Here is a 72,089-nt window from a genome sequence, read left to right on the forward strand (position 1 = left end):
CAAAACAACTGTGAGAATTAAGTGGGATCATAGAAACTACTAGGACACAATAGGGATTAATAAATGTTAGCTGTGTCCTACTTCAAATTCCTAAAATGGTGAGAAAAGGCAGCACGTAATATTTCAGAAGCCTTTGCATTTACCCTTGGCAATTTTTAAAATAGTTGGTGGCTTACTTATACTGTTAATGATAGAATATTTTATTTAAATGTGTTTATGAAAATTTTAAATTATTTAAAGACAAAATTTATATTGTAGCTATATATGGAAAAAAACAATGTCTCTTGTTCTAAATAGAAAGTAAAACTAAATACAATGAGATCAAGCAATATTATTAGATTTTTAGGCACACAACATTAGATCTGCCCTTTTATTATTAAAAAAAGGAGAATTAACAAATGCTGAAAAGTTTGTATAGACAGACTCTTATAAAACTAAGCAGTTTTTCTCTGTGTAGTTGGGTTTAAAACTAAATGAAAAAGGGACAAGTTGTTTCACACTAAGATTTATTGTCACTTAATTGATGTCCTTCTGTCACTGAAATCATATTTTCCCCACTCACTCTTTAGGAAAAAATTGTAGAGGAAAAAGAAAAATTCTGGAGATAGAGGACAAGCTTTTGAAATTTAGCTCTACTTCTTACTTGTCGATTACATTGTGCAAGTTACTCCAATTCTTTGTGCCTCAGTTTCCTCATTGGTCAAGTGGAATATTAACACTCAACTTGGAGGGAGCTATTTGCCTGGATGCCATAAAGTATATTAAGTATATAGCAAAATGCCTTGAATTTATAACAGAAAAGCAAAATGAGAATACCAGGGAAAACTGCCTTGTCAGAGTGCAAGTAAATAAAATAAAGGCCAAGTTATTTGTACGCCCAGCCATCCAATTTGCTGGGACAAAGATGTTCTGTAACTTTCACCCCAGATATTGCTCAAGCTGTCAGCGTACAACTGAGTGGTTTTGAAGAACTCCAGGATTATATAATACTGGATGGCAACCAGGACTGTTGGATTTTCTTCTTTTACTCCTTTTTATTTTGATTTCATTTTTTTAACCACATAAACTTAGAAAACCTTTTTTCCCTCTCTCTTCTCTTGTTTGTTTTGTTGTTGCTGTTGTTGTTATTGTTGTAAAAGACTGAGAAATATAATTAAAAAGAAAATGAAAAATCACTTATGATTTCACTACCCAAACAAAACTGAATTGGATATTTTCAAATATGTTCTTTCAGATTTTTCTCTGCAGATTATAGGATTATAATTATTTTAATATGGGAAGCTGTTACCCTTTGTTTTGTTTTCAACTTTGTTCATTTAACAAAATATCCACCCACAAATATTTTTGTAAATAACCATCATCCTAGAATATGATTTTCATGCCTATATTGGCATAACACACAAATGTAGCAAAATTTATTTATTCAACTAATATTATTAATAGTTATTTAAGTTTCTCTCCCTTGAGTTAATAACTACTATTTTACTAAATTAAATATTATAATTCACCACCTTTTAAATGAAACATGATCCATAAACAAAAGCATTTCTGTTAAGGTAAATTATGAGAGGTGGTCTTTCTAGTCAAGATGATGTGCATTTTAAGGTTCAGACTTCACCACTCAGGAAATTTAATACAAACTTACAGTAAAAGTATGAAGAACCTACTATTCCAAGAGCCACTCCCCAAACTAAGTCTTATCAAATAAAGATAAGTAAGTGAAGTCGCTCAGTCCTGTCCGACTCTTTGCGACCCCATGTACTGTAGCCCATCAGGCTCCTCCGTCCATGGGATTTTCCAGGCAAGAGTGCTGGAGTGGATTGCCATTTCCTTCTCCAGGGGATCTTCCCAACCCAGGAATTGGACCATGGTCTCCCGCATTGCAGGCAGATGCTTTACTGTCTGAGATAGCTTTTACCAAATTCGGTGAAACTGTTATTATTTTAGTTTGTACACTTCCTGTATACTTAATGAGTGTTTCCATTTTTTTATTTATAAATTTTGAGTTTAAATCTTTACTTACTTTTCATCTTGAAATATTACTAATTTTCAAAAATATTTACATATAAAGATTAGACATTTGTATATTATATACATTGACACTAATTTTGCATAATATCAGTTTATTTTTTATATGTCATTTGTGATTTATAGGAAATAAAACATTACATAATCACATCTGTTAGTGACTTCCTTTATAACTCTATCTTTGGTATCAAGCCTAGAATGTTTTACTCTATAGATGATATAAACGTTTGCATATATTTTCTTCTAGCACTTTACTAGTCTTTAAAACTGAACAAATAGTATATAAATATAATTTATTGTCCTTTATCAAGCCCATCTGTACATGAAATGTTCCCTTGGTATCTCTAATTTTCTTGAAGAGATCTCTAGTCTTTCCCATTCTGTTGTTTTCCTCTATTTCTTTGCATTGATCATTGAGGAAGGCTTTCTTATCTCTCCTTGCTATTCTTTGGAACTCTGCATTCAGATGCTTATATCTTTCCTTTTCTCCTTTGCTTTTCACTTCTCTTCTTTTCACAGCTATTTGTAGCAAAGGAGAAACTGCTCTCAGAGATAGCTCCTGCCTTAACTTCTTTCTTTACCATTCTGCTTTCATAGATCTTATACGTCCATTGTGGTCAAAGTTTCTCATGCCCTTCACTTCCTGTTTTGATGAATCTCTTACCTATCTAATCCTCTCTTTGTGTCATTTTAGTAGACCTCAACTAGCACAGAAATACAAATATATTGGTAAATAGATAAATAAGTGGTAGGTAGAAAGACAAAAATAAATATCTGAATTTCTAGACACAACACTGGTAATAGAAGACTGCTGCTGCTGCTAAGTCGCTTCAGTCGTGCCTGACTCTGTGCGACCCCATAGGCGGCAGCCCACCAGGCTCTCCCATCCCTGGGATTCTCCAGGCAAGAACACTGGAGTGAGTTGTCATTTCCTTCTTCAAAGCAAGGAAGTGAAAAGTGAAGTGAAGTCACTCAGTCGTGTCCAACCCTCAGCGACCCCATGGACTGTAGCCTTCCAGGCTCCATCCATGGGGTTTTCCAGGCAAGAGTACTGGAGTGGGGTGCCATTGCCTCCTCCAGGTAATAGAAGACAGTGAATCATAATTTTTAGACTGAAAGAAAAAAATGCACTGCAATTTTATCTATATTCCACCAAGACATCCATTTTAAGCAAAGGTTGAGTTAAATACTGATTGATGCTTCCAAGTATTTCCAATTCTCTGCCTACCAGGCACACAGAGGATTGGCATGACTCTGTTTCATTTGCAGTTTGCCATGGTGAAATTCTTTGGCCAATGAAAATGAGTGTGTCCCCTCCTAGGCAGAAGCATTTAATGGTTTTAGGAGATGTTCCAGCATTCTCCCTTGCTGATGTGATCTAGAGACTAGAGATCTCTTCATGAAAATTAGAGATAACAAGGGAATATTTCATGCAAAGATGGGCTCAATAAAGGACAGAAATTGTATGGACCTAACAGAAGCAGAAGATATTAAGGAGAGTTGGCAAGAATACACAGAAGAACTGTACAAAAAAGAGCTTCACAACCCAGATAATCATGATGGTGTGATCACTTACCTAGAACCAGACATCCTGGAGTGTGAAGTCAAGTGGGCCTTAGAAAGCATGACTATGAGCAAAGCTAGCAGAGGTGATGGAATTTCAGTTGAGCTATTTCAAATCCTGAAAGATGATGCTGTGAACGTGCTGCACTCAATATGCCAGCAAATTTGGAAAACTCAGCAGTGGCCACAAGACTGGAAAAGGTCAGTTTCCGTTCCAATCCCAAAGAAAGGCAATGCCAAGGAATGTTTAAACTACTGTACATTAGCACTCATTTCACACGCTAGTAAAGTAATGCTCAAAATTCTCCAAGCCAGGCTTTAGCAATACATGAACCGTGAACTTGCAGATGTTCAAGCTGGTCTTAAAAAAGGCAGAGGAACCAGAGATCAAATTGCCAACATCTACTGGATCATGGAAAAAGCAAGAGTGTTCCAGAAAAACATCAATTTCTGCTTTATTGACTATGCCAAAGCCTTTGACTGTGTGGATCACAATAAACTGCGGAAAATTCTGAAAGAGACGGGAATACCAGACCATCCGACCTGCCTCTTGAGAAACCTATATGCAGGTCAGGAAGCAACAATTAGAACTGGAAATGGAACAACAGACTGGTTCCAAATAGGAAAAGGAGTATGTCAAGGCTGTATATTGTCACCCTACTTATTTAACTTCTATGTAGAGTACATCATGAGAAACACTGGACTGGAAGAAGCACAAGCTGGAATCAAGCTTGCCAGAAGAAATATCAATCGCCTCAGATATGCAGATGACACCACCCTTATGGCAGAAAGTGAAGAGGAACTAAAAAGCCTCTTGATGAAAGTGAAAGAGGAGAGTGAAAAAGTTGGCTTAAAGCTCAACATTCAGAAAACGAAGATCATGGCATCTGGTCCCATCACTTCATAGGAAATAGATGGGGAAACAGTGGAAACAGTGTCAGACTTTATTTTGGGGGGCTCCAAAATCACTGCAGATGGTGATTGCAGCCATGGAATTAAAAGTCTGTTACTCCTTGGAAGAAAAGTTATGACCAACCTAGATAGCATATTCAAAAGCAGAGACATTACTTTGCCAACAAAGGTCCGTCTAATCAAGGCTATGGTTTTTCCTGTGGTCATGTATGGATGTGAGAGTTGGACTGTGAAAAAAGCTGAATGCCGAAGAATTGGTGCTTTTGAACTGTGGTGTTGGAGAAGACTCTTGAGAGTCCCTTGGACTGCAAGGAGATCCAACCAGTCCATTCTAAAGGAGATCAGTCCTGGGTGTTCTTTGGAAGGAATGATGCTAAAGCTGAAACTCCAATACTTTGGCCACCTCATGTGAAGAGTTGACTCACTGGAAAAGACTCTGATGCTGGGAGGGATTGGGAGCAGGAGGAAAAGGGGACAACAGAGGATGAGATGGCTGGATGGCATCACCGACTCAATGGACATGAGTTTGGGTGAACTCCAGGAGTTGGTGATGGACAGGGAGGCCTGGTGTGCTGCGATTCATGGGGTCCCAAAGAGTTGGACATGACTGAGCAATTGAACTGACTGAACTGATAATTTATTGTAAAAACTTTAATATTTATTATGAATCACTGAAATGTTCCCACATTCCCTTGGTTTTCTCATTCACTCTCATGGCTTAAAAATGTAATCTGAAAGTGAAAGTCACTCAGTCATGCCTTACTCTTTTGTGACCCCATTAATTACTCACTCTTTTACAGCCAATATCCAGATAGTCAATAAATCCTGCTAGCTCTACACTCAAAATATATCCCAAACGAGTGACTGAAATGAACTGAATCATACAAAACCTGTCCTGCCACCACCGTGCCCCTGACCGCTATCAGTCCTCTCCTCTAGGTTTGCAGTGGACTCATCTGCTTTCCTGTCACCCTATTCTCCCCATCAGTTCAGTTCTGTTACTCAGTCATGTCCGAGTCTTTGTGACCCGATGGACTGCAGCACTCCAGGCTTCCCTGTCCATCATTAACTCCCAGAGTATGTTCCATCTCATGTCCATCGAATCAGTGATGCCATCCAACCAGCTCATTCTCTAATACAATCTCCTCTTCCGCTCCTCCTCCTGCATTCAATCATTCCCAACATCAGGGTCTTTTCTAATGAGTCTGCTCTTCCTACCAGGTGGCCAAAGTATTGGAGCTTCAGCTTCAGCATCAGTCCTCCCAAAGAACACCCAGGACTGATCTCCTTTAGGACTGATTTGATTACCTTACAGTCCAAGGAACTCTCTCTCTCATTTTTTTTTAAATTGAAGGATAATTTCTTTACAAAATTTAGTTGTTTTCTATCAAACGGCAACATGAATCAGCCATAGGTATTCATATATACATACAACCCCTCCCTGTTGAGCCTCCCTTCCATCTCCCTCCCCATCTCACCCCTATAGGTTGATATAGAGCCCCTGTTTGAGTTTCCTGAGCCATACAGCAAACTCCCATCAGCTATCTACTTTACATATGGTAATATAAGTTTCCATGTTACTCTCTTCATACATCTCACCCTCCCCTCCCCTCTCCCCATGTCCATAAGTCTGTTCTCTATGTCTGTTTCTCCACTGCTGCCCTGTAAATGAATTCTTCAGTATCATTTTCCTAGATTCCATATATGTGCATTAGAATATGATATTTCTCTTTCTCTTTCTGAATCATTTCCCTCTGCGTAATAGGTTCTAGAATCATCCACCTGATCAGAACTGACTCAAATGCACTCCTTTTTAGGGCTGAGTAATATTCCACTGTGTATGTATACCACAACTTCTTTATCCATTCATCTGTCGATGGACATCTAGATTGCTTCCATGTTCTAGCTATTGTAAATAGTGCTAAATGAACAATGGGATACATGCGTCTTTTTCAATTTTGGTTTCCTCAGGGTATATGCTTAGGAGTAGGATTGCTGGGTCTTATGGTGGTTTTATTCCGAGTGTTTTAAGGAATCTCCATACCATCATCCATAGTGGCTGTATCAATTTACATTCCCATCAACAGTGCAAGAGCATTCCATTTTCTTCAAACCTTCTCTAACATTTATTTTTTATAGACTTTCTGATGATAGCCATACGGACTAGTGTGAGGTGATACTTCATTGTGGTTTTGATTTGCATTTCTCTAATAATGAGTGATTTGAGCATCTTTTCATGTGTTTGTTAGCCATCTGTATGTCTTTGGAGAAATCTCTGTTTAGGCCCTTTTACCACTTTTTGATTGGGTTGTTTGTTTTTCTAGCACTGAGTTGTTTGAGCAGCTTATGTATTTTGGAAATTTATCCTTTGTCAGTTGTTTCATTTGCTACTATTTTCTCCCATTCTGAGTGTTGTCCTTTCACCTTGCTTATAGTTTTCTTTGCTATACAAAAGCTTTCAAGTTTAATCAGATCCCATGTGCTTACTTTTGTTTTTATGTCCATTACTCTAGGAGGTGGGTCATAAATGATCTTGCTTTGATTAATGTCATCGAGTGTTCTGCCTATGTTTTCCTCTAAGAGTTTTATAGTTTCTGGTCTTATTTTTAGGTCTTTAACCCATTTTTAGTTTATCTTTGTGTATGGTGTTAAGAAGTGTTCTAATTTCATTCTTTTATGTGTAGCTATACAGTTTTCCCAGCACCATTTATTGAAGAGACTGTCTTTGCCCCATTGTATATTCTTGCCTCCTTTGTCAAAAATAATATACCCATATGTGCATGAGTCTACTTCTGGGCTTTCTATCTTGTTCCATTGGTCTATATTTCTGTTTTTGTGCCAGTACCATACTGTATTGATGACTGTAGCTTTGTAGTATAATCTGAGGTCAGGAAGGTTGATTCCTCCAGCTCCATTCTCTGTTCTCAAGACTGCTTTGGCTATTTGGGGTCTTTTGTGTTTCCATATGAATTGTGAAATTTTTTGTTCTAGTTCTGTGAAAAATACCATTGGTAATTTGATAGGGATTGCATTGAATCTATAGATTGCATTTGGTAGTATAGTCATTTTCACAATATTGATTCTTCCTACCCAGGAACATGGAATATCTCTTTATCTGTTTATGTCATCTTTGATTTCCTTCATCAGTGTCTTATATTTTTCTGTGTACAGTTCTTTTGTCTCCTTAGGTAAGTTTATTCCTAGGTCTTTAATTCTTTTTATTGCAGTGGTGAATGGGATGGATTCCTTAATTTCTCTTTCTGCTTTTTCATTGTTAGTATATAGAAATGCAAGTGGTTTCTGTGTATTGATTTTGTATCCTGCAATTTTGCTAAATTCACTGATTAGCTCTAGCAATTTTCTGATACTATCTTTAGGGTTTTCTATGTACAGTATCATGTCATCTGCAAACAGTGAGAGCTTTACTTCTTCTTTTCTGATCCATTATCCTTTTATTTCTTTTTCTTCTCTGATTGCTATAGCTAGGACTTCCAGAACTATGTTGAATGGTAGTGTTGAAAGTGGGCACCCTTGTCTTGTTCCTGATCTTTGGAGAAAGCTTTCAGTTTTCATCATTGAGAATAGAGTTTGCTATAGGCTTATCATATATGGCCTTTACTATGTTGAGGTAGGTTCTTTCTATACCCATTTTTTGAAGAGTTTTAATCATAAATGGGTGCTGAATTTTGTCAAAAGCTTTTTATGTCTCTATTGAAATGATCGTATGGTCTTTATCTTTCAGTTTGCTAATGTGGTGTATCACATTGATAATTTGCATATATTCAAGAATCCTTGCATTCCTGGAATAAACCCAACTTGATCATGTTTTATGAGCTTTTTGATGTGTTGCTGAATTCTGTTTGCTAAAATTTTGTTGAGGATTTTTGAATCTATGTTCATGAGTGATATTGGCCTGTAGTTTTCTTTTTTTGTGTTGTCTTTGACTGGTTTTGGTATCAGGTGATGGTGCCCACATAGAATCAGTCTGGAAGTGTTCCTTCCTCTGCAATTTTTTGAAAGAGTTTTAGAAGGATAGGCATTAGCTCTTCTCTAAATGTTTAATAGAATTCTCCTGTGAAGCCATTTGGCCCTGGGCTTTTGATTTGGGGGAGTTTTTTTTTTTTTTTTTTAATCACAGCTTCAATTTCAGTGCTTGTAATTGGGTTGTTAATAATTTATATTTCTTCCTGGTTCAGTCTTGGAAGATTGAACTTTTCTAAGAACCTGTCCATTTCTTCCAGGTTAGCCATTGTTTTTCCATATAGTTGTTCATAATAGTCTCTTATAATCCTTTGCACTTCTCCATTGTCTGTTGTAAAATCTCCTTTTTAAATTTGTTAATTTTATTCTTCTCTCTTTTTTCCTTCATGAGTCTGGCTAAAGGTTCATCAATTTTATCTTCTCAAAGAACCAACTTTTAGTTTTATTAATCTTTACTATTGTTTCTTTCATTTTTCTTCATTTATTTATGCTTGGATCTTTATGATTTCTTTCCTTCTACTAATTTTTAGGATTTTCTGTTCTTCTTTGTCTGGTTGTTTTCAGAATAAAGTTAGGTTGTCTATTCGATGTTTTTCTTGTTTCTTGAGGTAGGATTGTATTGCTTTAAACTTCCTCTTAGGACTGCTTTTGCTGCTGAGTTGTCATGCTTTCATTGTCATTTATTTCTAGAAAATTTTTTATTTCCCTTTTGATTTCTTCAGTAACCTGTTGGTTATTTAGAAATGTGTTGTTTAAACTCCACATGTTTGTGTTTCTTACAGGTTTTTTTTCTTGTAATTGATATCTAGTCTCATAGCTGTGTGGTTGGATAAAATGCTTGATATGATTTCAATTTTCTTAAATTTACTGAGGTTTGATTTGTGACCCAAGATATGGTCTATCCTGGAGAATGTTCCATGTGCACTTGAGAAGAAACTGTATTCTTCTGCATTTGGATGGAATGTCCTGAAGATATCAATGAGATCCATCCCATCTAATGTATCATTTAAAACTTGTGTTTCCTTATTAATTTTCTGTTTTGATGATCTGTCCATTGGTGGGAGTGGGGTGTTCAAATCTCCTACTATTATTTATTGTGTTACTGTAAATTTCTTTTATATCTGTTAGTGTTTGTCTTATGCATTGAGGTGCTCCTTTGTTGGGTGCAAAGATATTTACAACTGTTATGTCTTCCTCTTAGATTGATCCCTTGATCATTATGTAGTGTCCTTCCTTATCTCTTGTAATCTTTATTTTAAGGTCTATTTTGTCTGATATGAGGGTTGCTACTCCAGCTTTCTTTTGCTTCCCATTTGCATGGAATAAATCTTTCCATCCCCTTTCAGTCTATAGGTGTCTTTAGGTCTGGAGTGGGTTTCTTGTAGATAGCACACATATGGGTCTTGTTTTTGTATCCATTCAACCAGTCTGTGTCTTTTGGTTGACACATTTAATCCATTTATATTTCAAGTAATTATTGATATATACATGTATTGCCATTTTCTTAATTGTTTTGGGTTGATTTTGTAGATTTTTTTTCTGCTCTTGTATTTCTTGACTATATAAGTCCATTTAACATTTGTTGTAAAGATGGTTTGGTGGTACTGAATTCTCTTTTGCTTATCTGAAAATTTTTTTTAATCTCTCCTTCAATTTTGAATGAAATCCTTCCTGGGTACAGTAATCTTGGCTGTAGATTTTTCCTTTTCAGTACTTTAAATATATCCTGCCATTCCTTTCTGGCCTGCAGAGTTTCTGCTGAAAAATCAGCTATTAAGCAAATAGGGTTTCCCTTGATATGTAACAGCATTACTTATTGTAACATTGTTACTTGTTGCTTTTCCCTTGCTGCTTTTAATATTCTTTCTTTGTATTTAGTCTTCGTTAGTTTGATTACTATGTGTCTTGGTGAGTTTCTCCTTGGGTTTATCCTGTATGGGACTCTTTGTGCCTCATGGACTTGACTGACTATTTCCTTTTCCATGTTGGGGAAATGTTCAATTATAATCTCTTTAAAAATTTTCTTATACTCTTTCTTTTTTTCTTCTTCTTCTGAGACCCCTATAATTCGAATGTTGGTGCTTTTGATATTGTCCCAGAGGTCTCTGAGACTATGCCCAGTTCTTTTCATCCTTTTTCCTACTCTTCAGAAGTTATTTCCAACATTTTATCTTCCAGCTCACAGATTCTTTTTTCTGCTTCAGAAATTCTGTAATTGATTCCTTCTAGAGTAATTATGAACTCAGTTCAGTTCAGTCACTCGGTTGTGTTTGACTCTTTGTGACCCCATGAATCGCAGCATGCCAGGCCTCCCTATCCATCACCAACTCCCAGAGTTCACTCAGTCTCACCTCCATCGAGTCAGTGATGCCATCCAGCCATATCATCCTCTGTTGTCCCCTTCTCCTCCTGCCCCCAATCCCTCCCAGCATCAGAGTCTTTGCCCATGAGTCAAGTCTTCGCATGAGGTGGCCAGAGTTCTGGAGTTTCAGCTTTAGCAGAATTCCTTCCAAGAACACCCAGGGCTGATCTCCTTCAGAATGGACTGGTTGGATCTCCTTGCAGTCCAAGGGACTCTCAAGAGTCTTCTCCAACACCACAGTTCAAAAGCATCAATTCTTCGGTGCTCAGCCTTCTTCACAGTCCAACTCTCACATCCATACATGACCACTGAAAAATCCATAGCCTTGACTAGATGAACCTTAGTCAGCAAAGTAATGTCTCTGCTTTTGAATATGCTATCTAGGTTGGTCATAACTTTTCTTCCAAGGAGTAAGTGTCTTTCATTTTCATGGCTGCAGTCACCATCTGCAGTGACTTTGGAGCCCCCCAAAATAAAGTCTGACACTGTTTCCACTGTTTCCCCATCTATTTCCCATGAAGGGATGGGACCAGATGCCATGATCTTCATTTTCTGAATGTTGAGCTTAAGCCAACTTTTTCACTCTCCTCTTTCACTTTCATCAAGATGCTTTTTAGTTCCTCTTTACTTTCTGCCATAAGGGTGGTGTCATCTGCATATCTGAGGTTATTGATATTTCTCCCAACAATCTTGATTCCAGCTTGTGTTTCTTCCAGTCCAGCATTTCTCATGATGTACTCTGCATAGAAGTTAAATAAGCAGGGTGACAATATACAGCCTTGACGTACTCCTTTTCCTATTTGGAACCAGTCTGTTGTTCCATGTCCAGTTCTAACTGTTGCTTCCTGACCTGCATACAGATTTCTGAAGAGGCAGGTCAGGTGGTCTGGTATTCCCATCTCTCTCAGAATTTTCCACAGTTTATTGTGATCCACTCAGTCCAAAGGCTTTGGCATAGTCAATAAAACAGAAATCGATATTTTTCTGGAACTCTCTTGCTTTTTCCATGATCCAGCGGATGTTGGCAATTTGATCTCTGGTTCCTCTGCCTTTTCTAAAACCAGCTTGAACATCAGGAAAGTCATGGTCCACGTATTGCTGAAGCCTGCTTGGAGAATTTTGAGCATTACTTTACTAGAATGGGAGATGAGTGCAATTGTGTGGTAGTTTGAGCATTCTTTGGCATTGCCTTTCTTTGGGATTGGAATGGAAACTGACCTTTTCCAGTCCTGTGGCCACTGCTGAGTTTTCCACATTTGCTGGCATATTGAATGCAGCACTTTCACAGCATCATCTTTCAGGATTTGAAATAGCTCTACTGGAATTCCATCACCTCCACTAGCTTTGTTTGTAGTGATGCTTTCTAAGGCCCACTTGACTTCATATTCCAGGATGTCTGGCTCTAGGTGAGTGATCACACCATCGTGATTATCTGGGTCATGAAGATCTTTTTTGTACAGTTCTTCTGTGTATTCTTGCCGCCTCTTCTTAATATCTTCTGCTTCTGTTAGGTCCATACCATTTCTGTCCTTTATCGAGCCCATCTTTTCATGAAATGTTTCCTTGGTATCTCTTATTTTCTTGAAGAGATCTCTTGTCTTTCCCATTCTCTTCTTTTCTTCTATTTATTTGCATTGATCGCTGAAGAAGGCTTTCTTATCTCTTCTTGGTATTCTTTGGAACTCTGCATCCAGATGCTTATATCTTTCCTTTTCTCCTTTGCTTTTCTCTTCTCTTCTTTTCACAGCTATTTGTAAGGCCTCCCCAGACAGCCATTTTGCTTTTTTGCATTTCTTTTCCATGGGGATGGTCTTGATCTCTGTCTCCTGTACAATGTCACAAACCTCATTCCATAGTTCATCAGGCACTCTATCTATCAGATCTAGGCCCTTAAATCTATTTCTCACTTCCACTGTATAATCATAAGGGATTTGATTTAGGTCAACTTTCAATTAATTTCAGTAATTGTGTCTCTGGATGTTTATTCTTTAATTCTTCTATGTCTTTGTTAATTGATTCTTACATTGTCTCTGTTTTGTTTTCAAGGGTTTTGATCATCTCTACTATCATTATTCTGAATTAGTTCCTCTTCATTTATTTGGACTTCTGTGTTTCTAGTTTGTTCTTTCATCTGTGTAGTATTTCTCTGCCTTTTCATTGTTTTTTTTTTTTTTTTAAACTTACTGTGTTTGAGGTCTCCTTTTCCCAGGCTTCAAGGTTGAATTCTTTCTTCCTTTTGGTTTTTGCCCTCCTAAGTTTTGCCCAATGGTTTGTGTAAGCTTCTTATAGGGTGAGATTAGTGCTGAATTTTTGTTTGTTTTGTTTGCTTTTCCTCTCATGGGCAAGGCTGAGTGTGGTGGTAATCCTGTCTGCTGATGATTGGGTTTGTATTTTTCCTTTGTTTGTTGTTTAGATGAGTTGTCCTGCACAGGGTACTATTGGTGGTTGGGTGACGCCAGGTCTTGTATTCCAGTGGTTTCCTTTGTGTGAGTTCTCTCTATTTGATACCCCCTGGTGTTGGTTCTTTGATAGTCTAGGGCCTTGGAGTCAGTGCTCCCACTTCAAAGGCTCAGGGCTTTATCTCTTGTCAGGAATGAAGATTCCACAAGTGGTTGTTATGACATTAAGTGAGATTAAAACAGATATCCACAAAGGTGAAACCAAAGATTAACCCCAAACAAACAGCAGCTACAAAATTGGGCAAATAATAATTAAAATAATGGAATATACACATGTACATATACACCCATGATCAAAGTCAAAACAGTCCAACAAAAGAAAAGTACAATAAATTGACCCAGGAAACAAAGGAAATAAAAAAAAAATTATATTTACCAGCTAAGAACAAACTAATTAAAGCACAAACTGGAAATCAAAACTAAGGCAAGGTGCCAAGTGGGGAATAAGCAATGAAAACAAAACTAACAGATTTGTTGAAAGTAAAGGAAAGAAATAAAAGAAAGAAGAAATAGATACACAATGTTAAACAGAGATATATGAAGAAGATTTATATACATTAAAGATTAACTGCAAGGGGAAAAGAGCAGCAGGAAAGGCAAACAAAGAAGTAAATGTAGAAAAAGTAGACTGGGTTTACAAAATTAAAATTATAAAAAAGAGAACAGAAAAGAAATGGAAGAAGAAAGAAAGAAGAAATACTCCACAGAACTGCAAAAACCCAATGTAGATACAGAGGTTTATAACAACAATAAAAATTGTGACTGAATATACACATACACACCTATAAGCAAAATCAAAACAGTCCAACAAGAATAAAGTACAATAGATTGACCTGGTGAACAAAGGGAACCAAAAATTATATCCACCAGAACAGAACTAACTAAAGCACAAACTGGGGGAAAAAAAAAAAAAAAACCTAAAGCAAGATGCCAAATGGGGACGCAATGAAAATAAAACTAACAAATATGTTGAGAGGAAAGGAAAGAAAGAAAATAAAGAATAGATATGCAAAGTTAAATAGAGGTAAATGAAAAAGAATTTATATACATAAAAGATCAACTGCAAGGGGAAAAGAACAGTGGTAAAGGCCGACAAAGAAATAAGTGTAGGAAAAAAAAATAGGTTTTAAAAATTTAAATTAAAAAAGAGAAAAGGGGTGGGGGTGGGGGGTGGAAAGGAAAACTCCCCAGAACTGCAAAAGCCTAACATAGAGGCAGTATAACAACAATAAATATGTGACTGAGAAAAAAAAAGAAAAAGAAAACTCAAAAGCTTAATTATATTTCATAGTGCCAATAAAATCGACAACTACAATGGGGGGGGGGAGGAAATCCAAAAGAATCTACAGAACAAGTCAAAACATAAGAATAATAAATGTTTTTCTTGAGTCACTGCTGTCAGAGTCCTTTCCCTCTCTGGGAGTCACAGTCCACCTCACCTCCCTAGAATGTCCTCTAAAACTGTGCTGGTCTCTGGACCTGCTGTGGGGGCAGCTCATATTCTAATCTGGTCCTACTCCTCTGTGTTCTTGCTTCCAGTAGCCACAGCTATCAGAATTAGTGCATTTTCTTCTGTGGGAGCGCTCAACGACCTTTTGTATATTCCATAGGCACAGAGTCTACCTAGTTGATCCTGTGGATTTAATCTGAAGCTTGTACAGCTGGTGGGAAGGCTTTGTCTTCTTTAGTCACACTGCCCCTGGGTTTCAATTGTAGTTTTATTTCCACCTCTGCATGAGGGTCGTCCACTGGGGTTTGCTCCTGGGACTGCCCTGGAGGACTTGGATCTACCCAGTGAGGACCAAATGTAGAAGTGGTACAGTTGCTTGGGTAGCAGGAGTTCTGGAAGCACCAGGTACTCAGGGGAGTTGGTGGCTAGGGAAGCAGGAAATATAGTGCTCTAGAAGGGTATGGCAATGGCACCCCACTTGCCGGGAAAAGTACTCTTGCCTGGAAAATCCCATGGACAGAGGAGCCTGGAAGGCTGCAGTCCATGGGGTCGCTGAGGGTCGGACACGACTGAGCAAATTCACTTTCACTTTTCACTTTCATGCATTGGAGAAGGAAATGGCAACTCACTCTAGTGTTCTTGCCTGGAGAATCCCAGGGACAGGGGAGCCTGGTGGCCTGCCGTCTCTGGGGTTGCACAGAGTCGGACACGACTGAAGCAACTTAGCAGCAGCAGCAGCAGAAGGGTATGGCAACCAGTATTGGCCAATATGCTCCAGTATTCTTGCCTGGAGAACCCCTCTCCCTGACAGAGAAGCCTGACAGTCCACAGTCTACAGGGTCACAAAGAGTTGGACACTACTGAAGTGAACCTGTGCTCATAGTCACAAGACTATTTTGCCTGTGGCAGCTCTGCCCCAGTGAGAGTTGAGCCTGAAGGTGTTACAGCTGCTTGGCTTCTGGGCACCCTGGCAGCACCAAGTGTGCAGGGACATAGACTGCCTCCACCCCAGGAGTTATGTCCCTATCCGAGTCTTTTTTCAAAAGCATCTTGTAGCTGGCAATCAGAAGGGCACTTTGGCCAGTCTTTCTCTGTAGCTCTGCCCCATTCAGGCACTTAGAGGACTTCCTTGCCTGGGGTCCTTCTCTGTTGTTCAGTGCATCAGGTACATAGAGGGGGCCCCTCTGGCTGGGGTTATACTCTGTAGATCAGCACATCAGTCACTTAAAGAAGCACCGTGGATGGGGTCCTACTTTGTAGTTCAGTGTGTCAGGCATTTGATGGGCCAGCCTCTCTATTGTTCAGCTGCCAATGCTGCCAGCTGCCAATGCTGGGGAGAGAGGCTATGGTGATGGCTCCACCCCTTACATGTGACTCAGCAGTATCGCCTTGCTTCCATGGCTGCCCGGCTTTCCTCCACAGGCATTCCCCCCATAATCTCCTCCTTCACATCCCCTCGATCTGTAACTCTGCAGTCAATAGCAGCCCTTTCCTGGGGATTGCACCACAATCTCTAAACTCCAGCTCCCAGCCACTGCACTGTCTGGGGTATGTATGGCTCTTGCAAGGACTGTCTGATTTTCATTCATTTACGCTGCCACAGATGAACTGTTTCACTCTCAGCCTTAAATGTTTCTCCTCTGACTCAGAGAGGTGCCCCAATGTGGGGACTGGACCCATGCTTCAGTTCCCCCACCCACCAAGGGCAGGTCCAGGCCTACTAACAGTCCTGCTTTTTCCCATAGTTCCTTGGTCCTACTGAGTTTTGCGTGGGTCTTTATATTCTTTTCCCCTGGTCACATACTCCTGTCTGTTCTCAATTGGTGTTCTGCATGCACTTCTGTGTCTGAAGGTATATTCCTGATGTATCCATGGAGAGAGATGTACTCCACGTTTACCTACTTCTCTGCTATCTTGTTCACTCAGGCAGATTTTTTACTGTCTGAGCTCCAAGGGACTCTCAAGAGTCTTCTCCAATACCACAGTTTAAAAGCGTCAGTTCTTTGGCACTCAGCTTTCTTTATAGTCCAACTCTCACATCCATACATGACTACTGGAAAAATCATACCTTTGACTGGAAGGATCTTTCTAAGCAAAGAAATTTCTCTGCTTTTCAATATGCTGTCTAGGTTGCTCATAGCTTTTCTTTCAAGGAGCAAGCAGTTTTTAATTTCATGGCTGCAGTCACCATTTGCAGTGATTTTGGAGTCTAAGAAGATAAAGTCTGTCACTGTTTCTATTGTTTCCCCATCTATTTGCCATGAAGTGATGGGAACAGATGCCATGATCTTAGTTTTTTGAATGCTGAGTTTTAAGCCAACTTTTTCACTCCCCTCTTTCACTTTCATCAAGAGGCTCTTTAGTTCCTCTTTACTTTCTTTCATAAAGGTGTTGTCACCTGCATAACTGAGGTTATAGATGTTTCTCCCAAAAATCTTGATTCCAGCTTGTGTTTCATACAGCGTGACATTTCACATAATGTACTCTGCAAATCAGTTAAATAAGCAGGGTGACAGTATACAGCCTTAACATAGTTCTTTCCCAATTTGGAACCAGTTCATTGTTCCATCTCTGGTTCTAACTGTTGCTTCTTGACCTGCATACAGATTTCTCAGGAGGCAGGTCATGTGGTCTGGATAACCACAGTTTGTTGTTATCTACACAGTCAAGGTTTGGCGTAGTCAGTAAAGCAGCAAGTAGCTGTTTTTCTGGAATTCTCTTTCTTTTTCTATGATCCAACAGGTGTTGGCAATTTGATCTCTAGTTCCTCTCCCTTTTCTAAATCCAGCTTGAACATCTGGAATTTCTTGGTACACATACTGTTGAAATCAGGCTTGGAGAATTTTGAGCATTACTTTGCTAGCGTGTGAGATGAGTGTAATTGTGGGGTAGTTTAAGCATTCTTTGGTATTGCCTTTCTTTGGGATTAGATGAAAACTGACATTTTCCAGTCCTGTGGCCACGGTTGTTTTCCAAATGTGCTGGCATGTTGAGTGCAGCACTTTAACAGCATCATCTTTTAGGACTTGAAATAGTTCAGCTGGAATTCCATCACCTCCACTGGCTTTGTTTGTAGTGATGCATCCTGAGGCTCACATGACTTCAGACGCCAAGATATTTGGCTCTAGGTGAGTGATCACACCACCATGGTTCTCTGGTCATGGTGATCTGTTTTGTATAGTTCTTCTGTGTATTCTTGCCACCTTTTCTTAATATCTTCTCCTTTTGTTAGGTTCATACCACTTCTGTCCTTTCTTGTACCCATCTATGCATGAAATATTCCCTTGGTATCTCTAATTTTCTTGGAGAGATCTCTCAGTTCAGTTCAGTTGCTCAGTCGTGTCCAACTCTTTGTAACCCCAGGAATCACAGTGTGCCAGGCCTCCCTGTCCATCACCAGTTCCCGGAGTTCACTCAGACTCACGTCCATTGAGTCAGTGATTCCATCCAGCCATCTTATCCTCTGTCATCCCCTTCTCCTCCTGCCCTCAATCCCTCCCAGGATCAGGGTCTTTTCCAATGAGTCAACTCTTCGCATGAGGTGGCCAAAGTATTGGAGTTTCAGCTTTAGCATCAGTCCTTCCAATGAACACCCAGGACTGATCTCCTTTAGGATGGACTGATTGGATCTCCTTGCAGTCCAAGGGACTCTCAAGAGTCTTCTCCAACACCACAGTTCAAAAGCATCAATTCTTCAATGCTCAGCCTTCTTCACAGTCCAAATCTCACATCCATACATGACCACTGGAAAAACCATAGCCTTGACTAGATGGACCTTTGTTAGCAAAGTAATATCTCTACGTTTTAATATGCTATCTAGGTTGGTCATAACTTTCCTTCCAAGGACTAAGTGTCTTTTAATTTCATGGCTGCAATCACCATCTGCAGTGATTTTGGAGCCCCCCCCCAAAAAGTCTGACACTGTTTCCACTGTCTCCCCATCTATTTCCCATGAAGAAGAGATCTCTAGTCTTTCCCATTCTGTTATTTTCCTATTTGTATTGTTCACTTAGGAAGGCTTTCTCATCTCTCCTAGCTATTCATTGTAACTCTGCATTCAGATAGGTATATCTTTCCTTTTCTCCTGTGCCTTTAGCTTCTCTTCTTTTCTCAGCTACTTGTGAGGCCTCCTCCGACAACCATTTTGCCTTTTTGGATTATTTTTTCGTATGGATGGTCTTGATCACTACCTCCTGTACAATGTCACAAACCTCTGTCTATAGTTCCTCAGGCACTCTGTCTAGCAGATCTAATCCCTTAAATATATTTGTCACTAAACCTTGTACACACCAGGAGCCAAGAGAAAGGAACAGTATCCACACAAAAGATTGAATCAGACTTGCTTGTGAGTGTCCAGGAGTCTCTGGTAGAGGTGGGGGCTGACAGTTTGGACTGAGGCCAAACAACTGGGAGGGAATACAGTCCCCGCCCATTGACAGAAAATTGGATTACAGATTTATAGATCATGGCTCAGAACATCAGAACAAGACCCAGTTTCCCCCACAGTAAGTCTCTCCCACCAGGAGGCTTCCATAAGCCTATTATCCTTATTTATCAGAGGACAGATAAATGAAAACCACAACCACAGAAAATGAATCAAACTGAACACATGGACCACAGCCTTATCTAACTCAATGAAACTATGAGCCATGCTGTGTAGGACCACCCAAGGTAGACCTGTCATGGTGGAGAGTTCTGCAAAATGTGGTCTACTGGAGAACGGAGTGAATGGCAAACCACTTCAGTATTCTTGCCTTGAGAACCCCATGAACAGTATGAAAAGGCAAAAAGATAGGACACTGAAAGATGAACTCCCCCAGTTGGTAGGTGCCCAATATGCTACTGGAGATCAGTGGAGAAATAACTCCAGAGAGAAAAAACAGATGGAGGCAAAGCAAAACACACACACACACACATACACACTCACAGTTGTGGATGTGACTGGTGATGGAAGCAAGGGCCAATGCTGTAAAGAGCAATATTGCATAGGAACCTGGAATGTTATGTCCATGAATTAAGGCAGATTGGAAGTGATCAAACGATGGCAAGAGTGCACATTGACATTTTAGGAATCAGTGAATTAAAATGGACTGAAATGGCTGGATTTAATTCAGATGACCATTGTATCTACTACTGTTGGCAACAATCCCTTAGAAGAAATGGAGTAGCCTTCATAGTCAACAAGAGTCAGAAATGCAGTACTTGGGTGCAATCTCAAAAACGACAGAATGATCTCTGTTCATTTTTGAGGCAAACCATTAAACATCAGTTCAGTTCAGTTCAGTCACTCAGTAGTGTCCGACTCTCAGCAACCCCATGAACAGCAGCAGGCCATGCCTCCCTGTCCATCACCAACTCCTGGAGTCTACCCATTTCTGTGTCCATTGAGTCGGTGATGCCATCCAACCGTGTCTGTCGACCCTTCTCCTCCTGCCCTCAATCTTTCCCAGCATCAGAGTCTTTTCAAATGACTCAGCTCTTCATATCAGGTGGCCAAAATATTGGTGTTTCAGCTTCAACATCTGTCCTTCCAATGAACACCCGGACTGATCTCCTTTAGGATGGACTGGTTGGATCTCCTTGCAGTCCAAGGGACTCTCAAGAGTATTTTCCAACACCACTGTTCAAAAGCATCAATACTTTGGTGCTCAGTTTTCTTTGTAGTCCAACTCTCACATCCATACATGACTACTGGGAAAACCATAGCCTTGACTAGATGGACTTTCGTTGACAAAGTAATGTCTCTGCTTTTTAACATGCTGTCTAGGTTGGTCATAACTTTTCTTCCAAGGAGTAACCGTCTTTTAATTTCATTGCTGCAATCACCATCTGCAGTGATTTTGGAGACCCCAAAAATAAAGTCTGACACTTTTTCCACTGTTTCCCCATCTATTTCCCATGAAGTGATGGGACCGGATGCCATGATCTTCATTTTCTGAATGTTGAGCTTTAAGCCAACTTTTTCACTCTCCTCTTTCACTCTCATCAAGAGGCTTTTTAGTTCCTCTTCACTTTCTGCCATAAGGGTGGTGTCATCTGCATATCTGAGGTGATTGATATTTCTCCCAGCAAGCTTGATTCCAGATTGTGCTTCTTCCAGCCCAGGGTTTCTCATGATGTACTCTGCATAGAAGTTAAATAAGTAGGGTGACAATATACAGCCTTGAAGTACTCCTTTTTCCTATTTGGAACCAGTCTGTTGTTCCATGTCCAGTTCTAACTGTTGCTTCCTGACCTGCATACAGGTTTCTCAAGAGGCAGGTCAGGTGGTCTGGTATTCCCATCTCTATCAGAATTTTCCACAGTTTATTATGATCCACACAGTCAAAGGCTTTGGCATAGTCAATAAAGCAGAAAGCGATGTTTTTCTGGAACTCTCTTGCTTTTTTGATGATCCAGCAGATGTTGGCAATTTGATCTCTGGTTCCTCTGCCTTTTCTAAAACCAGTTTGGACATCTGGAATTCCATGGTTCATGTATTGCTGAAGCCCTGCTTGGAGAATTTTGAGCATTACTTTACTAGCATGTGAGAAGAGTGCAATTGTGCAGTAGTTTGAATATTCTTGGCTTCCCTGGTGGCTCAGAGATTAAAGCGTCTGCCTGCAATGAAGGAGACCTAGGTTCAATCCCTGGGTTGGGAAGATCCCCTGGAGAAGGAAATGGCAACCCACTCCAATATTCTTGACTGGAGAATCCCATGGATGGAGGAGCCTGGTGGGCTACAGTCCACGGGGTTGCAAAGAGTTGGACACGACTGAGTGACTTCACTTTCTATTTTTCTTTCTTTGAGTATTCTTTCGAATTGCCTTTCTTTGGGACATTCAACATCACAGTAATGCAAGTCCATGCCCCAATCACTAATCCCCAAAAAGATGAAATTTAATGGTTCTATGATGACCTACAAGACCTTCTAAATCTAACATCAAAAAAGATGTCGTTTTCATCACAGGGGACTAGAATACAAAAATAGGAAGTCAAGAGATTCCTGGAGTCAGGTATGGCCTTGGAATACAAAATGAAGCAAGGTAAAGGCTGACAGAGTTCTGCCAAGAGAATTCACTGGTCATAGCAAACACCCTCTTTCAACAATACAGGAGATGACTCTACACATGGACATCACCAGATGGTCAATACTCATATCAGATTTATTATATTCTTTGCAGCCAAAGATGGAGAATACAGTCAGTAAAAATAAGACTGGGAACTGACTTGTCTCAGATCATGAGCTTCTTATTGTAAAACTCTCCCCATAGCAACTACATAGTAGTCCTGTTAAGAAAAAATAAGTTAGATCGTGCCTGTCCTTGGCCTAAAACCTTCCAACAACTTTCTCTTTCATTCAGAGCAGCTACCACATCCTCAAACACCTTGAAGACCCTGCATGCAAGACCTCATCTTCCTGACCTCATTTCCTACTACTCTCTCTCCAAACAATGCAAAGAAACAGCACCCACTCCAGGGTAGTGAACATGCCAAGCTCACTCCTTCCTAAGATCTTTTTGCTCACTGTTTCCTCTGCCTGAGCATATAGTCCCAATGCACCTAGCTCTCTCCTCCACCTCTCTCAGGTCTATACTCAAATGTCTCTTTCTCAGTGAAACCTGGCCTCCTTATCCTGTTTTCTGCTTTTTTTCTCTGTAGCATTTTTCACCATTTAGCACATGTATATGTTTACTTATGTATTTTGTCTCTCTCCTCCCCACTAGGAATGCAGCATCAGGAGGGCAGAGTTATTGTTCACTGTATCCCTGAGAACAGTGTCCAGCACACGTCAGGCACTCAATAATTGCTTGTTGAATGAACTAACTAATCTATGATAAACTCCTCTTTATTATCACTCTGAAACTCAGTCCCACTCCACTACCCAGAGGTAAATGTCAATAAATGAAGAAAACAAGTTGGGTAACATTATATATAAGCAATCCTTAATGTTAAGAAAAAGAAAATGCCAAAATAAAGTTATGGAAGAACACAAAACAAATTAAGATGCTGTTGTTACATCTGGAAGTTATTTTTATATGAATGGTGATGGGGGATATATTTTTTCCCAAGTGACTAGTCAATTGTGCTATTATTATTAAAAACTATCCAAGAATTCCCCTCTGATATGTTATGCCACTTTTAACATATATTATATCTGTTTCTACTTGGACTGGGTTCCTAAACTGTCTACAGCTGTAATGGACAATTTTTAAACTATAGCTTTATATCAGACTTGCCTATCAGGGTTATTTATCTCTTATTACTGCTTCTAAAAATATCCCAGGCTGTTTTCATGAGTTTATTTTTTAAAATATCTTTTGAAATTAAGCTGTTAGTCTAAAGAATTAAAATTTTAATTGATTTTATTAAATTTACAGGTTAATTTGTGGAGAACTGGCATATTTATGACATTAAGCTTTCCATATTAGAAAATGGCATGTCTTCCCAATAATTCATGTCTTTTATGGCCCAGAATAAAGTCATTTCTCTTCCTTAGGTTGAGTATATTCCCTTTTTACTCAATTTTTATTATTACTGACATATAGAACAGTTATTAAATTTTGTGCATTTTTATCATGAATCAATGCATTGAATCCTAGTCCTAGAGTTTCACTGTAGCTATTGCTGTCTCTTTGACTTTCTGGATAGATAGTCATCACCTTGAAATAACGATAATTTTGCATCCTCCTTGCTTAATCAGAATTTCCTAGAATTCGGAGCTTGAGCTTTGGCTTAAATTTAATTAACTTGGTAGGAAATGGAAGCAATAGAGTCTCATGTAACAGCTCTTTCACACTGGGGAATAAAGCAGAGAAAGGCAACAAATGGATATGTTATCAAGTGGGTCTTGAGTGAGTATTGTGAAGACTCTTGACAGTCCCTTGGACTTCAAGGAGAAATCAAACCAGTCCAACCTAAAGGAAATCAACACTGAATATTCATTGGAAGGACTGATGCTGAAGCTCCAATACTTTGGCCACCAATTTGAAGAGCCAAATCATTGGAAAAGACCCTGACACTGGGAAAGATTGGAGGCAAAAAGAGAAGAGGGAACAGAGAATGAGATGGTTAGATAGCATCACAAACTCAATGGACATGAATTTGAGCAAACTTTAAGAGACAGTGTTGCCCACCTACTTCACCCCTAGAAATTCCATGATATATTAGCTATTGCCACAGAGCCCTGCAAGCCAAGGCATCTTGATTGCCACTCCAAGGTTGCTTCCCATTTTGGAAATTATGTCTACCTTATCTCTGATGGTTGAATATTATTTTCTGGCCTCTACAATTCCAGCAGCATCTCCCCTGCCCACTCTGGTCAATAATCACTGAATTTCTCAAAGATGCCAATAGCATTTTATGTAGAATAAATAACATAATAGCATAGTATATGTTGCCTTGATAAACTGAATATCCTCTTGATCCTTATCAGGAACATAGATAGCAGAATTTCTATTCTCACCTAATAAATCAATTTTAATATTCTTACTTCTCTTACTTTCTGATCATTTTCTTTCATTTCCATCTCAGTATGGTCCTTTAAAATCCAAGATCTTGAATTAGAACTAGTTACAGATATACTTGCAAGAATGTTGAATCTCAAGTCAAAAAAAATCTTGCCTACCTAATCTTGTATTCTGCCTCCTTAGATCCCACACCTCAAGATCTATTCTTACATATACCCTATGGTTCTGTGAATGTTAGGAGAAAGATGTTTCCTCTTGGAGCAGGGACTGCAATTTTCTGCCTAAGCTGTACTAAGACTTGACTTTGGCTATCAGTCTGGAGGCAATGAGGGATGTCCGGGAAAATCTTAAGTATAAGCATTATATTGAGAGTACTTGCTTCAGGTGATGTTTTAGATTGGGTTCTTCTCGGCACAGATTCTGAGCCAAGAATTCTGGTGCAAGTGATTAATAAAATATCCCTGAGGCTATCAGTAAAGGAATGGTGGAGACGGTTAGGGAAGAAGAGGCCAAGAAAATGTGAAATTTGGGGTGAGTCCCAAACTCATTTTTAAACAAGTATTCATAGCAATTTTACCCATAATAGTCAATGGAAACAGTATAAGTGCTCATCAACAGGTAGATAGATAATCAAACTGTGTTACTCGTATAATGGAATGTTACCCAGCAATAAAAGGAAAAAAAAAATCATTGATACATAAAATTGAATGGCTAAATCTCAAAAAACATGCTGAGAAAAAGAAGCCAGAGACACAAGAGTTGTATAATGCATTAATCCATTTATATGGAATTCCACAATAAGCAAAAATAATCTATAATGACTAACAGCAGATCAGTTGTCACCCTGGGCTTGTATCAGTGACAGTGGCGGTAGGAATAGTCTAACTTCAGAGAGCACAAAGATGCTTTGGTGGTGATTATGATCATATAGATAGCATGCATTTATCACAACTTACTACTGTACATTAAAAATGAATGTATTTAATTGTAGGTAAATTTATTTTTCCCCTAGTTTCTTAAATAGCATCTTGAAGTGAAGGGAAAGTCATTCAGCTGTGTCCAGCTCTTTACAACCCCATGGACTATACAATCCATGGAATTCTCCAGGCCAGAATACTGAAGTGGGTAGCCCTTTGCTTCTCCAGGGAATCTTCCCAACCCAAGATTCAACCCAGGCCTCCAGCATTGCAGGCATATTTTTTATCAGTTGAGCTACCAGGAAAGACCTAAATAGCATCTTCAGTCCAGTTCAGTCGCTCAGTCGTGTCCGACTCTTTGCAACCCCATGAATTGCAGCACACCAGCCCTCCCTGTCCATCACCAACTCCCAGAGTTCACTCAGATTCACGTCCATCGAGTCAGTGATGTCATCTAGCCATCTCATCCTCTGTCGTCCCCTTCTCCTCCTGCCTCCAATCCCTCCCAGCATCCAAGTCTTTTCCAATGAGTCAACTCTTTGCATGAGGTGGCCAAAGTTTCAGCTTTAGCATCTTAGATCATTTTAATAACTTTATTTTATAATGTAAGCATTTAGTGCTATAAATTTCCCACTAAGAACTGCTTTATCTGTATTCCACAAGTGTTGATATGTTGTGTTTTAATTTTCATTCAGTTCAAAATAGTTTCTAATTTCCCTTATTTCTTCTTTGATTAATGAGCCATTTAGAAGTGTATTATTTAATTTCCAAATATTTCAAAATTTTTCAGATATCTACTTGACATCCATTTACAGTTTAAATTTCTTGTGGTCAAATCAAGTATGTATGAGTAAGTTTATTGAGACCTGATATGTATCCCAGACTGTGATCTATCTTATTGCAAAATTTGTGTTCTGCTTTTGGAGTGGAATGACCACTAAATTTTATTTATTTATAAATAAGTGGGCTGAGAATGTTGTTAAAGATTTTTACATCCTGGTATTTTTCTATCATTTTTGTTCTACTGCTTGCTGAGAGTGAAGTTTTGAAATACCCGACTGTAGTAGTGGATGTTTCTGTTTCTACTTTCAATTTTGCTTGGTTTTGCTTCATATTATCTTGAAACTCTGTTCTTATATGCACATATATATATATATTTTCAGATTGGCATACTTTCTTGATGAAGTAACATTTTTAATCATTTTATAAAATATTCCTCTCTAACTCTAGTAATATTTTTTCTTCTGAAATCTACTTGGCCTAATATTAATATAATCATTCCAATATTCCTTTGTTTGATGTAAACATGATATACTTTTGGCAAAGTTCTACTTTTGGACAACAACAAATGTCTGTCTATTTCAAAGCTATGGTTTTTCCAGTAGTCATGTATAGATGTGAGGGCTGGACCATAAAGAAAGCTGAGCACCGAAGAAGTGATGCTTTTGAACTGTGGTGTTGGAGAAGACTCTTTGAGAGTCCCTTGGACTACAAAGAGATCAAACCAGTCAATCCTAAAGGAAATCAGTCCTGAAGCTGAAATTCCCATATTTTGGCCACCTGGTGGGAAAAACTGATTCATTGGAAAAGACCCTGATGCTGGGAAAGATTGAAGACAGGAGGACAAGAGGACGATAGAGGCTGAGATGGTTGGATGGCATCACTGACTCTATGGACATGACTCTGAGCAAGCTCTGGGAGTTGGTGATGGACAGGGAAGCCTGGCATGCTTCAGTTCATGGGGTCACAAAGAGTCAGACATGACTGAACTGAACTGTACTTTTAGACATCAATGTATATATATTAAAATGGATTTCCTGTAGTCAGTCTGAAAATCACTCTCTTTTAACTGGGGCATTTTGGCCATCTAAATTTAATGTAATTATCAACTTGGTGGGCTTAAATGGCCATCTTGCAATTTGTTTTCTAGTTGTTCTTTCTATTCTTTATTCCTTTATATCCTCTTTCCTGCCTTCTTTGGGAATGAATAGTTTTAGTGTTTTCTCCTCCCTCACTATTGTCTTAATCTCTTTTCCTTAAATTTTCTGATGGTTGTTTTAGGGTTTACAGAATATTTCTGTAATTTATTACAGTCCACCTTCAATTGGGGCTTCCCTGGTGGCTCAGAGGTTAAAGCATCTGCCTGCAATGTGGGAGACCTGGGTTCAGTCCCTGGGTCGGGAAGATCCCCTGGAGAAGGAAATGGCAACCCACTCCAGTATTCTTGCCTGGAGAATCCCATGGACAGAGGAGCCTGGCGGGCTACAGTCCATGGGGTCACAAAGAGTCGGACACGACTGAGCGACTTCACTTCACTTCACCTTCAATTAATATTATGCCACATTATGTACTGTGTAAGAACTGTACAACAGCATACTTTAGTTTCCCTCTCCTATTATTATTTTTACTTCTATGTTCTATAATTCAGCATTGTTATTATTGTTTTAAGTTAATTGTTTTAAAGATATTAACAATAAGAAAATATATATTTACCATTCTGGCAGCGGGTCATTCCTTTGTTTAGATCTGAATCTCCAATTGGTAGCATTTTCTTCTGCCTAAAGAATTTCCTTTAGCAAATCTTACAGTGCAGATCTGCTTGTATGTGAATTTCATACTGCTTTGCTGGTCTTGAATTCTTTTAGACAATGTACTTCATTTTGAAGAATATTTCCTTTGGTCTGTCCTGATGCTCTGCTTCCTATTCTCTATGTGTTTCAGTTTTGACAGTTTCAACTGTTAGATCTTCAAGTTTATTTTCTTCTTCAAGATATAATCCGTCTATTTTTCATTTCAGATATTGCTTTTCTTATTTCTATATGTTTCACGTGAGTCTCATTTTTATCTCTTGCATTTCCCTTTGCATCCTCCTTACGTTTCTTGTGTCTTCATAAATCTATAGAACATATGCTTTAACATACTTGTCTGCTAATTTCATCACACAAGGGTCTGTTTCTATTAATTTTCCTCCTGGTTACTTTTTATATTATTCTGCGCCTCTGAATATCTGTTAATTTTGTATTGGATGCTAGACATTGTGATTTTACACTGTTAGGTGCTGAGTTTTGTTATATTCCTTTATATAATGCAAGGTTTTTTGTTTTGGCATGTGGCTAAGTTATTTGGAATCAGTTGTTTGCTTTCAAGATTTTTAAAGGCATGTCAAGAGTATATTTATGTCTAAAGCTAACTTAGTGCTACTATTGAGATGATCCTCTTTCTGAGAACTTGACCTGATGCCCTATTATATTTTACTTAACTTTAGTCAGTTGGCACATGCTCTTCCAGCCCTCTATATGGCTCTTCCCTGACTATAGATGATTTTCTCTGATGCAGGCATAGAATAGTCCTCAGCCAGAAATTTGAAGGAACCTTTTGCAGATCTCTGGAGTTCCCTACAATCTGATACTGCGTCTCTCAAATTCTAGCAAATTTTGCCTGTCAAACTCTGATCTATTTGAGTGTTCTATAGACTACTCTGCAACTCTAGACTGCTCTTCAACACTAGACTGGGCAAAGGACTCATCTTGTTTGTTTCCCTTCTCTCAGTCTTGTGCTACCTATTGGCCAATACCTGAAAACTAATTTTTTTGTATTTATTTTTTCATAGATTTCAAGTTATTTTAAGGAGTAAAGCAGATATGTTCCTTGTTATTCCATTATGTTCTGTAAAAAGAGGTAATTTGCATATCAGTTATACTTTTTCAAAAAGTTTTTTTTTTTTTTTAAGAAAATAACATTGCTATAAATTGATCAGATTCTGAGTATTTGCTAGTGGCAGATACTTTGGGGGAATTCTTATTCCCTTTAATTATGGTTTAGACTTCTGCTTTGACTCTAGAACTTGAGTTGAAAGCCCCTAAGTAAACACTAGGGTTTATTATACTTTTGACTAATTGTCAAGAAGAAAGAGAAATTTGAGGGTAAGTATGATGAGTTCAATTTTGGACTAAATTTTTGAGTTTTCTCTTTCATGTCAAGTGAAGATATTTAGAAATCAGATCTATGGTTTCTTGTGCTCGATAGTTTTGTGAACTTCAGCTAGAGACTTAAGAATTACCAATGAAGAGTTAGAGACTGAATCAGTATATGCATAGCTTGTCAAGAAGAATCACAGAAGAAGGTGTAGGCTGACATCCCATCATGGACACTGACTAGCTGAGAGGCAGAGGATAAAGAACTTACAAAGGAGTAAAACCTAGAAAAATATTATTAGAGCTAAATTCAATGCCAGTTTTCTCAAAGAAAATAACATTTGGGTGAATAAAAAGTACTGTAACCTCATTTAATATTAGTAATACCCTATGAAGTACAGTGGTTCATAACCATTTATGGCTATTCTTATCTTCCCTCCCACTATTTTTCTTCCCTCAAGCAGGGGGTAAATATTCAGCCCTGTACACTGAGGATAAGAGGCTCTCCCTGAGTGGAATATTGCTTGAGATCATGTAATAGGGACCTTCTGAATCTAATTGACTTTGAAAAATTTATACAACACAGATTGTATAATAAAATAGCAGTAAAAACTAATCAGAAAACTTTGTGAGGTGCTCTGCCACACACACTGTTAAGGCCAAAATAACTATTCCGTGTTTTTTCCATGGCTTTTATAAAGAAATTCTTGGAAAATATTGCAAACTGGCTCTGGGCTCCTCACTTATATAACTCATATTTTTATTTCATTTCTCTCCATCTGAGGTTGGATAACTCTGAGGTTAGAATTGTATTGCTCTTTATGTGGTAAGATGGTTTAGTTTTTGAAATTACACTTTACTCATGGCTTTGGCAGCTAGTGGGTTCTAGCCTTCCTTGAATAATGAATCTACAGAAAGGAATTAGACTGATCTTTCATTTGATCCCAACACTTCCCAATAGATGCTGTTTTATATGAAGGTGCTAACACTCAAAACAAAGCCAAATTCAGTCTTCTTTGGAAGACTATAATTGAAAGAGGTAGAATTTTATGGGCAAAATACGTTCCTTCTTTAAAAACATTCTTTATTGGCAGAAGAAGGAGATAGTCATTGAGGGAATAAAACAGATGGTGAGTTAACGTTTGTTGATTTGTCTAGGTGTTTAAAACATGGTTTTCATTCCCCAATACCCAGTGAAGTACATTCTCATTTTCTACATAAGAAAATGCCTCCAGAGAGTTAATAACTTGCTCAAGGTCATCAAGCTAGTACACTACGATTTGTCTGGTCTGATTCTTAACCCTTTTCTCTTTCACGCTGCCTCCATAGTGTAAGGGGATGTTTTCGGCTATTTGATTATGAGAAGTCAGAGTTTACTTTATTCCAGAGAGTTTAGGAATGGAGACAGTAGTACAGAAAAGAATTTTCACCACCCCACCTAATATGATATGTTGTTTTTACTACTGAGTTGTGTAAGTACATAGAACAAAGTGACCTAGTTCGCTATCTGTGCAAGAAGCACGTACTTGGAAAATAGCAGAGGATTTCACCTCAAACCACTTGGACTCCAATTGTGAATCTGCTAGTTGCTAGCTGTGCATCTTTGAACCAGGTACTTCACTGTCCCCTAAGCCCCAGTTTCCATTAAGAATGGGGTAATGATGCCCAGCGTGCCGTGCTAGAAACTGAAACATATTTCTAGCTCTCACAGTGTTCTGAAACCTAAAAAAGGCACATTTTGCTAATAATTTCTATGTTTGCAGCTCATGAAAGGAGTACGTTAAGGAAATACTAGGTCATGGCCCATCTGAGTACTCTGAAATTCCATCACTGATCCGGTGGGTCACGGCCAGGAAATGGAGGCAGACTGTGAAGGCAGATACAAATGAAAATGACAACCAGTGAAAGAGGAGACTCACAGAGGGCAATGGGGTTGGTGAGTAAGTCTGGCATCATGTCTGTTCTGGAAGGAAAGTAGCCTGCGGTAGTTCCTATGTCTGCTGGAAGATGTATGCTAGTGAATGTATGAGAATCGAGATGGAACAGAAAGTCCTAGCATCATTCTAGCTTAGGTAGGCTCTAAAATAAATATTAGCACTTTCCCCTCCTTTTTTTTTTTTTTTTTTTTTAGTGGCATACAATATCTTAGTTTGCTGACCAGGGACTGATCCTCTGCCCCCTGCAGTGAAAGCATGGAGTCCTAACCACTGGACCACCAGAGAAGTCCCTCCCCTCCCATATAATTTTGGAACTTAATTCCTAGAGAGACAAAGGGGTGCTGGTTAAGTGAACTACAGATGTTAAGCTTATATTTCACTTTTACATTGTCAGCAATCTGGAACCTTATTGAATAAGGTTGAGGAGAGGCTCATAATACTTCAGCAGTGCTTTGGAAAGGTTGGCCTGACTGTGGAATAGAGGATGAAACTGCGGGACTACAAGCTGAAGGCCCAGTTAGGAGGCTGATTCAATTGCCTAGGTAAAAGATGGTATGATCTGAACTACATTTTCAGTAGTATAAAGATGGATTTGGGGGACATTATGAAGAAAGACTAAGATGTTGAGATAAAAGTCTGTTAGCGAGAGGGAAGACAATTTTGAAACATTTAATCAGAGTTGCTGGAAAGGTAGAAGAAAAATTAATTGAGATGGATCTCACTGTAGAGGGGCTAGATTACTGGGCTAAAGTTGGATCTAAGTGATTCTATAAACTACTCAATGACTAGAGGAAAAAAATGTAGCTCTGGAACTCATCAAATTAATAAAAAGACAATATGAGCCAATATCACTTTATCAAGAACATATCATTAGAAGAGGATGATGATGATTTCCAGTTCAAGCAGCTAGATAATTGGGTTAAATAATACATGGAAGCTTCCAGGTTCTATTCAAAGGAAGGCAGAGATGCAAAAATACCAATAATAGTCATATACATAGCTAAAATTTCTGTATACATGTGCCAAACACCATTCTACATGCTTTACATGCAACAGTCTATCAATTAGGTACTATTACTATCCCTATTTTATAGAAGAGGAACTTGAGGCATAGGAGTAAGTCTCCCTATATCTAATAAATATCTAATAAATCAAATCTCTAAGGAATCAAATCTGTGCTTCAAATCAGAAAACCCAACTCCAAAGCCTTTTCTCTTACTTGTCATGTGACTGTCTTGCCTAGAGTACATCCACTGTGACTAGGAAGATGAAAACAGAATAGAATGAATATATATGTATGAAAGAGCTCTGTAAGTGATGAATGTCATATATTTAAATTACTGCTCTTCCCAGTTTACAAATAAGGATGTTGAACTCATAGAGAATAAATATGTTTCTATAGATTATATGGTTTGTAAATGGTTGATTTAGGACTCCAGTCACTCTGAAAACAATTGTTCCTTACCATCCAGGCTTCAGTAAAGCCTGTTTGAGTATGCGGATGTAATATCACTCCAGAAATCATTCCTTCAACAAACACTAAAGGAGTGCCCACCAGGCACTGAATTAGACACTGGGAATCAGTGACATAAGGTGTAATCCTTTGGGCTGTCAAGGAGCTCATAGGCTAGTGTGGGAAACACATTTAAGAAAGAAAAAAAACAACAACAACAACCAGATAACTGCACATGCTGAATACTCTGAGGAGTACAGAGAAGGCAGCACTTGGCGGTTTATATTTGATTCAATTCACTACATACCTATTAATCCCTGTTATGTTCCAAGCACTGTGCTGAGAGTTAAGGAAACAGAGAAGACAGAATCTATGTGCTCAAGGTTGTCCTCAAAGGAGGCGGCATTACAGACGTTTGTTAGCTCATATTTAAATAAATACCTAGTCAATCTAAATCCCATTTTGCTGCTTGGTCATTTTACACAGAAATTGGGAACTAGAATCTGCTCTTCTGTGTCTTTTATGTTAGGTCCGCTTTTGTCTCTACATGTGCCAGGAGACTCAAGAAACAGGTAAAGTTTTAATTTAAATAAGTGGTGATGGATCAAGGTGATATACTGAAGAAATGGCTAAATCAGATGAAGAGATGAAAATGATACTTCAAAAGTGGTTTCATCTAATATGAGAATTGAGCTTTGGCCAGTTTTCACACCTCAGCACCTTGACTGTATTGTATTTCTAGAAGGTAGTGAATATTAAGTATTGTTAATGATTGATTGCATCTCAACTTTCAAGTGTTACATCAAACAGACCTTTAAAGGAGGGGAGTTTTATTCTCTTAAAGTACATCAACAGAACTTTTTGATTAAACACTAATGCTCTGGATTTACTACATTTAATCCAAATTTGATCTGAGAGTGAAATTCCTTTTTGGCAGCATCACAGATAATTTACTGCGTTGTGGGCTTTCCTTTCTGGGGCACAAAATATTGGCTATAGGTGTTCTGGCTGACACATTATAAAATAAAGCTGGCAAATGGATCGAATGGGACTTTGCCAATTCTATACCCATCTGAAGATTCCCAAATGAGCCAGTATGACTTTCCTTTACAACTGCCCTCTGAGAACTGCTGTGCACCACTGAACACCCAGATTGACCTAGAACTGTGGAAATTTACACCTGGAATGGCTATTACTAGTCGTCTAGCTTCCCTACTCTCCTAAATCAAAAATTATTTTATTTCAAAACACCTCTTTCAGAGGTTCAGCCAGGCTTAGCTGAACTTAGGATTTTAAAGTTTATACCATGATGGTTAGCTCTGGATGCTAAAGAGCTGATAGATGGTTCCCAGATACTTCTATGCATTGGCTCTACATCTTTTCTTAGGGCCACAATGAAGCTGCTTGTCCCTTCTTTAGCATACAGCCTTGCAAATATTTGAAGAGTTTACTTTTATCCTTCCCAAGTCTCCTCATTTTTAGGAAAAACTTCAACTAAATTGATTGCCTTTTTTCTGGACTTTCTCCAATTTATTGAAATCCTTAATCTACTGTGAAACCCAAGACAATACCTAAACCAGCATGTTTCAACAAAGTACCTATCAGTTGAATATCCAGGGATAGTGGATATGATTCATTTCACGTGCCACCTCCAATCAATAACTCACTGGTGACTGTTTGGAATGCTGAATTAAGGAAGATACTAATGTTATCTTGATCGCTAATGTTGTCTTGGTTCTAATGTTATCTCTAGGCTCTGCAATGTCTACCATGGGTGCATGAGGTGGGTGTTGCAAGATTGTGCTTTATTTGCTGCATTAGATTTAAGGACCCACTGAATGAACATCTCTCCCAGTTTTCACACAGAAAAAATTTAGGAGACTTTTCACTTGTGCTTCTATAAGTTCTTTTAAGACTATTCTATTAATCTCTGAAAACGTTACTGTACCTGGATCCCAGATATTTAAATATTAGTAGCCCGCAGGGACTACTAAGCGCTGAAACATTCTTGCGTATAAGAAATTCATATTTGGTCATAAGATGGCTTATTCAAATTTTCTTTTGAAGTTAGAGTGTCTCTGAAGATGATAATAATAACAGTGATGATTAATGAAGATGACACAATAGAAATGATGATTAAAATAAATGCCATTCTCTTGAGTTTTATCATTTTCAGAGCACTCTTAGATGTGTTTTTCCCATTGATCCCTCCAACATCCTTGGCATTATTATTCCTATTTTCAAATTGAGAGGACAGTTTCAGAACACATAATTAACATGCCCCAAAACATTTGATCAGTATGTCATATTGAAGCAAGTTTTTTTGTTTGTTGCTTGTTTTCCTACAAATTCTGAAACTTTCCAACCGTGTAGGATGGGCTTTGGTGTTGTGGTCCTTTAATGGACCAGAACTTGGTGGTCCAGAGTTGACGATAAGAAAGTGAAAGAGAGAGAGAAAGAAAGAAATACACGGGGACCCAAGCTCTGATGTAGCAAGGGTGCTTTATTAGCAGAAATGCGGGCTTATATATCTTAAGTAAGATGATTACTCAGCTATTACACAGGATGAAATTTTATCAATAGCCACAATATGGATAGTCTAATACATACCAGGTCGCTGATGCTGAAAAGAGTCACTGCATGCCTCGTCCTATGTCCTCAGTCCTGAGAACTGCGTGCAGCTCTACTCATTTTTGAAATAGGAACTGATAAGGAGCAGAGAATCCTTGAGAAATACAAAACAGCATGCAGGAATCCTCCTGTTCAATGTTCCCTGACACTTGGGGACATTTCTTTTTGGGTATCGTTGCCAGATCCATTGTTCTGCTAGGCTATCAGTAGCTGCCTTTCTGTACCTATGGCTACAGCTCCAGCCAGGCATACTTTTTCCCATGGCTGAAGCTCTCATCATGTTCCAGTAATGATCATCTTGTCTTCCCAGTTAGAGCTTATAGGCCACAATGGTTTCTAGTTCTGAATGGACAGGGAAAAAAGAGTATGCATAGCAGAAGCTGCAGTAAATCACTATTGCTAGTCTCTGAGTCTTGGGTCCCTTAACCTTGACCTTAAGTGTAAATAGACCTTTCATTAAACCCTCTTTGATTATCTTTTTGAGTGTGTTTTCCATTTTCCTGCCAGGGCTCTGACTGATACCACTGACCTCAGGAGAGAAACATGCCTGATGCCTTTTCTGATTTACAAGGCAAATTTGTGTCTGAATGACATTATGACTGGATATGAAGCAGAGGCTGCCCTATTCTTTGATGGAGCAGTTACCAAGGCATGGCCCAGTTATTTTTGTTGGGACTAGTCCTTTAGGAAAGATAATGTCCTAAATTCAGGATAACATACAAGATTGAGGAGCTTTTTAAATTTAGGTTCATCAGAAGGAATTTGCTCTTTTGATACTCAATCAAGTTTTATTTATTAGTCACTTTTATTGGTATTAAAAGAGAGCCTCTTTCCTTCCTCATGTTTTTAGTAAAGTAAGTTAAGCTTCAGCCATTTATATGCATGCATGTGTATTTACCAAGAAATAAAGCTAGTAGTATAAACATGGAAATGTTTATTTTTTTCCTTTTAAATCATCTGTCTAAACTATTTAATGAATTCTAAATGGGTAGTAGCTCATTGGGAAAACAGTGGAAACAGTGTCAGACTTTATTTTGGGGGGATCCAAAATCACTGCAGATGGTGATTGCAGCCACAAAATTAAAAGACGCTTACTCCTTGGAAGAAAAGTTATGACCAACCTAGATAGTATATTCAAAAGCAGAGACATTACTTTGCCAACAAAGGTCTGTCTAGTCAAGGCTATGGTTTTTCCAGTGGTCATGTATGGATGTGAGAGTTGGACTGGGAAGAAAGCTGAGTGCCAAAGAATTGATGCTTTAGAACTGTGGTGTTGGAGAAGACTCTTGAGAGTCCCTTGGACTGCAAGGAGATCCAACCAGCCCATTCTGAAGATCAGCCCTGGGATCTCTTTGGAAGGACTGATGCTAAAGCTGAAGCTCCAGTACGTTGGCCACCTCATGCGAAGAGTTGACTCATTGGAAAAGGCTCTGATGCTGGGAGGGATTGGGGACAGGTGGAGAAGGGGATGACTGAGGATGAGATAGCTGGATGGCATCACTGACTCGATGGACGTGAGTCTGAGTGAACTCCAGGAATTGGTGATGGACAGGGAGGCCTGGCGTGCTGTGATTCATGGGGTTGCAAAGAGTCGGACACGACTGAGCGACTGAACTGAACTCAGTAGCTCATTAATTTCCTGGCATTTTTTTTTTAAATAACCACTAGACTTTAGATTGAATTTAATTATGTCTTTTGAGGTTCATGAATTTCATCCTGTCTAAACCTTCTAAACACTCAGGCCACATTGGCTGAGTGAGGCTTTTACGTGCTTATTTCTTTAACACAAATATTGTAGTTTTCTTTCATAAGTCTTATTATATTATGCGTAATATAATGATATCACTCAGACTTATGTGTTGGAAACATATATCACTCAAGGATTTTTAAATATCTTTTAACAAGGAAGTTATGGCTTTTAAAGTGTTCAAAGGGCTAGAAGTGTGGAACATTACAGTACATCACAAGAATGACCCTCCCCCTCGATCCCATAAGCTGATATTTTTGTTGCAGCCAAAAAGTGAGGAATTTGGGGGTGGCTACTGAAACTATTAAGTTCCAGAATTTACCTCATCGACTGCAATGGAAAAACAGGAAGCCAGATTGTGACGCTCCATTGCCGTCATCACCACTGCGCTTGGCTTCCAGGAATTTGGTGACTAGGCAACAAAGCACTGAATCTGCTCAGTGCTGTAACTATCTTGATGCTCAAGACGAGAGGTCAGTTATAGGAATGACATTGCACAAGAGTCAAGCATGACGATAACCTCTCTTCTACTCCTTTCTTAAAAGTTCACATGAACACATCTAATTTGCAAATCCTAACGCATCCTGAACCCTAATTGCAAGGAGTTTCAAAAAAGTGGTTTTTAAGTTAGCTTCTAGCAGTGTACTCTTGTAGCTCAGTCGGTAAAAAATCCACCTGCAGTGCAGGAGACCCGGGTTTGATCCCTGGGTTGGGGAGATCCACTGGAGAAGGAAATGGCAACCCACTCCAGTATCCTTGCCTGGAAAATCTCATGGACACAGAAGCCTGGTGGGCTGCAGTCTATGGGGTCACAAAGAGTCAGGCACAACTGAGTGACTAACACTAACAGCAACACTAATTCTAGCAGTATAGGAAGGTACACTGTGCTACATTCCTTTTGATAATGTCATGTTATCATGCTTTTATCCGTGATTTTGGAGTCAAGCTTGTAATGCACGAAAATGGAAGAGAAGTTGGCAATGTCTAGTATGATCCAAGGTTTGAGAAAGGGTACAACGTACAATGGGCTTCCCAAGAGGCGCTAGTGGTAAAGAATCCACCTGCCAATGCAGGAGATGTAACAGAAGTGGGTTCTGTCCCTGGGTCAGCAAGATTCCCTGCAGGAGGGCATGGCAATCCACTCCAGTATTCTTGCTTGGAGAATCCAATGGACAGAGGAGCCTGCTAGGCCACAGTCCATAGAGTCCCCAGAGAGTTGGACATGACTGAAGAGACTTAGCAAGCATGGACAATGTACAATAGGGACATAAATCCCATTAGTATGTATTTTTTAATTATTTTAATTGGAGGCTAATTACTTTACAATATTGTAGTGGTTTTTGTCATACATGGACATGAATCAGCCATGGGTGTACATGTGTTCTGGATCCTGAACCCCCCATCCACATCCCTCCCCATCCCATCCCTCAGGGTCATCCCAGTGCACCAGCCCTGAGCACTCTGTCTCATGCATCAAACCTGGATTGGCGATTTGTTTCACATATGATAATATACATATTTCAATGCTATTCTCTCAAATTATCCCACCCTCGCCTTCTCTTACAGCGTCCAAAAGACTGTTCGATACACCTGTGTCTCTTTTGCTGTCTCTCATATAGGGTCATTGTTACCATCTTTCTAAATTCCATATATATGTGTTAGTATACTGATTGGTGTTTTTCTTTCTGACTTACTTCACTCTATAATAGGCCTCAGTTTCATCCACCTCATTAGAACTGATTCAAATGTATTCTTTTTAATGGCTGAGTAATATCCCATTATGTATATGTACCTCAGCTTTCTTATCCATTTGTCTGTCGATGGACATCTAGGTTGCTTCCATGTCCTGGCTATTATAAACAGTGCTTCGATGAATATTGGGGTACATGTGTCCCTTTCAATTCTGGTTTCCTCTGTGTGTATGCCCAGCAGTGGGATTGCTGGGTTATATGGCAGTTCTATTTCAAGTTTTTTAAGGAGTCTTCACACTGTTCTCCATAGTGGCTATACTAGTTTGCATTCCCACCAACAGTGTAACAGAGTTCCCCTTTCTCCACACTCTCTCCAGGATTTATTGTTTGTAGATTTTTGGATAGGAGCAAATCAAAACCACAATGAGGTACCATCTCATGCCGGTCAGAATGGCTGCCATCCATTAGTAAGTATTGTGGACTGAATTGTATCCCCCTAAATTCATACTGAACCTTCTGTACCTCAGATTGTGACTGTATTTGGAAATAGGGTCTTTAAAGCAATTAAGCTAAAATGAAGCTAAAATGACTGGTATCTGTGTACGTGACTGGTGTCTCTATGAAATGAGAAAATATGGACAACAAGGACATATCAGGGATTCATGTGGAGGAAAGGTAATGTAAGGACACAGCAAGAGGGCATGTGTCTGCAAGCCAAGGAGAGAGGCCTCAAAAAAATAAAAAATAAAAACCTGCTGACACTTTGCTCTCAGCCAGAAAAAAAATTACCTTGTCTTTATCACAACTTAGAAGAGAAAGATTAACTGTGAAGTGAGAGATGAAATGAAGAAGTCAATAGTGAAGTTAGGAAGTGAGAAAAAGAACAAGACAAACTGCAGAAATCATAGCTCTAGTAGGCATCAGAATTGCCTACTGGATATTGCTGCTTTGCATCAGTTGCAGAAAACTACTTTCTGGTGCTAGCTGTGTCCCAACATGAGTCAATGTTTGTTTGTTTTCCGAAACTAAATCTTCTATATCCTTATCTATATCATGAAGTTGATCATTCTGCTTCTCTAGAAGACAAAGTTGCACTATCCAGCTTGGGCTGTGATGCCCAAGTACAGTCTTGGTCACAGAGCCAGTATTCCTGCTGGGTATGCCTCAGTTCCTTCAAGCAGAGAAACTGCATAAGTACTAAGTGAAGAGAAAAAGACACTCCTTGTCTCCATCTATCATAAGCAGCATGAAAGGAGAAGGGACAGGAAGGACATTGGCAGTCTCATGTAACTGGTACAAAATACTATTAAATAATGTCATCTTAATTAAACTTCAAAATATAATCTGCTCAAGTGTATGGTATATATGTTGCATATATATTTAGTGTGGATGGATGGATTGATAAATGTAGATAGATACAGATATATATCAAACAAAGTGAGACTTTGATAAAATTCTTAATAGACCATTAACAGAAGGGCTGGACACATATTAGGTCATTTCAAAATCACATTGAACTTGAGGTTGGCACTACCAGTATCATGGTTTTCATATGAGAAAAACTGATGTGCAGAATGGTTAGCAATTTCTTCAAAGTAAGAGATGGAGTTAGGATACAAAAACAAGCAATCTGACTCCAGAACTCTGTGCTGCTCTATTATACTTGCTTGTATACAGTATGTAAATTTAGATTAGTTCCTTCAGGCTCTTTTCAATTCTATAAGATCTGATGATAACAAGTTTTAAAGACCCTATATTTGTCAAGGTTCTCCAGAGAAACACAACCAACAGGATATTATATTGCAGTTGGAATATAAGAGGTGTGTGTGTGCATGCTGGGAGAGGGGTGGAGAAAGTGAAAGAAGTAGACTATGTTAAGGAATTTTCACTTTATCCCGAGAGCAATGGGAAGCACTGGAGAGTTTAAAGAGGTGGTTAGATTTGTGCTTTTGGAAGATCACCTTAGTTGTTGTGGAGAGAGTCATTCTGGGGAGGTGTACCAAAGGTGGGGAGACAAATTAGGAGATTATTGCAAAAATCGAGGTGAGAGAGAAATCTAGGAACTGGCATAAGGAATGTACCTGGTTTTCTCCAAATAATTCAAAGCCTCAGAGATGACAAAACGTCATTCTTACTAAAATCTTCCTCTCCATCTTAATATTTCGGTGGATGCCACTCATTCCAGGCCATGATTCCGTGGACTTTCTGGAATCAGCTGGAAATGTTATCCTGGGGTCTTTCTCAGCTACTTAGCCTTCCACAGTAACTCCCCATTTTTCAATAGATTTTCATTTTCCTCTTTTGCAGTTCCTATCACCTCACCAGTTATTACTTGACCTTTCATCTTCTGAGCCTGACTTGCATGCAGACAGCTTCCTTGGAATTTTTAGCTGACAGTTATGATCTAAAGTTCCCTGCTGCTTCCTTAAAATAAAGGGATCAGAACACAAAATCTTCTCTGCTCTTTAAGGGAAGAATGATAAAATAAGTGCTGGGGGAGGTGGTAATGGGAAGACCATACCTACTCCTGGTTTCCATCTGTACACACTCAAAGTGCCTCTCAATGAGAAATCCTACAGGCTGTGGAATTTTGTATCTAAGTATATTTTTTTAATTTGCAATTCCATGTGGACCAAGTTCATGTGGCCAGAACTTCTGCAAGAAATGATTTGGAGCCCTTTTATTTTGCAATGTCATTGCTTGTAAAGGAAGGACCTTGATTATTTTAAGAATTTTTGAGATAGTAGAAAGGAAATTGGACTTATCAGAAACTTGAGTTGGAAATTTTATTCCAACTCAATTCCATTTTTATTCCAATTGTATCCCATTTATATATGGTAATAATCCATGCATCACAGGGTTTTGCAAAAAATAAATGAGAGAATGTGAAGCCATTTTGGCTTCTATGCATAGCACTTGATTGAAATGACCTTTGTCAAGGTTAACAATGAGGTCCATGATGTGAAATCCAATGGCACCTTTATGCTTTTGTCTTATTCAGTCTTTCAGCAGGATTTAACACGGCTGGCCATACTCCATCTAACTTCCACAGTTGCCTGCTTTTTTCTCTCTGACTTCTTAATTTCCTTTGCCATTTTGTCATCTTTAATCTGATAAAAAAAAAAAAAACTTTGGTGATCTTGATGGCAAAAACTCAACCTCTGTGCACAGCTGCCAATTTGAATCTCAGAGACAGTGTTTTCAGTGAAGTAGAAAATAAAGATTGAAGGGAAAAGGAGAAGAGGGTGGCAGAGGGTGAGACAGTTAGATAGCATTTCCAACTCAGTGGACATGAATTTTAGAAAACTCCAGGAGATAGTGAAGGACAGGAAAGCCTGGTGAGAGGCAGTCCATGGGGTGACAAAGAGTTGGACATGACTTAGTGACTAAACAACAACAGGAAAAGAATAGCTTTCTTGCTTTGCCAGGCAAAGGATCCTGTCCCAAGGATGCACTTTTATTATATTTCTTGAATGCTCCTTTCTTGTCTCTGAATTCTCTTTCTCTCATTAGTGACTGTGAGAATCTGCCCTTTGGAACTCATGGATGTTCATGGAGGCTGAAGCCTATTTACTACAAACAAGATATGGGAAACACAGACAGGCTTTCACACCCAGGAGCCCCACAAGGTCCTACTGTTTCATTCTTAGTTGACCAATACTTCTTTCTTCACATTGCCTTAAGAGTGACCTCACTCAATATTTCCATTAGCATGTTTCACAGACATCTCAAACTTAACCTACATGTGCCAGGTATTCATTGGTTGATTACTCACCCCACATTTGCTCTCTGAGTTTTACCTGCTAGGACTGGAATCCTGTAAATGACAACCTCCAGACTCCCAAATCTGCTGACCATGTCACATTCTGCCAAATATTACATGGAGGTAAGGAAGGGGGAGAAATTAAAACCCAAAAACCAGAGATAATGGCAGTATTTCTGGCAATGGTAAGCCTGATGTTTCCTGCTCAGTGGCAGCTGCCGTGATTCCAGCAATTTCTGTGATGGCAGTTTCAGCAGTATCAGCAGTAAGGTGACCAGAGCATTAGAGGGAGCAATGAAGACTCCAGCTTAGTAGCAGGAATTGCTGGGTCCCACACCCAGTGACTAAGTGTTGCTCCTGAGCCCTGCTCACTGGTGGCACCAGCTTCCTGATCTCTGTGTGATGGTTCATCCCCCATTTTGCTTTCCTGTACTTTCAACACCTTTATCCGAGCTGACTTACCCATTAGTCACAGCAGGCACAGTGCTTCAGGTCCATAAAAGTTTGTTGTTGTTGTTGTTTACTCGCTAAGTCATGATTGACTCTTTGTGACCCCATAGACTGCAGCATGCCAGGCTTCCCTGTCCTTCACTATCTCCCGGAGTTTGCTCAAATTCATGTCCGTTGAGTCAGTGATGCTATCTAACCATCTCATTCTCTGCCACCCTCTTCTTCTTTTGCCTTCAATCTTTCCCAGCATCAGGGTCTTTTCCAATGAATCAGCTCTTCGCATCAGGTGGCCAAAGTATTGGAGCTTCAGCATCAGTCCTTCCAATGAATATTCAAGGTTGATTTCCTTTAGGATTTGCTGGTTTGATTTCCTTGCAGTCCAAGGGACTCTCAAGAGTATTCCCTGGCACTACAGTTCAAAAATATTAATTCTTTGGCACTCAACCTTCTTTATGGTCCACCTCTCACATCCACACATGATTACTGGAAAAACCGTAGTTTTGACCACAGGGACTTTTGTTGGCAAAATGATGTCTATCTTTTTAATATACTAAGTTTGCCATAACTTTCCTTCCAAGGAGCAAGCATCTTTTAATTTCATGGCTATAGTCACAATCTGTAATGATTTTGGAGCCCAAGAAGAAAAAATCTGTCACTGTTCTCATTTTTTATCCATCTATTTGCCAGGAAGTGATGAGACTGAATGCCATGATCTTAGTTTTTTAAAATATTGAGTCTTAAGCCAGCTTTTTCACTCTCTTCTTTCATTCTCATCGAAAGTTTTAGCTCCTCTTAACTTTATGCCATTAGAGTGGTATTATCGGCATATCTGAGGTTGTTGATATTTCTCTCAGCAATCTTGATTCCAGCTTGTAACTCACCCAGCCTGGCATTTCATATGATGTACTCTGCACATAAGTTAAATAAACAGTATGACAATAGATAGCCGTGTCATATGGCTTTCCCAATTTTGAACCAGCCAAAATCTTATGTTGTTCCATGTAAGGTTCTAACTGTTGCTTCTTGACCCTCTACAGATTTCTCAAGAGACAGATAAGGTGGCCTGCTATTCCCATCTCTTTAAGAATTTTTCACAGTTTGTTGTGATCCACACAGTCAAAGGCTTTAGCATAGCCAATGATGCAGAACTAGACATTTTTCTTGAATTAACTTGCTTTCTGTATGATCCAATTCATGTTGGAAATTTGATCTCTGGTTCCTCTGCTTTTTCTAAACGTAGCTTGTACATCTGAAAGTTTTCAGTGCACATACTGTTGAAGCCTAGCTTGAAGCATTTTGAGCATAACCTTACTAACAGCAAAATGAGCGCAATCGTATACATTTTGTCAGAGCTGACTTACCCATTAGTCACAGCAGGCACAGTGCCTCAGGTCCGTAAGAGTTTGGGGCCCCAGAAATGTTTTATTTTTTTTAATCAGGAGGAAAACTAAAACTGAGTGGAGGAAGGGGCCCGTGACACCAACAGTGCCTAGGGCCACGAGAGTTACAAAGCAACGCTGACCTCTGACCATTTCCCAGCAACAAATTCCTCTTGAGCCAAGTATCCACCAGTTTCTGCTTTATTCATCAGAACACTGGCTAAGTCAGTGCCCCAGATAGAACTCTTGATTCCTGCTCTGAAATTCCCTGCCTTTCCCCATTCTTCTCTAGCTCAGGGAATGGGCCACCATCCAATATTTACCCAAGTTAGAGACTCAACTATTGTCCTTGAGCCCTGCCTCTCCTTCAGCCCCAACATCTAAAATGTTACCAAATTCTATCCATTTAATGGACAGGATGCATCTCACCTCTGGTCTGTGCTTCTGCTGGGACAAGCTAGTCCAAATCCCCACCAGGGTTTCCTGCTCAGCCTTAGAATAGAACCAGCCCCTCTGAGCATGCCCTGTGAGGCCCTGTGCTGTCCAGACCCAGTCTAATTCCCTAGTTTCTTTCTGTGCCACTTTACCCCTTGCCAACTAGCCTGATGAGGTTGATGGACTGCATTAAGGGCCTCCCCTTTCCATGTTCCCTGTGCACACGTTCTTTGGCGATGGCTCTGCCCCCAGACTCTGAGATCACACCCTTCAGGTCTTTATGCAAATGCTGCCTCACATAGATAACTTGACCTAAAACTGCCCCACAACTCCAACTTTTCCCTTTACTTCTTGGAGATCTTGAAGATTTGGTTTCAAAGGTTGGCTCCACTATTCTGTAACTCTGTGACCTCTTAATCTCCAAGCTGTATTTTCCTCACTTGTAAAAGGAGAATAGTAAGTACCTTTATAGCAGTGTCATGAAAATTTAGTAGAATAAAATACAGAATGCTGATTCATGAAAGATCCTCAATTGTTCTAAGATTCCCTTATCAAAATGTCACTAGAAATACTTTTAATTGACTTTTATTTTTGAGTTTGGAGTCTACCTCCTTACCATGCATAGTCATAATACAAAAACAACGACAACTTTGAGAAATAAAAACATCTTTTAAACTCTGCTTCCATAAGTGTTTTATAATTACACTCAGCACTGAAAATCTTGAGGTGCACTGCTTCCAAATGTCTTGGTATTAAATATTGGCCTGTACCTGTGTACATAGTGTGCTGGGGACCCAGGAGAAAAATAACATTGAATTCCTCACATGAGTGTGTTTTATGAGTGTTTTCCTGAGGGTCATAGTAGAAGCCTTTATGGCTGTAGAAAAAGGAACTTTTCAAGAGTCATTTCTTGTGGCAAGAGACACCAAAATGTTTATAAAAAGAAAAGCACCTCTGCATGGTACATCTTCTGGAAAACAGTACTGCTAGGAACTTGGCAACGCTACCCCTCTTCTTCCCCAGGTCATCTTCATTTTCTGTTTTCCCTGAGGAGCTGTGAAATATAAAAAACAGGTGCATTTGATTGCAACTGCTTCTGCTACTGAAAGATTCCACTCTTTAAAACCAAAAAAATTTAAAAGGGGATAAAAATTGCCTCCAAAGGATTTTTTCCTCTGGACAGCCCTATCATTTATGACATACAGGGCTCAGCCCTTGGCTGCCATTAGCAGTAAGAAAACTATTGAACTCTCCTGTATTTTCATTTCTAAATACTATAGCTTCCATTTGGATTTATGTGCTTCCACAGAAAGTGTGGACAAAGAAGCCCATGCCCTTGAAGGAACAGAATCACATTCTGGAGGAGAAATCAAAGCGAACAACAAGTTTGAGTTTAGGGATTCCACCTACCAAAACCCCAGAGCAGGTGTGTTTACCTCAAAATCAGAAATGACAAGTACATTCTTGTGCCAAGACAGCAGTTTTCTTCAACAACTCTGAGTTTACCTCTTGCTACTCATGTTGTTTTTTTTTTTTTAATAAGCAGTTAGGAGGAGGACAATCACTTTTATATTATAAAATTAGTAAATTCCATTATTCACTTATCATTATCACTATATACCTGTCACCCCAAAAACGAGGAGAAAAGGAATATTCAAGAAAGTCATGGAGGGACTTCCCTGATAGCCCAGTGGTTAAGACTTTGCTTTCCAATGCAGGTAGTGTGGGTTCAGTCCCTGGTCAGGGAGCTTAGATCCTGCATGCCTTGTAACCAAAAAATCCAAAACATGAAAATAGGGGTAATATTGTAACAAATTCCATAAAGGCTATAAAAATGGTCTACTTTAAAAAATGAAAGAAAATCATGTAAGAACACTATTTTTCTAAGGTTTATTTTCTGGAACATCAGATGTATAAGACGTCAACAATGCTCTGAAGAAAAAGATCCTGTGGTCAAGTAAGATTGGGAAATGCTACTTTAATTAAGGCCAAACAAATATATTTTCTGTAGAACTTCTTAGAATGTTTAGTCACTATTTTGCATGGTGAATCACCAAGCTGAGGCTATCCTAGGTAAAATTTTTGATAAAAGCACTTATCTTATGGGACTAAAATGGAAAAACACAGCAAAAAAGAAATACGTTTCCTGTTTTCAAGTCAGTCAGTGCCTAGTGGAAAGACAATCCCATAAACAGACTTTTTAAATTAAGTGATAAAAGTACAACAATTAAGGTAAATACAGAGTGGACTGTGCAAGTCCAGTAGGAGGAAACTAACCAGGGAGGGGAAGTCAGTCCTTTCTAGAGGAGATGATGCTGGAGCTGAGCCTTCACATGAGTGGCATCATGCCTACCCCCATCTACTTTAGCCCACAATTTCCAATCACCTACATGGAGTGAACAACACTTTATTTTCAATAAAACATCTACTTTTTCTATTTTGGCCTTTGTGTAGGTTTGCTTTCTGTCATCTTTAGAAGTCAGATAGACCTATATCCAAGTCTTAGCTCTGCCTTTTCCTACCTCTCTGATCTTGAACAACTACCTTAACCTCTGCTGATTTTCAGAATTGTCATGAGAATTGGACATGATTTAAGTGAAGCACTAGCAGAGTGCCTGATTGGAGAAGGAAATGGCAACCCACTCCAGTGTTCTTGCCTGGAGAATCCCAGGGACGGGGGAGCCTGGTGGGCTGCCATCTATGGGGTCGCACAGAGTCAGACACAACTGAAGTGACTTAGCAGCAGCAGCAGCAGCAGCAGCAGCAGCAGCAGCAGCAGCAGAGTACCTGAAACACAAAAGGTTTAACCATTTAGACTACTATTATTATTATTATTGTTAGCTTTTAATATTGGAATCCATTTATAGATACCTAAGCATTCCCTAGATATATACAATCCCATATTTTATATTATGTTCACATTTCAGTTTCTATTTGAAATTCTGCTTCAATTCAGTTTTTTGTTGTTCTTTTTTTTTTTTTTAATAAGCTCTCAGACTCTAAAAGGCATAGTACTACATCTGGGATACAGACAAAATGACTGACCCATAGACCTTGTCTTGGATCAAAAGTTTCCAGATTAATGCTGGGAATGGAGTAGAGTTGGAGAAAAGTAAGAGCATAATAATGGACATACTAGATGTGGGAGCCAATAGATAAGAAGTGCGGATAAGACACCATGGGAGATAATATCACTTTCCTTTGGTAGATAAGGGAAGGACTCCTGAAAGAAGTGACATTTAAGCAGGGCCATAATATATGGGGCAAATATGAATATAAGAGATTAACAAGGGAAAAAATTCAGGAGGAGAAGTAGAATCAAGGCAATAATTTATCATCTTTGTCAACTTATGAAGCTACTGTGGGTGACAAATGGAATATGAAACTAGAAAAATGTTAGCAACAGATTATGAAAAGCCAGATAGTTCAGTATCCATTTTTATCAATATATCACATTAGATATCTCTGAAAAATACAACAATCCTCCTTTATATGCACAGCTGAGTCAACTAGAAAGGAAAATCCACAGGAACCAAAAAACAAACTCTGCAAACTTCACTAGCAAAGCTCGTGAAAACTGCTAGCTCATGAACTGATCCTGGGACAAACAAAAATCTTAACTTTCATGTACCTAAGAGGACAATGAGTGAGACATTAGTCCTAGAGTGTTGGAGAGAGATGGCTGATATCTAACCTCCAAAGTAAGAGCCATCCAAAGGCTATGAAAATAAAGCACAGGGCTTAAAAATATCTGTCTGTTATTACAAGAATTCACAAATAAAATCTATTTGTCAGGCTGGACATGAAAACAAAACTGTCAACTCTGATGATTTGTTCCCAAAGTCCTGGCTACATTTGAGTTTGGAATTTGAATAAATGTTACATGAGTGATTTGGAAAACTGCAAGCTGAGAAATTAACAGAACAGGGATTCCAGACATGTGTTATTTTGGTAGCTCCAGGAAGAAGCAGGTGCAAAATCATTCTGGCCAGACACACCATCAAAAACAGATATAAATTCTTTTTCAAGTTAAAGCCCCACTGAAGAAAAGTTCACAAAGAGAAAAGTCACATGCCTGTGAAGGAACAATCATTAGAGAGAGGTGGAAGACCAAAAACACAATACAAATAGACCTCCCAAAACCTCAGATAATAGAAGCTAACTATGAAATAAGTACTTTTAAACTCAGTAAGCTGTATGCCTGGGTCAGGAAGACCCCCTGAAGAAGAGAATGGCTACCCACTCCAGTATACTTGCCTGGAGAATTCCATAGACAGACAGAAGCCTGGTGGGCTGCAGGCCATGGGGTTGCAGAGTCAGACACAACTGAGCAAGTAACACTACTACTGCGAGCTGGATACTTTCCCCTCAGATATCGCTCTTCAGGACTTTGCAAATATCACCTTAAGTGTGAAGCCTTGCTAAATAATTTTAAAACTTAGAATAAAAGGACTATTTCCTAGAAGAATGTAACGATCACAATTGATCCAACAAGAAAATTTAAAATCTGATAACCTCAATAGATGCAGACAAAGCTTATGGTAAAATCTAACAATTTGAACAAATTGATAAAAATGATAGAATGTGTTATATCCTACATGTGAAGAAAGGTTGGAAAATTATTTGGAAAGAAAAATAAAAATGTATCTCTCATACCACATGCAAACATAAATTTCAGCTGTATGTATAGCATATAACATTTAGATTATTCATTTTAGAACATGGAAAATGCCATGAGCTGTTTTTGGATATATTTTATATATAGCAGATAGATATATAAACACATGTTCAGGAATGATGTACATCAAAATCAGGACAAGATGAGTTGAAAAATCAACTCTGAATCATAGAAATTTTAGGAATACCTTTGCCAGTACATTTTACTAATGTTTTCTACCTCTTGTGACCCTAAGAGTGACAGAAGATAAATATCCACAATTGCATAAGTTTAGAAGATTTTTTTCTAAAAAAACTAATGAAGTTAACTAATCTAAAAAAACTGTTAGTTAATTAGTTAATTAAATAATCAGTTAGCTAACTAATTAATTTAACTAGACTAATCTAAAAAAACTCATGAAGCTAGTATAACATTATAAATCAACTATACTTCAACACCCATGGCTGATTCATATCACTGTATGGCAAAAACCTTTACAATATTGTAAAGTAATTAGCCTCCAATTAAAATAAATTAATTAATTTTTAAAAGTGACAAAAGTAACACAATAATCAAATTCAGTGTCAATTTTAGTAAGACTCCAGTTAAAACACACAGATATAAAAAAATGTTTGGTGACAATTGGGATAATTTGAATATGCATCAGATATTTTAAAGTCATTGTGAAATTGTTGATTTTCTTGAGTACAATAATAGCACTGTGATTATGTAGAGCATACTCTTTAAATTCTCCAATATTTGATGAGGGTATATAAAAGAATAAAGTATTACAAAGCATCCACTAGAAATAAAGTATTAGCAAGAAAATGTTTATATGTGTGTATATATTCTGGGAAATAATTTTAATGTGGCAATTTGCTAATAATTGTTGACTCAAGGTAGAGTCTACCTAAGATTTTATTGTGTCATTATTCCAAATTCTTTCTGTATTTAAAAATTAAAAATAAAAGCTATCTAAAAGTGAAAAAATATATGTAAGTAAATAAAATGAAGGGTGACAGTTTGATTTAAAAGCAATTCTTAAAATGAAAAAAAGTGTTTAAAAAAATTACAAGATAAAAGTTTTAAGTGACAAGAAAAAGAAAATCTGGAGATAGGTTACCTCTGGGAAGAACAGAAAGGGAGTGAGATGAAGGAGGGTATCACAGGAGCCTACAACTCTCAGTTCAGTTCAGTCGTTCAGTCGTGCCCACCTCTTTGTGACCCCAAGGACTGCAGCATGCCAGGCTTCCCTGTCCATCACCAACTCCAAGAGCTTACTCAAACTCATGTCCATTGAGTTGGAGATGCCATCCAACCATCTCATCCTCTGTTGTCCCCTTCTCCTCCCACTTTCAATTATTTCCAGCATCAGGGTCTTTTCCAATGAGTCAGTTCTTCCATCAGTTGCCCTGAGTATTGGAGTTTCAGCTTCAGCATCAGTCCTTCCAATGAATATTCAGGACTGATGTCCTCTAGAATGGACTGGTTGGATCTCCTTGCTGTCCAAGGGATTCTCAAGGGTCTTCTCCAACACCACAGTTCAAAAGCATCAGTTCTTTGGCATTCTTAAAAGATTTGATGCAGTCATGGCAAAATATTAAGATTTGGTAAGCCTAGGTTTTGGATACATGGGGGCTTCTTACATTGTTTTTGTATTTCTTAATATCTTGAAATATGTTACTAAGTAGTGACATTTTTAAAAAAGTTATTTTCTAAATAGAAAAGAAACTTCATCCAAATAATCTGTCTTTTTTCTGTAAGTGGTGAGGAACTTTAGAAAAGCTTTAGCAGCAAATCTGACCTCTTAGAGTTTCAACAGGCCATCAGAGGAACCTGGGTGCTGTATCTTCTGTCTCATAGAATAGATCTCAACAACACTTAATTCAAATAAATTAATATCCAGAATAAACTGGTACGGATGAGACTGGCCTTGCTAGACCAACAATAGAATAAAGATCCTTTATTTAGAAACTTTCTGAAGAGAATAATATTAAACTATTTCTTTTGTTTATTTGTTAAAGCACCCAAAAACAACCACAAAACATTGTGAAACTGGAAAATAACCAATTTAAACTGGTGGTGTTGGGAGCAGGGAGAGGGAAAGCTTCACCATGAAAGAATTTTGAGGCTACACAACACCCTTGTTATCACAAAGTTATATTAATAAATTCAGCATAAGCAAAAGCAAAATCTGTTTCTCTCAATAGTAATTTTAAGATTGTCTAGGAAGAATCATTTAAAACTATCTCTGCTTGCCATAGCTTGTAAAAAATTCTTCTGTAAAATTGTAATCCTCTTATTGATGTTTTGTTTTTCAATTTCTCTATGTAATATGTAATTATTTCAACCTCTTCCCCTTTGTGTGGTCTATTGGTGGGCTAGAATTCAGAAGAGTTTCTTTCTAAGAACTCCAATAGGCTCAAGATAGTGATCTTTCCCCTCAACTCATATTCTCTGACCTAAATAGTTTTATTTTTTGAATGTGCCCCAAAGATTTGAATGGGACAAAGTATTCAAAACATAGCATTCTCATAAAATATTTAATCTCAAAAAGAAGCAGGCTTTATTCCCTCAAGGAAAAAGAAATCTAATGCCAAAATATGAGTTGTTTTTCATTTCTCTATTTCTTTTCTCTTTTTTTTTTGAGACTGTTTATATCTAGATAAAGGAATAGGATGGCCAGAGCCATTATATGAATAATTCAATTCTAGTATGCTTGACCAAAAGATTGAATGACCAAAGCAAAACTGAAGATGTTTTAAAATATTTTTAATATTTATTTATTTACAGCTGTGCTGGGTCTTTGTTGCTGTGTGTGTGCTTTCTATTTTCAGCAAAAATATGCTACTCTCTAGTTGTGGTGTAAGGGCTTCTCAATGTGTGTTGCCTTCTCTTGCTGCAGAGCCTGGACTCTAGTGTGTGGTGGCTTCAGTATCTGAGACTCACAGGCTCCAGAGCACAGGCTCCTTACGGTGGCACACAGGCTCAGCTATCCCATGGCATGTGGGATCTTCCTGGACCAAGGATTCAGCTGGTGCCCCTTGCATTTCAGGACAGATTCTTAACCAGTGGACTACCAGGGAAGCCTCAAAAGCTGAAGATTTTTAGATGTTTAGCTATTAGGTGAAAACATACTGGAGGTATTCAGAAAAGATTGGGAATCTATCTTTAAGGGATGAGAGGTTACAGGCAGAAGATGAAACTAGGGGGTAAGGAAAGGAATGGACATTTTCTCTACACTTGACTATGTTCCAGACACTCCATGTAAATCATCTAAGTGAAATCTTGCACAATTCCCATAGAGATTTTGTTTCTCATGTCACAGATGACAAGGTGAGATTTCATCAGGTAGAATAATGAGGCCAAGACCACGGGGTTGGTATGGAGGTACATTGCTCAGATCTCCTTTTAAGAAAATCTGCTTCATGTGGTGTAGATGATGCTGTTTCAGCATCTTCAGAGCTACTTTGACATTCATGCCAATGCCACACTTCACTCAGGCTGCTCCCAGGCCACGACTGAGCACAGCAGTGGCACTAAAGCCAGTCTGCTCCTGGCCCAAGGGGAATTCCTCCAACTTTTGCTCTGAGACTCTGCATTGACCTGGCTATACTCAGAACTGCAGTCAGAGATTCTATCTAATGCTCCTTCATTCCTATTCTCCTTTCAAAGTTATTAAACCTATATCACCTACCCTCTCCTATTCGCTCCTTTATCCTTCATAATAATTCCCTCAGTAAGACTCTTGTATATCCTGTCTTTTCATCTGCATCTCAAAGGACCTTACCTGACACAGGCCACATAATCAATAGTCGTCAGAATAAAAGGCAGATGCAAAGGTATTGCTCTTTCAAAACCGACATTTTGTTGTTGTTCAGTCGCTAAGTCATGTCTGACTCTTTGTGACCCCATGGACTGCAGCATGCCAGGCTCTATCCTCTACTATTTCCCGCAGTTTGCTCAGATTCATGCCCAGTGGGCATGGGTGATGATGCCATCCAACCATCTCATCCTCTGCTGCCTCCCTTTCCTCCTGCCCTCAATCATTCCCAACAACAGAGTCTTTTCCAGTGAGTCAGCTCTTTGCATTAAATGGCCAAAGTATGGGAGCTTCACCTTCAGTATAAGCCCTCCCAGTGAATATTCAAGGTTGATTTCCTTTAGGGCTGACTCATTTGATCTCTTTGCAGGCCAAGGGGCTCTCAAGAGTCTTCCCTAGCACCACAGTTCAAAGCATCAATTCTTCAGCGCTCAGCCTTTTTTATGGTCCAACTCTCACATCCGTACATGATAAGTACTAATATTGATACTACTGATGATAAGTAACGTAAGACACATGTTGGTATGCACTAGATGTTATGCTTTACACTTTCATGCATTATCTTGCTCAGTTTTCATAACAGCTCCATAAGATAGATGTTATTATCCTATATTCTACAGATGAGAAGACAAAGGCTTAGAGATGTGATTAAGTTACTCAGGTCATATAATTATCCAGTGGCTTAGCCAGGACTTGAGCTTGGGTCTGTATGACCCCCAAATCCATGTTTTTAACCACTCTACATTTTATACTGTACATACTATACTGCTTATCACAAACCACTCTGCCGTCTTCTAGCTTCATCACTTTGCATGTTTTGTTGTTGTTCAGTTGCTAAGTCATGTCTGACTCTTTGCTACCTCACAGACTGCAGCACCCCAGTAGGGTTATGATTTGATGGGTATTTTTCACTTGTAGTTAGAATAAGCAATACTATTTATAAAGTGACAATTCTATGCCCAGGTTTTTGGCTATTTCCTGAGAATCCAATAGAAGAAAGATCTAGTTTCTCCCCTAATGGAAAATCATTATTAATTTGTCAGGTTATTAACAATTTAAATAAAAAGAAATTATTGACACCCCTGAAACAAAGAAACATCCAAGAAGCTAGATAATTACAGAGTTGTCATCAAGTGACACTAACTACTCTTCTGAACAAAATAACTTAAAAATAAACTCCAAAACTGATGAAACTTCAAAACAGAAAGGAATGCCTATTAGCCAGAAGAAAGAAATCAGATCTTGAAAATTTCATAAGATCTGGAAAGGCAGAAACTGTGGGATGATGATTGCTAACTGGAGGGAAAATTAATCCTTAAAATAATGGAAGATTCAGGTAGAAATGTAAGCAGTAATTTCTCACTTGGCATCACTTAAAACACTTCCTCCTGCAGAATATAATGGAATGTACCATGATGGAATAATGTGCACTTGGCAGTCAGGCAGACCTGCAACCCACAAGTCTGTCAGCACGAACTGGTTAAACAATAAAATTGGGAACTAGGGCAGCAAGGAGGAGGTTTAATGGTGCTGCATGGGAAATATAATGTTGTCCAGGTATCTCCCCCGTGAGGGAGTCTGTTTTAATCTTGGACTTCAGCCAGGAATTTACCTTTTTAACTCAAGAAATCTTAAAATACATTTTCCTGCCATATATAAAAAAAATGTTTTTAAAGACAGGGAGGGAAACAACCGCATACTAAACCCTAAGAGAAAAATAATGAGACACTTGGGCTGAGTACATAGACTACAAAAAAAAGCTGCTGGATCCTATACTCAGACTCAAGACTCATAATTAGTAACTCTCTACCTATCACCTGTCAGTGTCTTGGAAGCAAGTGAAGTTTCCTTATCAATTCCTTAAAGAAACTTCAGTGTTTAAAGTAAATGCTAAGGAACAGCATGAGCAAAAGTTTAGAATTTTGTGTAAAATAGTATGAAGAGCCCTGCTGCAAATAATCAGTACCTCAGAATGAGGTTGTCTTGGGTCCACAATGGGAGAAAGACTTAGAAAGAGATCAGAACAATTTGAATGATGTATTAATGAGTTGAAGACCAGACCAAAACAGATATTGTCCCACTAGACTTACAAAAGGCCTCTCTCCTTAGGGAGAAAGAACCAAATGTTGTTTTCATAGACCTGCTGCATAACATTTACTTCTCTGTTTAATTAGGCTTTAGCCAATTGGGTCATCAGGTGCACGTTCCATGAAGTTTTTTAGACTGGCCCATCTCCAAGTACCAACACTGATGCACTGCGTGACTGCAATGGAATGAAATTCTGAGGAGGCCAAGTGTGAATACCTGGATGAAAGAGAGAAAGTCTTGCTTATCACGTCATTGAAAAATGTAACCAAGACTAATACTATGGTATATGATTTTAATAAGCAGTAATCTGAAAGAGGAACAGGGTAGCTAAAATGAGAAGGTGGAAACAGTAAGTAAGGACACCCTCATCCTTTTTCTTTTTTGGTCAGTTTTCATTCCAATCCCAAAGAAAGGCAGTGCCAAAGAATGTTCAAACTACTGCACAATTGCACTCATCTCACACACTAGCAAAGTAATGCTCAAAAATCTCCAAGCCAGGCTTCAACAGTACATGAACCATGAACTTCCAGATGTTCAAGCTGGATTTAGAAAAGGCAGAGGAACCAGAAATCAAATTGTCAACATCCATTGGATCATCAAGAAAGTAAGAGAGTTGCAGAAAAACATCTGCTTCTGCTTTACTGACTACACCAAAGCCTTTAACTGTGTGGATCACAACAAACTGTGGAAAATTCTTAAAGAGATGGGAATACCAGACCACCTTACCTGCCTCATGAGAAATCTGCATGGAGGTCAAGAAGGAACAGTTAGAACCGGGCATGGAACAACAGACTGGTTCCAAATCAGGAAAGGAGTATGTCAAGGCTATATAATGTCACCCTGTTTATTTAACTGATATGCATAGTATATCATGCAAAATGCCAGGTTAGATGAATCACAAGCTGGAATCAAGATCGCTGGCAGAAATATCAATAACCTCAGATATGCAAATGACACCCTCATTATGGCAGAAAGCAAAGAATGGAAGAGCCTCTTTATGAAAGTGAAAGAGGAGAGCGAAAATGTTGGCTTACAAAAAATAAAACTTAAGAAAACTAAGATCATGGCATCCGGTCCCATCACTTCATGGCAAATAGATGGGGAAACAATGGAAACAGGGAGAGACTTTTTCTGGGGGGGAAGGATGCTCTAAAATCACTGCAGATGGTGACTACAGCCATAAAATTAAAAGATGCTTCCTCTTTGGAAGAAAAGCTAAGACCAACCTAGACAGCATATTAAAAAACAGAGACATTACTTTGCCCACAAAGGTCCATCTACTCAAAGCTATGGTTTTTCCAGTAGTCATGTATGGATGTGAGAGTTGGACTATGAAGAAAGCTGAGAGCCGAAGAATTGATGGTTTTGAACTGTGGTGTTGGAGAAGACTCTTGTGAGTCCCTTGGACTGCAAGGAGATCAGTCAGTCAGTTCTAAAGAAAATCAGTCCTAAATACTTATTGGAAGGTCTAATGCTGAAGCTGAAACTCCAATACTTTGGCTACCTGATGCAAAGAGCTGACTCATTGGAAAAGACCCTGCTAACTGGGAAAGATTGAAGGCAAGGGGAGAATGGGACGACAGAGGATGAGATGGTTGGATGGCGTCACCAACTCTATGGACATGAATTTGAGCAAGCTTTGGGAGTTGGTGATGGACAGGGGAACCTGGTGTGCTGCAGTCCATGGGGTCCCAAAGAGTTGGGCACAACTGAGCGACTTAAGTGAACTGAACAGTATGTGTTGGGAAAATGTGTTTATGAAGTTTGGAAGGGGCCAGACCACACAGGGTGTTCTAAGCTGTGCTACAAACAATGAAAGGATATGCAAAGGTTTTTTTAAGAAGAAAGATGACATATTGAGTTTTCATGTCCAGAAGATCTTTCAGACTCTAGTGTGCAGAATAGATCAGGGTAAGATATTGGATATAAGTGTATGAGTAAAAATTTATAACAATATTTCAAATAAGAAATAATGGTAGCTGGATTGGTGGTAGTGGTTTAAGTAGAAAGAAAAATGAGTTGGTTGAGGAGAAAGGGAAAATGTAATATTGACAAAACTTGGAAGGTGGACAGGATGGAAGGGTAAGGAAGAAGAAAGTGTCTGAGATGACTTCTAGGTTTCTGACTTGTTTAACTGGATGAATGGTAGTGAATTCACTGAGCTAAGGAGTACCAAAGAAAGATAAAGCTTGCAGGAAAGGATCACAGATTTGCTTGTGAATGTTAAGTTTTAAGTGTTTGAGATCTAAGAAATGTGGAAGGCAGATAGCTGTGTTTGGAGTCAGAAGACTGATCTGATAGGGATTAAATAATTAACTTGTGTGGCTAAGGTTGCCTTTACTGAAATTAAATGATAAAATGGATAAAATGGAATTTACCAGAAAGTCAGGGAAAGAAAGAATGTTCCAAGTAGAGGCAACAGAATTTGCAAATGACATGAAAGTGGGGCTATTTCAAGGGTTAATTATTACTGAAACTTAAGACTGTACACAGGAGAAAGAAAAATAAGAATTAGTTAATAGTGATTACCTCTGGGGAGGAGCTCAGAAAAGTAGAGAATGAGAGAGATGTACTTTGTTTATGTTGTGTGAATTTATTTCTTACACTGTAGATTTTAAGTATTTTTAAAAATAAAAATAGAGTTGCCTTATGACTGTACAATCCCACTCTTGGGCATATATTTAAAGAAAACTCTAATTTGAAAAGATGCCCAGTCGTTCACAGTACTATTTTTAATAGCCAAGACATGGAAGCAACCTAAATGTTCATCAACAGATGAATGGATAAAGAATATGTGTTATTTATACACAGTGGAATATTACTCAGCCATAAAAAGAACAAAATAATGCCATTTGCAGCAATGTGGATGTACCTAGAGATTGTGATATTAAGTGAAGTAAGTCAGAAAAAGGCAAATATCTCATGATATAATTTACATGTGGAACCTAAAAATGATATAAATGAACTTATTTACAAAACAAAAATAAACTCAAAAATATAGAAAACAAACATAGTTATCAAAAGGGATGGTGCCAGTAGGGCAGGGGATAAATTAAGAATACGAGATGAATATGTACATACTACTATATTTAAGTAGATAACTATTAAGGACCTACCATGAGGCACAGGGAACTGTACTCAATATCTTGTAATAAACAATAATGGAAGATAGTCTGAAAAAGAACATATGTATATATGTATAACTGAATCATTTTGTGGTACACTTCAAACAAACACAATATTGTAAATTAACTATATTTTGTTAAAATCTCAATAATTACTTTTTAAAATAGTTTAATAAAATGAGAAACGCTTGAAAGAAAAAGAAATTTCTCTGATTTAATTCAGGGATACCTGGTACAGCTGTACAGGTTGTATGTTTCACACTTTTGGGGGGTGATATTCATATAAATTACAATGTGTAGTACAAAGTCTAAACAACTGTATGTGGTAGGCTTGATTACAACTATTTCAGAGCAGACCTCTTTGAAGATAGCCAAATAGACAATTAAAAGCCCACAAGGACTAGATCAGGTTATACCTAAATTTAGGTATCAGGAATGTGTGGGCAGAGATCAGCTGAAGCACTGGCAGAGTTGTGGAAAGTAGGTGGAAAACAACAGTTCAAGTAGGAGGGACAGAGTGTCTACATATTTGACCTAATATTTTTTTTTTCTTATCAAATATTCCAGTTAATGGCAATTATCAAATTTTTAATGTTCCATCCATTGTAAACAACTTTTAAAAACAGATTTTGGCTTAAACTTACTGCTATGGATTTAACATACAAAATGCCCTTTCAAACAATTGTTAATTTAGCCTTTTAGAAAGATGTGCCATTTGCTAAGACCCAGGGCCCAACAGAACTCGATGTTCATAAGTTCTCAGAACAGAACCGTGGACATAGGTCTCAAAATCACTTTAGTTCTTTTCTCCTTGATCTCGTCCTAAATCCTCTGTTACAAGCTTTACTACAACGTAACATAATTATATTTCTCTCTTTGTAGCCTTACGACTGTAAGTTAGTTGACGGTAAGTCTCTTTTACTTATTTAAATGTGCAGTACTAGCAGAGTATTTAGTGTAGAGTGGGTGCCAATGAACAACAGGTGAATGAGTGAATGAATGGGAAGTATAACAATAAAACAATGGATTGAGAACCAGGCAGTGTAGTTTCTGGTCTTGAGTCTCCTCTGTGTGAGTACTGGGAATGCACTTGTTTACTTCATAGCTCTGGAGAAGGAAATGGCAACCCACTCCAGTGTTCTTGCCTGGAGAATCCCATGGCCGGAGAGGCCTGGTGGGCTGCAGTCTATGAGGTTGCAAAGAGTCGGACACGACTAAGCAACTAACACGCACTAACACACACTTCATAGCTCAGCTGTTTATTTTCCTTGTTTAACTTGATCTGTTTGATACATCATGTCGCCCACTTAGTGAATGAATAAGGCATAGTCTTCCTGACTTCACATGGGACAGGCATCAAAGAGTTGCTGAATTCCTCAAACGGGCTACCACTTTCATCCTAGCAGATACGCACACATCCTAGTGTTGCTTCTCATAACCATGCTTTGAGATAGATACTGTTGTTGTCACTGTTAAAATGAAGGAGTTAAGACGAAACCATTAACTGATGTTTCAGGTTACACAGGGTAAGGAACTGCAAAATAGTCAGAGGTTGTCACAGACACAAACCTTTCAAACTCAGCATGTTGCCACTTGTTTGAAAAAGTTTAAAACAGTATACACACAGAGGGCACCATCATTGTTTCCGATATCAGCCCAAAGGCACGTATTTGTTTCTATATAAAATAGCCAAACCAGTTTTCAGACCAACCCACACAGGATGTGAAGCAACATATTGACTCAAGTATTTATTAGGTAGGGACTGAAAGGTCCAGATTTTGCTGAAGATTGTTTTGTTTTGCTTTTTCCTTGCGACCAGGCAACTAACAGCAAGTGAAGAAAGTGAAATGTTGGCAGACAGCTTGGCTAAAGTACCAGACTTCTTTGTCATCCAGTCAGACGTTGGAAAAAAGTCTGCCTGTTACCTTTGTCTGCTCTCTCCTGGTTGAAAAAATACGGAACTTTTTAGTGGTAAAAGGGGTAATCTGTTCCTTATAGTTAAAACGGACCCTGTACACAAAGGTTATGCAATATTTACAAGAGTTGGAGGGACAAAGAGAGAGATAAAGAATGAATGATTGACTCATAAGAGGCTATTTAGATTAAGAATGTATCTTGTTATACATTTTCTAACCGCGCAATGTTTGGGAATGCAATGTTTGGTTAGAAAACCCATTTTCTAACCACACAATGTTTGGAAATGCATGCATGTGGAGTAAATATGTGGCACCCCACTCCAGTACTCTTGCCTGGAAAATCCCATGGACGGAGGAGCCTGGTAGGCTGTAGTCCATGGGGTCGCTGAGAGTCGGACATGACTGAGCGACTTCACTTTCACTTTTCACTTTCCTGCATTGGAGAAGGAAATGGCAACCCACTCCAGTGTTCTTGCCTGGAGAATCCCAGGGACGGGGGAGCCTGGTGGGCTGCCATCTATGGGGTCGCACAGAGTCAGACACGACTGAAGCGACTTAGCAGCAGCACCAGAGTAAATGTGTGGATGAGTTCAATATATGCATACATAGTTTTTATTACAAATTGGTGCTCTTCCTTTCTCAGACATCTTTTCCTTTTGCCCTTTTGCAAAGAAAAATTTTCCTTTTTCCTCTTTCTTTTTCTTTTTGACTGTCAGGAATCTCAGAACTCATGCCCATGCCCAGTTATAAGTATCGCTTGGCCTGGGGTTTCTATTGTAAGGGTTTTCATTTAGACAGGTCTTTTAGTAGCAGACCTCCTCTATGCCTTTTGTTAGAAGCTACAGCAACTCCTTGCTGGAAATATAAAGTATATTCTATTAATAGCCTTTATTCTTCACCCATCCCAGGATGTACATCCTTACTATTGCTTCATCATGGGTGGAGCGCACTTCTCTCACCATTTGCTTGCCATTTGGCTGTGCAATTTGCTTGGGACAATGACAGAAGGTGGAAATACTGCTGTGCTTAGGTTTTAAGAAGCTTCAATGTTTCCCATTGCCCTTTTACACATAGGCCATCACCACGAGGATGTGCTCAGGCAGCCCACCGGTCACAGGAGGAGGTTGAGAAGCACACAGAGCAGAGACACCCTACCTGACCTCAGCCCAGATCAGCTGTCAGTCAACCTCAGGCAGATTCATGAGCAACAATAAATTAGTATTGTTTTAAGCAACTGAGTTTTGAAGTAATTTTTTATGTAGCAAGTTAACCAGCATAAAGAGTTTGGGAAATATTTATATTTTAAATGTACAATAGCATATTAAAAAGCGAAGACATCACTTTGCCCACAAAGGTCCATCTAGTCAAAGCTATGGTTTTTCCAGTAGTCATGTATGGACATGAGAGCTGGACCATAAAAAAGCTGAGTGCTGAAAAATTGATGCTTTTGAACTGTGATGTTAGAAGAGACTCTTGAGAGTCCCTTTGATTGCAAGGAGAGCCAACCATTCAATCATAAAGGAAATCAAACCTGAATATTCATTGGAAAGACTGATATTGTAGCTGAAGCTCCAATACTTTGGCCACCTTATGCAAAGAGCCAACTCATCAGAAAAGACACTGATGCCGGGAAAGATTGAGGGCAGGAGGGGAAAGGGGTGACAGAGGATGAGATGGTCGGATGGCATCAATGACTCAATGGACATGAGTTTTAGCAAACTCCAGGAGAAAGTAAAGGATGGGTAAACCTGGCCTACTACAGTCAATGGGGTGGCAAAGAGTCAGACATGACTGAGATACTGAACAAAGTAATATGTGTTTATGTGTCTGTTAGTCAATCAGTCACGTCCGACTCTGTGTTTAAGGTCAATAATAAAGTTTTAGTGAATATTTGAAGAATCTTTTAACTTTGACAAACACATTATTTCATTTCAATATTTTTTAACATTTTGTATTTTTTTTTACTTCAGTTCAGTCCAGTTCAGTTGCTCAGTCGTGTCTGACTCTTTGCGACCCCAGGAATTGCAGCACGCCAGGCCTCCCTGTTCATCACCAACTCCCAGAGTTCACCCAAACTCATGTCCATCGAGTCAGTGATGCCATCCAGCCATCTCATCCTCTGTTGTCCCCTTCTCCTCCTGCCCCCAATTCCTCCCAGCATCAGGGTCTTTTCCAATTAGTCAACTCTTCGCATGAGGTGGCCAAAGTACTGGAGTTTCAGCTTTAGCATCATTCCTTCCAAAGAACACCCAGGGCTGATCTCCTTCAGAATGGACTGGCTGGATCTCCTTGCAGTCCAAGGGACTCTCAAGAGTCTTCTCCAACACCACAGTTCAAAAGCATCAATTCTTCAGTGCTCAGCTTTCTTCACAGTCCAACTCTCACATCTGTACATGACCACTGGAAAAACCATCACTAATTATTAGAGAAGTGCAAATAAAAATCACAATGAAGTATATCACCTTACACCAGTCAGAAAGGCTATAATCAAAAAATTTACAAATGATAGATGCTGGAGAGGGTGTTGGGAAAAGGGAGCCCTCCAACACTATTGTTTGGAACATAAATTGGTATAGCCACTATTGAAAACAGTGTTCAGGTTCCTTAAAAAGCTAAAAATAGAGCTACCAATGATATACCAATTCCACTACTGGGCATATATCCTGAAAAGAGGAAAACTCTAGTTGCACCCAATGTTCACAGAAACATTGTTTATAATAGTCAAGACATGGAAATAACAACAACCCAAGTGCCCATCAGCAGGTGATTGGTTGAAGAAGAAACACACACACACACACACACACACACACACACACAGAGCGGAGTATTACTGAGCCATAAAAAATAATGAAATATTGATTTTTACAGTATTTATCTATCCATTTACATCAATATGGATAGACATAGAGATCATGCTACTAAGTGAAGTAAGTCAGACAGGGAGAAACAAATATTACATGATATCACATATATGTAGAAGACAAGTAAAAAATTGAATCTATATACAAAAGAGAAACAGATTTACAGACATAGAAAACAAACTTATGGCTATCACAGTGGAAAGGGAAATGGAGAAATAAATTAGGAGTGTGGGATTAACAGATAAAAACTACTGTACCTAAAATAGATAAGTAACAAGGATTTACTGTGTAGAACAGGAAATTATATTTGATACTTTGTAATAAAAATAATATGATTATAATTTATAGCTATAATAAATACATTTTATATATTATCATATATATTATCATAATATAATAAATATACATATTTAATTGAATCACTTTGCTGTACACCTGCACCTAACCCAACATTGTAAATCAACTATACAGTATTTTGATTTTGCAAAGATACATTTTAAAGTTATAGCCATTAAAACAAGAATCTGCCTGCCAGTGAGGGAGAGGCAAGAGATATGTGTTTGATCACTGGGTCAGGAAGTTCCCCTGGAATAGGAGATGGCAACCCATTTCAGTATTTTTACCTGGAAAATTCCATGGACAGAGGAGTAGGAGAGGAGCCTGGGGATGGGATCGCAAAGAGTCAGACATGACTGAGTGACTGAGCACACAGATGCACAGTCACTAAAACAGTGCAGAATGTGCCCAGAAATAGACAAGTATGGTAATGGAACTAATTAGAAAGATCAGAAGCAGATTTTTAGTTGATGAGAATTACATATGGGTGACAGAGGATGAGATGTTTGGATGGAATCGCCAACTTAATGAATATGAGTTTGAGCAAACTCGAGGATATAGCAAAGGACAGGAAAGCTTAGCATGCTGCAGTCCATAGGGTTGCAAAGCATCAGATACAACTTAGCAACTGAACAACAACATATGTAACATAGATGGTGTCTCATATCAGTAGAGGAGGAATGTTAGTAATACAAATATTTATATTTATAGTATATAGTATACTACATTTGCTACGCCATTCTTTGCGTATATATTTGCATATATATTCTTTGTGTATATTTGAACTTGGAGGAACAAAATATGAAGTCTGAACCTTCAAAGTTAGATCAAAGTTATCATTTCTTATCAATATTTAGCAATAGTATCACATATTGATGTCTGTTTCTCTCATTCTTTGTTTTCTCTCTTAATTGATCGGTAAACCAGAAATGGGGGAGAAAGGAATTAACTGTGAATATTAACTAATCTTATCTGTAAAATGAAGATAATAGCATTACTACTTCAATGAGTGCTGTGAGATTTAAATGAGTTGGTGGTGGTGGTTTAGTCACTGAGTCATGTCCAACTCTTGCAACCCCATGGACTGAAGCCTGCCACGTTTCTCTGTCCATGGGATTTCCCAGGCAAATATAACAGAGTTGGTTGCCATTTCCTACTCCAGGAGATCTTCCTGACCCAAGTATTGAACCTGTGTCTTCTGCATTGGCAGGACAGTTCTTTACCAATGACCCATCAAGAGAGATACCAACCATAAAATTTGCATTCATATCTATAATCGTCATTGCAAAAAAAAAAAAAAAAACCAAACCTAATCATTAAGTTCAAAATTAAACTACTTAAAACATATAAGGTGATAAATGAATAATATGTTATATGAAATATATGCCAAATTATTATATTCTATGCACATAAGTGCTGTTAATAAATACACCCAATTCATTCTACAAGATAAAGAATTGAGGTAGTTATTTTCACATTTCAGAATTCCTGAGTCTTATCAGAGATAAACAAATACCAAAAAATGAACAAAATAAACCTCCTCTATAGTAGGACAAATAATACAGATCTTGGTATTGTTAACATTACTTACAGTTTTAAAGCTGAAGACTATGAAGACAGCTATATTTATACTTCAGTGGAATTAGAAACATGATTTTAAAGCTTGAATTAATGCATGCTAAATGCTAAAAGCAGTCCTACCTCAATAAATGTTTCCTATTAGAATTATCATACCACACTCAGACTATTTTATTGTTAGTGTAGAAAATCCTGGTCAGATCTTACAGACCACAGGCATTTCACAAATGATTTAGAATAAGATGCAAATTTCAGTGTCACCCATATCCTCCCTTATCACTAGCTTTATGTATTTCAAGACAGGAAGCTGGGATCACTTTACAGTAATTTATCTAGACAAAGTAACAAATTTTATGACAGGCCTACTGTGCCTATTATAGTCAATAAGTTTTTTCCTAGTTCTGTGCTCCAAGTCACATATCCATATGAAACTATAGATAATTGTTTTTCATCCATAGATGGTGTTTAGAGCAAAAAAATAAAATAAAAGCCCTTCGTACATTTGTCATTTTACTGAGCTACATGTATTTCCCTCTGCTCCTGGCTTATTGGATACTTTTGGAAATAATATATCCCATTTAGCACATTATTTCACAATACATCATTAGGAATCATGAAGTAGCTGACACCCTCTGACAATCAATGGAAATAAATTAATTTGACACTTCCTTACTCACTGAAAGTCAGGATTATTGTGATATGTCCATGAACTATCATCCTGAAGCCTGGGAGCAAGAGTGGGCTTGAGATCATTATTTGTGCTGACTGATATTTCACTGCACTATATCGTGTGTTCTATACTGTGTTTTGTTTCCTTAGCAACATCAATAATTTCTGTTTCAAAAACAACACATTCAATATTCCTTGGAGGGCCATCTTTTTGGATAGTACATTCTCAACAAGTATTGATCAGAAATTGATCACAGAATATATCCAGTTATATATATATATATATATATTTTTTAATGTCTGATATGTCTCTTAAATAGATCAAAAGACACATAAAACATTGTCTCGGACCTTGTGTGTTACAGAAATCTAAAGAAAGATAGAAAACCTAGAAATATGTTTAAAGTACACATTAAGTACAGAGAAGGAAGTGAGTTAGTTTTCAAAGGATATCAGGCAGAGCTTCACTGAGAATGCTTGGCTGAGAAAGTGAAAGTTGCTCAGTCCTGTCCAACTCTTTGCAACCCCATAGACTATACAGTACATGGAATTCTCTAGGCCAGAATATTGGAGTGGGTAGCCTTTTCCTTTCTCCAGGCGATTTTCTCAACCCAGGGATGGAACCCAGGTCTCCTACATTGCAGGCAGATTCTTTATCTGCTGAGCCACAAGGAAAGCCCCAGAACACTGGAGTGGATAGCCTATCCCCTTTTCAGTGGATCTTCTCAGTCCAAGGATCGAACGTAAAAAGGATCATACAGCATAATCAAGTTGGATTCATTCCACTGTTGCAAAAATAGTTCAACAAATTCAAATCAACCAATATGACACAACACACCAAAAGGAAAGACAAAAAACCACATGATCATCTCAATAGATGCAGAAATAGCATTTGATAAAAGTCCATATCCATTCAAGATTAAAAAAAAAATACCATCAAAGTGAGTGTAGAGGGAACATATCTCAACATAATAAAAGCCATTGCAGTGAACCCCAGCCAACATAATACTCCATGGTGAAAGCCTTCCCTCTAAATTCAGGAAAAGACAAGGATGCCCACTCTCAACACTTTTAATTAATACAGTATTGAAAGTCCTAGCCGTAACAATAAGAGAAGATAAAGAAATAAAGGTATCCAAATTGGAAGGAAAGAGGTCAAATATTTCTTTACACCTGGTAGGACAAATGCAATCACATTCTTCTTTAAATTATCTTGGCTAGCCTATGTTCTTAATCTTCCATTTGGATTTTATTGTTATCTTGCAAAATTTCAATTTTTAAAAAGCTATGAAATTCATTGAATAACTTGCTAACATCCACATAAGTAAGGAGCAGCAGCTGCACTTTGCTGGAGCAGCCGTGAAGAGATACTCCACGTCCAAGGTAAGAGAAACAAAAGTAAGATGGGAGGTGTCGCAAGAGGGCATCAGAGGGCAGACACACTGAAACCGTAATCACAGAAAACTAGCCAATCTGATCACATGGGCCACAGCCTTGTCTAACTAAATGAAATGAAGCCATGCCATGTGGGGCTACCCAAGACGGTTGGGTTGAAGTGGAGAGGTCTGACAGAATGTGGTCCACTGGAGAAGGGAATGGCAAACCACTTCAGTATTCTTGCCTTGAGAACCCCATGAACAGCATGAAAAGCCAAAATGATAGGATACTGAAAGAGGAACTCCCCAGATCAGTAGGTGCCCAATATGCTACTGGAGATCAGTGGAGAAATAACTCCAGAAAGAATGAACAGGGGGAGCCAAAGCAAAAGCAACACCCAGTTGTGGATGTCACTGGTGATAGAAGCAAGGTCCGATGCTGTAAAGAGCAATATTGCATAGGAACCTGGAATGTTAGGTCCATGAATCAAGGCAAATTGGAAGTGGTCAAACAGGAGATGGCAAGAGTGAACATTGACATTCTAGGAATCAGTGACTAAAATTGACTGAGATGTCTGAATTTAACTCAGATGACCATTATATTTACTACTGTGGGCAGGAATCCCTTAGAAGAAATGGAGTAGCCATCATGGTCAACAAAAGAGTCTGAAATGCAGTACTTGAATGCAATCTCAAAAAAGACAGAATGATCTCTGCTCATTAAACCATTCAATATCACAGTAATCCAAGCCTATGCCCCAACCAGTAGCACTGAAGAAGCTGAAGTTGAACGGTTCTATGAAGACCTACAAGACCTTTTAGAACTAACACCCAAAAAAGATGTCCTTTTCATTATAGGGGACTGGAATGCAAAAGTAGAAAGTCAAGAAACACCTGGAGTAACAGGAAGATTTGGCCTTGGAGTATGGAATGGAGCAGGGCAAAGGAAAGTTTTGCCAAGAGAACACACTGGTCATAGCAAATACCTTCTTCCAACAACACAAGAGAAGACTCCACACATGGACATCGCCAGATGGTCAACACCAGAATCAGATTGATTATATTCTTTGCAGCCAGAGATGAAAAAGCCCTATACATTCAGCAAAAACAAGACCAGGAGCTGATTATGGCTCAGATCATGAAATCCTGATTGTGAAATTCAGACTTAAATTGAAGAAAGTAGGGAAAACCACTAGACCATTCAGGTATGATCTAAATCAAATCCCTTATGATTATACAGTGGAAGTGAGAAATAGATTTAAGGGACTAGATCTGATAACAGAGTGACTGATGAACTATGGACGGAGGCTCGTGACATTGTACAGGAGACAAGGATCAAGACCATCCCCATGGAAAAGAAATGCAAAAAAGCAAAATAGCTGTCTGAGGAGGCCTTACAAACAGCTGTGAAAAGAAGAGAAGCAAAAAGCAAAGGAGAAAAGGAAAGATATAAGCATCTGAATGCAGAGTTCCAAAGAATAGCAAGGAGAGATAAGAAAGCCTTCCTCAGCAATCAGTGCAAAGAAACAGAGGAAAACAACAGAATGGGAAAGACTAGAGATCTCTTCAAGAAAATTAGAGATACCAAGGGAACATTTCATGCAAAGATGGGCTCAATAAAGGACAGAAATTGTATGGACCTAATCGTGCCTGAAAACTCCCATGGACAGAGGAGCCTGGTAGGTTGCAGTCCATGGGGTCATGAAGAGTCGGACACGACTGAGAGATTTCCCTTTCACTTTAAACTTTCATGCATTGGAGAAGGAAATGGCAACCCACTCCAGTGTTCTTGCCTGGAGAATCCCAGGGATGGAGGAGCCTGATGGGCTGCTGTCTATGGGGTTGCACAGAGTCAGACATGGCTGAAGCTACTTAGCAGCAGCAGAAGCAACAGAAGCAGAAGATATTAAGAAGAGGTGGCAAGAATACACAGGAGAACTGTACAAAAAAGATCTTCATGACCCAGATAATCATGATGGTGTGATCACTCATCTAAAGCCAGACCTCCTGGAATGTGAAGTCAAGTGGGCCTTAGAAAGAATCACTATGAACAAAGCTAGTGGAGATGATGTAATTCCAATAGAGCTATTTCAAATCCCAAAAGATGATGCTGTGAAAGTGCTGCACTCAATATGCCAGCACATTTGGAAAACTCAGCAGTGGCCACAGGACTGGAAAAGGTCAGTTTTCATTCCAATCCCAAAGAAAGGCAATGCCAAAGAATGCTCAAACTATCACACAATTGCACTCATCTCACATGCTAGTAAAGTAATATTCAAAATTCTCCAAGCCAGGCTTCAGCAGTACGTGAACTGTGAACTCCCTGATGTTCAAGCTGGTTTGAGAAAAGGCAGAGGAATCTGAAATCAAATGGCCAACATCTGCAAAAAGCAAGAGAGTTCCAGAAAAACAACTATTTCTGCTTTATTGACTATGCCAAAGCCTTTTGACTGAGTGGATCACAATAAACTGTGGAACATTCTGAAAGAGATGGGAATACCAGACCACCTGACCTGCCTCTTGAGAAACCTGTATGCAGGTCAGGAAGCAACAGTTAGAACTGGATATGGAACAACAGACTGGTTCCAAATAGGAAAAGGAGTATGTCAAGCCTGTATATTGTCACCCTGCTTATTTAACTTCTATGCAGAGTACATCATGAGATGTACTGGAAGAAGCACAAGCTGGAATCAAGCTTGTCGGGAGAAATCAATAACCTCAGATATGCAGATGACATCACCCTTATGTCAGAAAGTGAAGAGGAACTAAAAAGCCTCTTGATGAAAGTGAAAGAGGAGAGTGAAAAAGTTGGCTTAAAGCTTAACATTCAGAAAACTAAGATCATGGCATCCGGTCCCATCACTTTATGGGAAATAGATGGGGAAACAGTGGAAACAGTGTCAGACTTTATTTTTGGGGTCTCCAAAATCACTGCAGATGGTAATTGGAGCCATGAAAGTAAAAGATGCTTCCTCCTTGGAAGGAAAGTTATGACCAACCTAGACAGCATATTAAAAATCAGAGACATTACTTTGCCAACAAAGATCCGTCTAGTCAAGGCTATGGTTTTTCCAGTGATCTTGTATGGATGTGAGAGTTGGACTGCGAAGAAAGCTGAGTGCCAAAGAATTGATGCTTTTGAACTGTGGTGCTGTAGAAGACTCTTGAGAGTCTCTTAATGGAGATCAGTCCTGGGTGTTCATTGGAAGGACTGATGCTGAAGCTGAAACTCCAATATTTTTGCGAAGAGTTGACTCATTGGAAAAGACCCTGATGCTGGGAGGTACTGGGGACAGGAGGAGAAGGGGACGACAGAGGATGAGATGGCTGGATGGCATCACCGACTTGATGGACATGATTTTGGGTAAACCCTGGGAGTTGGTGATGCAGAGGAAGGCCTGGTGTGCTGTGATTCATGGGGTCGCAAAGAGTTGGACACAACTTAGCGACTGAACTGAACTGAACTGAACATCTCCATATATATATCAAACTTATAAAGCTGCTTGTAAATTGAAAAGTCTTCAACATATACTACATATGTCTTATAATACAAAGACAACACTAAAACAAATACTACAGAAAAGTTATTAAAGATATATCAGATAAGAAATGTCCAACAAGATGAATATTATATTTAAAATGAGCTTCAGCTAATACTATGAATGTAAATAAGTCCATACCCATATATGCAAAGATAAAAAACTGTAAAACTCAACAGAGTAAACAAAATAAATTACCTACCAAAATGGCAATCATTCTGATAGCAGATTTCTTATCAACAACAAAGGACAAAGATAATAGGGTAATATCTTCAACATTATTAAGGACACAACAGTCTTAAAATAAGATATACATAACAAAATTTTTATTCAAAAAATGATTAAAAATAAAATTTTATGCATATAAAGTCTAAGATATTTACTAAAACAAGTGGTAAAAACTATAGTTCAGCAGAAAGAAAGGATTTATCCTGGGAATATGAAAATAGTATAACAAAATATTAATGAGACTTGTTTTTGGAAAAACACATGGACACAGATAAGTCCTGATTATTCAATAAATATCATAAAGTTGGCAGTGCTTTAAAAATTAATTTGTAAATATATTATGATATTGATTAAAAATGTTATAGCTTAAAAAACATTAAATATGGCAAGATAACCATAAGATCCAAAAGGGAGATTAGAAAAGGAGGATAGCCAAGATAATTTGAAGAAGAGAATGTTATTGCATTTGTCCTACCAGATGTTTGACATCCTGGAATGGGCAGTCAACTGGGCCTTAGGAAGCATCGCCACAAACAAAGCTAGTGGAGGTGATGGAATTCCAGCTGAGCTATTTCAAATCCTAAAAGATGATGCTGTTGAAGTGCTGAACTCAATACGCCAGCACATTTAGAAAACTCAGCAGTGGCCATGAGCCTGGGAAAGGTCAGTTTTCCTTCTAATCCCCAAAAAAGGCAGTGGAAAGAATGCTCACACTACTGCAAAATTGTACTCATCTCACACACTAACAAAGTAATGCTCAAAATTCCCCAAGCTAGACTTCATAAGTATGTGAACCAAGAACTTCCAGATGTCCAAGCTGGATTTAGAAAAGTGAGAGGAACCAGAGATCAAATTGCCAACATCCGTTGGATCATAGAAAAAGCAAGAGAATTCCAGAAAAACATATACTCTGCTTCATTGACTACAGTAAACCCTTTGACTGTGTGGATCACAACAAAGTATGGAATATTCTTAAAGAGTTGGGAATACCAGATTACCTTACCTGCCTCCTGAGAAATCTGTATGCAGGTCAAGAAGCAACAGTTAGAACCAAACATGGGACAACAGATTGGTTCCAAATTGGGAAATAAGTCTGTCAAGACTGTACATTGTCACTCTGCTTATTTAACTTATATGCAGAGAACATCATGTGAAATGTTGGGCTGGATGAAACACAAGCTGGAATTAAGATTGCCAGGAGGAATATCAAAACTTCACATATTCAGATGGCACCATACTTATGGCAGAAAGTGAAAAGGAACTAAATAGCCTCTTGATGAAAGTGAAAGAGGAGAGCGAGAAAGCTGGCTTAAAACTCAACAATCAAAAAACGAAGATCATAGCATCCAGTCCCATCACTTCATGGCAAACA

Source organism: Capricornis sumatraensis, chromosome 2 (assembly GCF_032405125.1).
Source record: "Capricornis sumatraensis isolate serow.1 chromosome 2, serow.2, whole genome shotgun sequence".
Taxonomy (NCBI): Eukaryota; Metazoa; Chordata; class Mammalia; order Artiodactyla; family Bovidae; genus Capricornis; species Capricornis sumatraensis.